This window comes from Parasteatoda tepidariorum, chromosome 1 (assembly GCF_982258835.1).
Source record: "Parasteatoda tepidariorum strain Cologne lab strain chromosome 1, Ptep-v5.0, whole genome shotgun sequence".
NCBI classification, from domain to species: domain Eukaryota; kingdom Metazoa; phylum Arthropoda; class Arachnida; order Araneae; family Theridiidae; genus Parasteatoda; species Parasteatoda tepidariorum.
This window is the reverse complement of record NC_141755.1, coordinates 20,905,160-20,977,248: the sequence shown is the minus strand read 5'-3', so window position 1 is coordinate 20,977,248 and position 72,089 is coordinate 20,905,160. Positions and strand designations below refer to the sequence as shown.

At 30.8% G+C, this 72,089-nt stretch overlaps 2 protein-coding genes across 2 annotated transcripts in view; both read right to left on the bottom strand.

The window, feature by feature from the left end:
• Positions 1 to 9,848, bottom strand: part of LOC107452139 (uncharacterized protein CG3556) — a 12,890-nt gene extending 3,042 nt beyond the window's left edge. Inside the window, exons 1-7 of the mRNA XM_016068451.4 lie at positions 9,633 to 9,848; positions 7,771 to 7,926; positions 5,964 to 6,086; positions 4,844 to 5,162; positions 3,929 to 4,191; positions 1,814 to 1,971; positions 1,400 to 1,586 (exon numbers count right to left, since the gene is read on the bottom strand). Of these exons, the coding sequence (XP_015923937.3) occupies positions 1,400 to 1,586; positions 1,814 to 1,971; positions 3,929 to 4,191; positions 4,844 to 5,162; positions 5,964 to 6,086; positions 7,771 to 7,926; positions 9,633 to 9,684 (1,258 nt within the window). The 5' untranslated portion in view covers positions 9,685 to 9,848. The remainder of the gene's footprint in view (positions 1 to 1,399; positions 1,587 to 1,813; positions 1,972 to 3,928; positions 4,192 to 4,843; positions 5,163 to 5,963; positions 6,087 to 7,770; positions 7,927 to 9,632) is intronic.
• Positions 9,849 to 17,447: 7,599 nt separating this feature from the next.
• On the bottom strand, positions 17,448 to 34,006 carry LOC107452140 (uncharacterized protein CG3556). Its single transcript, XM_043039165.3, has 10 exons — positions 33,848 to 34,006; positions 31,537 to 31,683; positions 27,795 to 27,917; positions 26,700 to 27,018; positions 24,974 to 25,233; positions 21,929 to 22,086; positions 21,512 to 21,698; positions 19,658 to 19,832; positions 18,537 to 18,676; positions 17,448 to 17,557 (listed from the first exon to the last, which is right to left on the bottom strand). The coding sequence occupies exons 1-10, from the start codon at positions 33,897 to 33,899 to the stop codon at positions 17,496 to 17,498; spliced, it is 1,623 nt and encodes a 540-aa protein (XP_042895099.2). The 5' UTR covers positions 33,900 to 34,006; the 3' UTR covers positions 17,448 to 17,495.
• Positions 34,007 to 72,089: the final 38,083 nt, after the last annotated feature.

The following is a 72,089-nucleotide window of genomic DNA, read 5'->3' as shown; positions in this document are numbered from 1 at the left end:
GCAGAGATTTTGACATGCTATTTTAAGTTTTAACTAATTTGGAATCGCCGTAACATTTCAGCTCTGTTTTTCGTCATGTGTATTTAAGAACTATTAAACCTAAATATCTGGAATTTAGCATATAACTACTTTTATCACTACAGTTTGCAATGAGTGGGGATTTAAAGAAAAAAATCTTTAACTTGCAACTTACAGAAATTTAGTTAAAAAAGGAAATTTGAAAATTAATATTAATTTCTCATCTGCTTAAAGTTGCAAATAATTACTTAGACTTAATCACTTTATTTTATAACAGTCATTGAACAGTTTACTGAATTTAGGGTATACGATAAACAATGCACAACGCTGTAATCTTGTATGTTTGAACCAGATCCTGAAGACAAGGGAACTCCTGGATTAATTAATTACTGGGAGAAACTAATTCATGGACGCTACTAACCAGCAATTGTGTTACATGAAGAAAGCTACAAAAACCTCTGTTAGCCCGAAGGCAAAGGGTATTTTAACACATGTCAGCCTACCACTGATAATATTTTAAGTCAGCACTGTGGGCCGGGTGCGAAGTTCGTATAGTCCAGACATCGCTGGGGTTATGACGCGGTTCACCTCACTAGGACTCTAGAGCTTTATCCCCTAAACCACCACTTCATATTTAATCATTAGCATTCTTAGTTTCATAAAACTAGTTTCACTCGTAAGAGTTAAAACTGAATTTGTTTCTTTAATCTATATCTTTGTACTTAGTGGTCTTTTAATTAGTCATTTGAACTAAAGAAATCGTTTAGGCATATCCTGTGAGTTTAGATTCAATAGCAATGTGACTTCTAATTGATAAGATTTGTATTTTCGTAGTTTTAGTTCCTTAAAATTGATTGTGGGTTTTCGAAGGCAGACATACAAAGTGATAAACTTTTAGACTGCTAATTTTCAATATCCGCATATGAAAAACTAAAAGTAGCATGATTGAAATTTAAAAACTTACAAAACTTAGGCAACGAAGTATGCAAATTTAAAATAAAAGTTCAGTGAGAAAAGAAAGTTTATGGAAAATGCAGAACAGTATTCAACACAAAAGTGACCAAGTAAAATTTAATATTAGTGACTAAACAAAAGTTTACTCTCAGCTGCGAGAATGATTAGAGACTAATTTTACTCTTATCAGTGTTCGTAGCGGTGAGAGTAAGGTCATGCATTCTAGAAGCTGGAAATTCTGTGAAAAAAAGAGCTATTTAAAGACTGCCACTGCAGTACCTTGGGCATTAGATATTCAGAAACTGGCCTTTAAGATATTTGGACACAGGGTCATTTCTACCAATTATTGCCTTGGCCACTTCTATCTGCACTCCAAAATATACATTCGAAATGAATTTAAGATAATGCTGGTTTGCAATATAGCTACCATTTGAGAAGTCTTGGCCACAGTGATTAGAAAGAGATAATAAGGACTTCCCGGATAGTACTGGAATAGTATAGTATGTTCCCAAGACATCACCAAATGACCCATTTTCAGTCTGCTTCCTTAGAATGGATTCTATTGCTACATCCCTTTCCCATTCAAGAGGATCAACTTCTGCTGCATTCAAGGCCTGGAAAGGAATTTGCACAATAAATCTTTTTTTCAGTTTTCTTGGATTAGGTTAGAGGCAAGAAAAATGAATCACAAGAGATCTATATTGCAACCAAAATAAGTCTAGTAGAAAAGATCATTTTTTACGATTAGTTTTTATGATTTATTTTCTTTCACGACTATGAGAATAATTTAAAAATCTTACTTTAAGTATTGCCGGACCGCTTCAAATTACTTAGCACTTACCTGCATAGCAAGTGAGAGCTCGTAAATATTTCCGGGTAAGCCAGAATCGTTTATCTTGTTCAATAGCAGATTTGCGAATCTTCTTCGGAATTGAGGGTGACTGTAGCGCTCATCTCTAATAATGCAAGATGAAGCTAAAACGGCAAGGGATATAATGTCTGAAAAAGAAATTAGCATAATTAAATACTAAATGCAAGCCTGTTTTGTTACGAAACTTTTACTACATGAATAAACAAGTACAGAATATTTCATTTAGACAGTTTCAAAAATTGAAAATATTGAACATCTACAATGTGGCAAAGGAATTTGTTTTATTCTAAAGTTATTGACAAGCGCGATAATACATTCCGCTCACAGGAACAATAGATGATCAATTTCAGTCTTAGAGGAAAGTTTGCTGTGACAGAACCACCATCTCACCTCACATTTAGAATGTGTCCTAAGACTATGAATGTCCTCTTTAGGAACGTTTTAAATGTGGGAAGGTAAAATTATTGCTGCACGGAAGTATTGTTGTTTTCATGCGAAATCTAACTTCTCAGCAGATTAACTGTGTGGATGCGAGCGTTATGCGAAATTATTCTACCTTAAAGCAATCCCGTTTGTTTTGACTTTACGGCGAGCCATTGTCCGATGGAATTTCTCATACTTAACATTTTCCAATGACATTTATGGCAATGAATTGAATGGTCAGTCTACCCGTCTACATTAGTCCCCTTGCCATCAGGCTAAGCATGCGAGGTTTTCGTGGTTCTCACCTTGTAACGCATATGCAAGTTAGTTCAATTAAAAAGTCCATCACGAAGGCAAATTTATCCCTACATTCCATACACGAGTTCTCTTGTCTTCTGGATTAGGTTAAAAACTAGAAGGCTACGCAGTTTAACAATAGTGGTTGTAAACCTAAAAATTGGGTTGGCTCTTCAACAGTTATAAAATTGAGTTGAATGGGAGCCGGCTCAGGGGATAGAGCTTTCGCCTTCAAATGAGGTGAACTAGGTTCGATACGAATTCCGCATCTGGCTTGCACAGACCACAGTGCTGACGTGAAATATCCTCAGTGGTAGACGGATCTTGAGTTAGAGTCTCCTTGCCTTCAGGCTAAGGATGGGAGTGTCTCGAGGTCTTCTCCATGCAACGCAAATGAGGGATGAATCCATCAAAAAGTCCTATACGAAGGCAAGTTTCTCCCAATACTTGATCTTTGAGTTCCCTTGTCTTCTAGGTTTGGTTCTAAATTACAAGAAAACGGGTTTTACATTAGTCGCAAACTGAAAAATAGGGTCTACTATTCACCAACGGTTATAAAATTCAATTAGAACACTTGTTCACTAGATTAATAATTTGTTGCTGAAGATTCTTTATAAAAAACTCAAAATCTTACTTTTAACGCCAAGTGAAAACTGAGAATACTAAAATACACTCAAATAGTGATAATAAAAATTCTGTAAAGTAGGCTTCAAATTTAAAGACTTGTTATGAAGCAATGGCGAAGTTCAAAAATGTTGAATATGAAACATTTATAATTTATATTCAGATTGATAGCTCATTCCTTTTGCTTTGTCTAGTTCATTTTTCTTCTGCCACTGTTGCTCAATAGTAAGGGACACTGAGTGTGTCATGAACAGACATGGCTGAAAACCCTTATATAGCAAGACGGAAAAGATGAAAAACTGGTACTAAAGACATTTTATTATAGCATTTTTTATGAGAAAAATAATGTGTAACTTCCAAGATTTCTTTAAGATTTTAGTATATACATAAATCTGCTTCTTAAGGATAAAGTAGAAGTTGTTGAATAGTTTAAAAAAGAATAAGTAAACTCCTCCCGAAAATTAGCAATTACTGAAATGGTTTTACTACCAGCCTTTTCTTTTTTCAGTCTCGCTTTCACCCCTGTCAACAGATATACGCTTATGAACCTAGCAACCTAAGCCTATTTTGTTTGCTTTTATTTCGAAAGCCCAGGATGAAAACTTTTCACTATGGCTTTCTCCAGAGTAATGTAAATAAATGTAAAACTTCATATTTATTTAACTGTAAATTTTAAAAACTGTTAAAATGATAGCAATATAGCATCTGTAATAAGAAAAAGACATTTTAAGTGAGACTTACCGACTTTGTTCACGATACTCTGATTCGCTGTCAAAATTTCTTGAAGGGATTTCACATCTCTTGGCTCTGTAGTATTACTGAGGCATAACGTCAAATGGACGAGTGGACTTACAAACCGAGTCATCAAGTTTACTTTATCTGCTCTTTCCCGTAGAATGCTTACTAAGTTATATCCGTAGAAATTTCTAGGGTTCTTGCAAGCAGCCAGCAATGCATTTATATAGAGCGCCAATTCACAGAGAGACAGTGTGTTAGTCTCATTTCTGAATAAAAAAAGATTTAGTTAGCATTTTTGGCTACTAAAACTTACTACATACTCAATTTGTATGAAAAGGAACAATTCTTAAACACAATTAGCAAAATACAATTTTCAATGACAGAAAGTTACTTTCTCATACATGAGTAAATTTAAGGTACTGGATTTCAGTATTTCGTCACATAACAAAATTTTGGAGTTCGCATAAAGATTTATACTGGATATTACGGAATGACCACCCTTCATATATATTTAGAATTTCAAAAAGCATGCATATTAAAAATCTCAAAAATATAAAATAAATCACCAAAATCTGACGAAATTAGCATTTGCTTAAGACAAAACTAAAACTGATCCACAGTTTAGTTTGAAAATAGAGAGCGTGGTTTTCAGCCAAACCATTTTTTTTACAGTTAAATAAATCAAGGCACCAGATCAAAGGTTAATTTTTAGTTGCCACTCTAGTGTTCAGTCTTTAATTAAAACCTAATTTATCAATAAATTCTTTGAAAAGTAAAACTTTTAATCTACGTAGGTTATGGAAACTTTAAATTTTTAACTCAAAAGTTACTACATATTTAATACACGGTAAGAAATTACTTTATCAAAATCGCTATAACTCCTTACTCTGAGGCTACTCTAGTACCTAAATAGCTCACCTCCTTAAAGCTACAAATAGTTCAATATCCAATTGTTTGTCCATAAGTAAGTCTTCTTCTGACTTCGGAAACACATTTACTCTTGACAAGTACATTGAAATGACTGCTCTGGCTGTGTAGTCACCCCACCCATAGTTCTTTTCTTGTTGAGATTTTATCCAGTCACGAGCCGAACTCAGCTGCAGTTTGAAGTTTTCGTACGGAAGATCGGTATAGGAACTGCCTTCTAAGTAGCGGTAATTGTACGAAGGCCTGTTTTGAATTCTTTGGGCTTTAACAGGTTCTGGAAGTACGTTATTATTTCTGTAAGAGTTGACACCTGAAACAGTTAAACAAGGCTAGGTATAAAGAATACATTTTATAAAACTTTTACCGCAACAGTAACACTTATTCTAAAAATTACAAATCTGTAGAAATATAATCTATTTGGAATTAAATTTCCAAAATTTTTGAGGAAAAAAAATAGAGCTTAAGTATAGACTTGGAATCCACAATTTATGGTCTCGCTCGCTAATCTTTTTATTTTAATCAAAACTTTCTATATCAGAAAGAGTTAAAATAGAATAACAACTCCCTATAGCATCTTCAGTTCTTGGAAATATCAAATTTACTGCTTTTCATTCAGCAGTTTTGTCAAACTCACTTTGATAAAGGAATATACACTAAGTAAAATAATCTAATGATAAATCTTTACTTTTGTGAACTAAAATTTGATAATCTATGCCTAAATTTATTAAAATGCTAATGGTTGACATTAAATTCGCTAAAAGTATGATTAAATTTAAGTAACTTTTTTGAAACTTCGTGTAAAGTTTTAAATATACTGTGCACTACAACTACGATTTAAACTCATTTGAAAGTTAAGAAAATTGTGTCAAACTAAATTTTCGTGATATTACTCTTAAAATAGGTTTTAGAAGAATTTTTTTTTTTAATATAGGAATGCATGCATTGAAAATTTTTACTTCAAATGTAAATTTTCTATGTGCTTTAAATAAGAGTAAGATTTTCAGTCTTATTATTAACCAAGACAGATTACACTTTATTATAATTTACTGTTTTTAAATTTGATTAGAAACTCTAAAGATCTAGAATCAAAATAGTACAAAATAAATCTTACTACAGTTCATCTCATCTGAATTATCTGGACAATCATAAGCTTTATCACATCTACCAACTATAGGAATGCAAGTTCCATCACGACACAAAAACAGTAACGGTTCCAGTCTACATTGATTGGGATCTAGAAAAAGACAACGCTACTTTATGATCTATGTTTTACTTGGACGGTGCAACTTAAAATAATTTTTCTAATCAAATATTGGACGTTGATTTTAACACTGTTTAATTTTCATGGCATAAATTCGCTTAAGTGAAGTTTCAGATCACGATAACACTTTAATCTGAATTTTACAAGTCTTTATATAAAAAGTTTATAAGTTTCATAACAAATAACCTAAATAGTATTAAGTAGTACTCATCAGTTAATGCAAGTCCGGGAAGGCAAGAAAGTTTGGAATCTGCAATTAAAAATTAGACTATAAGGCATTTTTCAAATAGTTTAATTTTAGTTTTGCTCTCTTAATGTGACTGCCTGGTGTGCATTTACCGGTTCTACCCTACTGATGTTAAAGGCAATGGGTCACTGACCGGTTCACCAAGAGTTGAGACATCCATCATATCTGCATTTTTTCAAATCGCTCTACGAGTATAACGTATACTAGGATTTTACTCAAAAAGACTCGTGGAGAGTTTATTTCATCTATTGTGTTAGCATTTTTGGTTTTAATAATAACGATTACTTTACGGATTAATAATGGCTAAATTTGTTTCTGTTGCTGCCAGAGTAAAGCTAGAAAGGAGTGGCTTTCAGGAAAATTACAGGAACTGATTTTAATGAAATTAGGCCAATTCGTTATTCTGCAATTTAACACAATTATTAATAGATCTTTACTTCTTAAAACTACACACGTTTAATTTTTAAACATTTGCTTCAAAAATTTAAATTTTAATCCTGAATTTCTTATTCTGGAAATTCATTATAAAAATTCATATTCTGGGATCATTACAGGAATTATTCCGGGATTACTATTGACATCTATAATAAGTTAATTTTTCAGAAGTTTGCATTTCTTTTCAATTTTTATCCGTGGTTGCGTGTCGTTAACTCTGTCGTCGGGGACCTAAGTTTATAACTTTCTAAAGTCAAGGTTCTTTCTAAAGTAGAGTCCCGCATAAATTTTGAAACTTATTAAAATAGCGTTACAGCAGGACTCATTCTTAACTGCGAACTCAGAAAGTAGTTTGTATTTGTCCAAAGGACAAAATTTGTATTTGTCCAAATTTGAGAAGATTTATCCTGAAATATGTCATTCAAAATAAATTTTTACAAGTTTAAAAGTAATCTCAGTACTCAAAACATTTAAGACTAACGTTATAGCAGAGTACAAATTTGCCTCTTGGATTTTAAAAATTATTGATCTCGTGCAGTTTTCGAACTTAGAATATATATAAAGGTATTTTTCTAAAAAACGAACTTAGAAACTCAGGATTTCTTTTTATATCTATCTTTGATGTGACGTTTGATCATGAATTTATAAATCGTAAAAAATTCAGCATCTTAGCCTACTGGATGGCCTAAAAACATCGAGTCAATAAAGGAGCATTCAAACGTTTATTACAGATAAAACCACCACTAAGAAATAAAACCTCTAAATTTAATTTTTAAATACTAATTATATTAGTATTTAAAAATACTAATTTAAACACAGATTTACACAGTCTAGTAGGCAGTATTTAATTTGCAAACTACCTTTTATGGCTTAAAAAAATTTAAAGTCTTTAACCTTAGTATTTTCAAAAGATATTGAACATTTATTAACTATGCTTATTAACAATATACATAATTTGAAACTTTAAATGCGTACCTTCATTTGGAAAAGTTCCTCTTGAGCAAAATCTTTCATCCGATTTGTCTTCTCTGCAATCTGTAGTTTTGTCACACCATTGATTTCTTTTGATGCACTGTCCGTTAAAACATTGAAACTCGTTCGATTTGCATGATAGAGTGCTCACGAATTCTCCTATAAAAACATTTTAATAATCAGTAATGATATAAATACAACAAATTTCAACTTGATCGGATAAGTTGAGAAAATTAAGAACACAAGTGAAAAACCGAAATCTATTCACTTAAACATCTAATCAAAATAACCAAGTCAAACTTCTGAACTAGACCTGATTGAAGAACTAAGACCTTAAAAAAAAAGATCCCAACTAGAACCAAGAATAAAGAATTTAACAAAAACTGGCTAAGATTGAGTTTCGATTGATTTATGATTATGAAATTAGTCTCAGGCGCAGCTTGAAAATTAACTAATAAAATAAATAGAGCTTGAAAATAAACCTTGAAGATTTATTAACACAAATTTTAAATACAATAAACTAATTTCGACACTATAAGGGGGAAGTCCGTTTAAAAACTTTCTAATTTTGGCCAATTCTATAGTAACTATTTGCTGACAGAAGTTGGAATTTAGAATAACTTATTTAGAATAATTTATTTAGAATAACTGCATTAAACACTTATAAAATTAGAACTTTAATTATTAATACTTTTCAATTGAGTTTATCTTTTTTAACTTTTATTTTCTTTATTTATTTCTAATGTCCTTTTCAAAAGTTTCATTTCTCTTACAGTTCCAGAACTTCTGTTTCTAATTTAAAGCATTTATCACAATTGGTTGTACTTTAAAAAATTTTCATTCATAGTATTTAAATATGGGAATCGGAGTTTCGGCACGGCGAAAATTGGAGGTTTGGCACGGCGAGAGATTCTTTAAAGGTGTGAACTAGCTCTTCTATTCTCTCTTTAGCCCTGGATGGAAACACCAGGACATAAAGCTACGAAGATTAAGATATTAATTTAAATATGAAAGAAATCTAAAGTATTTTCTATTAAAAGAGACTTTCAATTAATAAAAAATGTACTGCAAATAGAAGCATATACATTGATAAATGCAAATATATGTGTTGCTTATTGCAAACTAAAAGGAATTCTAATAATATTTATTTCACTTTGCTATAGTTGCGATAAAATAGTAACAAACTTTAATTACTTAAAATAATTTAGTTAATCTGTATTTAAAAAAAAAGTCTTTTCAAATCGAAAGTAGTTTAAAACAGAATGTTATATGCGACAACAAAATATTCAGTATTAATTTTCGCTGAACTTTAATATAGCATTTGAAGATAATTTTATATAAAATTTTAGTAGACTTGACTTATCAAGTTAATATCTATTCATTATGTAAGATGCTTTTTCGATAGTTCAAAAAATATATATTTTATTTTTACCCAAAATCAAAGTTTTACATCAAGAAACATTCATAATTGTAATAACTTAAAGTTTCAAACTATGAAATTAAATTTATCTATTTATAATATTAAATCATAATTAATGCAATTAAATTCTTATAAGATATTACCAGTCATGTGTTTAGAACTAAGTATAACTAATTTATTACACCATAGAGATATTTCACCCTAAATATCCTTCTAAATATTCTAATTTTAAGTATGATATTGAAAGGACACTATATACTAAAAGAACATACAAGAAATATATTTTTGAGCGCAATGCTATAAAAGTATATAAAAATATCACAATATCATCTGAAATTCCGTAAAGGTAATAATTTCGACGAGATGATTTTTTTGGATTAACCGTACTAAATAAGAAGTTAAAATCCCAAATTAACTCTATGAAAAGGTTAAAAACATGTTTTACCTTTGGCAGTTGTAAAACCAAGCGTAAACAACATCAAAATATATCTAATCATTTTCGATAATTAAAAGTGATTAAGAGAATTCTGTTACTTAAAGGAATGCACAGCACTTTGTGACTGCACTTTATAAAAGTCTAAATGATGACGTCAAAACATGACTGTTGATGATGATGTGGAGGGGGGGATCCCTGCTACTCGCTTTATCTCCCTTGCTGTAAGGTGTATCTTTGTGAGTTGAGTTGTTGGTGGTGATGATGATGGCGATGAGATGGTGAGAGTATACGCTGCTCTTGAAGAAGCGAAACAAATTTACTATGGAGATCAAAATTAAATATTTTTCCAAAACACTTTTGGAGAGGTTGATTTGATAAAATTAAAATTTAACATTTAGTGGTACCAACAATTTTAGAGATACACGTTCATCAAAACAAAATTCTTAATGAATAAAAACTCTTTTTCCCAGGCGCTAAGAGAGGCTTAAAATAAAAACTTAAAAATGTGTGACTGCATTTAATAAGGGATTTGAAAACTGGAGAGTAGAAACGCTTAGTTGAAATTAAGAAATCCACTAAGTTTTTAAAAAGATTATCATATTGGTCATAACTAAGAAGACGGTGAAGGGAGAGTGGGGAAACTCTGATTGAGGCGGCAGTGTTTGTCTCTGATGTTCAAACTTTTTGCATTCAAAGAGGAAGTGGATAGCAGATTAAGGATGTTGACAGTGGTCACACAAAGGGGAGTCTACGAGTCCTATTTTTGCATATATTGCGTTAAGTTGGATTGTGTTGTTTCGGAGACGCGAAATTAAGACATCGTATTTTCGGTTTGGGAGTTGATTGAGGGAAGTTTTATTAACAGGGTGATCAAAGGGGAAACGCTTGTGGTATTTTGAGTTAGTCCGGAGGTAATTGAGTTTGCGGTTTGAGTCCAATACTGCTGAATATGACAAGTCTTCAGGTGAGACAAAAGGGATGACTCGTGGTAAAACATAAAAAGAAGGGGGGAGAGGACACTGCCCTGCGGGAGGCCCTGGGGTTGCTGGAAATCTTTAGACCAGTTGTTGCACCAAGAGATGTAGAAGGTTTTATTGGAGAGAAAGTTTTGTAAGAAAAACGCTGTTTTTCCAGATATGCCGGCCGAGATCAAAACATGACTAATGCCATTTATTTATTTAATGCTACATGTTGATGTTGATGATGTAGTGGAGGATCTATGCTATCCGTTTTTATACTCCTTGCTGCAAGGGGAAATTTGGATGAGTTGAGTTGTTGATGATAATGATGACTTCGGAAAAGTGAAAGTGTAAACTGTTCATGAAGAAACCAAAACAAATTTAATGTGAAACTTGTAGTTTTCCTGGAGATCAAAATTATAAATATTCTTCCAAAACACTTTGATAAATTTAAAATCCAACATTTGGTGGTTCCAACACTTTTGGAGAGACACACGTTCGTCAAAAGGAAATTCTTAAAAAAAAAAGAGTTCCGCAGTGGACTGATCGTTAAGACGCGATTCCCAGCAGATCACCGAAGTCAAGCATCACTGAGTGTGCGGGTGGGTGACCACTTGGATCAGTCTGCATAGGGACCAAGGGTGTGCGGTATTGGTTCTCGTTAAACTGTTCTACCGTAAAGTGCTCGACTTCGCGCGCAGGTCATTGGGCTACCGAAGCGGGGGTGCCATCCCCTCTGCAGAGGATCAAAATTGTGATGGCATGTCTTCGGATCATCCTCAGGGATATTTCCCTGGCAGTCGCCAATAGCCCATTGTACAGCTCTAGTGTCACGTAAATGAACTACAATAACAGCAACTTAATAAGAAGAAACAACTCTTTTCCCCAGGCAATCAGAGAGGCTTAAGCCAAAAACTTAAAAATTTGTAACTGTATTCAATTAGGGAATTGAAAACTAAAGATTTGAAAGGTTTGCTGCAATTAAAAAAAACACTAAGTTTTTTAGAAGATTATCATGTTGGTCATAACTAAGAAGACGATGAGTCGAAAGTGGGAAAACTCCGATTGAGGCATGCAGTGCTAGTCTCCGATGTTCACACTTTTTGCATTCAAAGAGGAGGTGGATAGCAGATTCTGGATATTGACAGTGATCTCCCAAAGAAGAGTCCACGAGCCCTATTTTTGCATACATTGCGTTGAGTTGGATTACTGTGTTGCTTCGGAGACGCGAGATTCAGATATCGTACTCTCGGTTTGGGAGTGGATAGAGGGAAGTTCTATTAACAGGGTGATCAAAGGAGAAACGATTGTGGTATTTTGAGTTAGTCCAGAGGTTATTAAGTTCGCGGTTTTAGTCTAAAATTGCTGAATATGACAAGTCTTCAGGTGAGATAAAAGGGATGGCTCGATGGCTTGGTGGTATGTTTGGTCAGTTTATCCGTGGTCATTGGGGGGGAATGCCTACGTGTGCTGGTGACCAGGCGATCGTAATTGATTTCACTTTTGCACTTGCTGAAACGATCTTTTTTTCGTAAGAGGAGAATGCTGTGATGGGATTTATGGGTAGCCGAGATGAGGGCAGTAATTGCGGACTTACTGTCCAATAAAATAACGTAATCAAGATATTCGGTGGTGAATTTTGTGATTCCTAACCAAATCGCTGAAACTTCTCCGGTGAAAACTGAGTTCATAGGATGGATTTGAGAGATATAAGACATCTCGTTCTTTGAGTTAATAACCGCAATACCTGTGTTCGTATTGCATTTCAAGGCGTCGGTCACCAGGATGGTAAAATCTTTCCAAAGTGTGTGGAGGGTTTCCTGATAGAGAGGGAGGATTTCGTTGGAATCTTTCGTAGTTTGATGTGGAAAATCGTGTACATAAAGATAAAGGTTCGGGAGATCTGTGAGGAAAACTGGAATGTGGAAGGGGATGTTATTTATTGCAACATAAACGTCGCCCAGTGAACGTAAAGACATGATTCCCAGTAGAACACCAAAGTCAAGCATCATTGGCAGCCGTCAGAATGCAGGTAGTAGCATGTTCATTTTCGCGTCACCCTTATCTGTGATACCTTTCTCTAATTTGTACTATCAATTTTTCAACTTGACTAGGGTTTATAAGTCGTGCTTTGTTATGAAAACATAAGTTTGTATATATATATATATATATATATATATATATATATATATATATATATATATATATATATATATATATATATATATATATATATATATATATAAACTCTAGCAGATGTTACAGATGAAGAGAGAAGCATCACATAGATACATCTAGAGTTAGGGCGGAATATGAACTCGCAACCTCCTCGCTACTGGGCGTTTGTCAGATCGGCTACACCGCTTTTCCAAGAAGGCCCCTGAACAATTGGATCAAATAATTCCTTAGGGCGATGTAAAAGAATAGCATGCATTTTGTTTTATCTGTTACAGTTCTGCTATAGCAAAGTATGAAAGCAGGCGTTATACCGGATGCTATTTAGGCAAATTATGAAAAGTCGGTGGTTGCTGACTTTCGCCGGTGAATATAGACATACACAGTCGTTTTGGTGAATGTCGGAAATATTTATTACATCCGATTTGATATTAATTTATTCGTGGATAAAATTACATTTATTCGATAATTTAATAATTACTGACTATAGATAAGAAGAAACATCAGTGTTTGGAGTATCGGGCAAATACATACCGGGCAATGATACTTTACCTTAAAAAAATATCAGTGATGGGTATACCGGGCAAATATATGCCGGGCAGTGGCACTAAACCTTAAAAAACATCAGTGTAGGTTATACCAGGCTAATGTATACCGAGCAGTGGCACTGACCCTTAAATAAATATCAGTGTAGGGTATACCGGGCAGTGGCACTGAACCTTAAAAAAACATCCGTGTAGGGTATATCGGGAAAATATATACCGATCATAAAAAAATATCAGTGTAGGGTATACCGGGCAGTGGCACCGAACCTTAAGAAAACATCAGTGTAGGATGTACCGGGCAATGACTCTTAACTAGACCCAGTATATATTTCGGCTATTTACCAAAGGTCTAGTCATACTAGGTCTAGTTAAGTGGCACTGCCCGGTATATCCTTCACAGTTGTTTTAAGATCGAGTGCCACTGCCAGGTATAAATTTGCCCGATATTCCAAACACTGATATTTCTTCTAATCTATCGTCAGTCAGTATTAAAATATTGAATAAATGTAATTATATCCACTAATAAATTAATATCAAATTGGAAGTTATAAATATTTCGGACATTCACCAAAGCGACTATGTGATTGCCAACCTTCACCGGTGAAAGTCACCAACCACTGATTTCGGTCATTCACAGTAGCATGCATATAATTTACATAATAACCTCATCAGGACGTTTATTTCATAGTTTGCCTAAATAGCATGCGGCATTAAATATAGAATGCCTAGTGAAAGAATGTAATACTTCTCATATTTCATACTTTGCCTAAAAATGTCAGGCATTATATATAATGCCGGCGTTTCATACTTTGCCGGTAACATAGCTATAAATTTATATGTAAGAATATATACTCTATTAAGTTAATAATCAGAGTCAAGAGAGTAAATTAACAAATGGTTATAAAATTTGTTATTGACTCTTGCCCAGTTATAAGACAGACAAATAGTGTAGCCTGTAAATAACATAATACAACTGATTCATAATATTTATTATATCATAAACATAGTTTGGCCACGCGGTCTCACTGATTATCAGACAGACGCTCTGTAGCGAATTCCTTCCCTCATTAACTCATTGTGTATGTCTATTGGTTTATTTCAATTACATGCATTTGTAGGCTTGTGTGCTCAATTTAGGCTTATTGAGTTTATACTCTTTGCTGAGAAATTGTTAAATTACTCTAGTTTCACTTGAAACGGTAATTGAAAAATTTCTCTTTGAAAATGCACAATTATTCCATTTGAGATCGGTTGTAACTTTTATCCTACATAAAAATTTAAGATCTATAAATAAAACAAATTTCATAAAAAAATAGTGTTTAACTAAATGGAGCGTATACGCACCATTGTTTTTTAGTTACCCGCAAGAAACTTTTTGCGAGCTAATGAACGTAGTTTAAGCATATTTAAATGAAAATGCATTTTATAAAATTTCTATGCTTGGCCTAAAATGGGTTAGTACAAAAATAAATTTAGAAAGACTTTGGTTTAGTCCTGATCCGCGAGTCGTAGAATCACCACAAATGACCTACACTAGCCGAACTTTTGAAAATAGGTTAATCCTGAGAATTTTGAAACAAAATGAGTGATACTTCGTCAGTTAATTGTGATATCTGAGAATCTTTACTATATTCACGAATATTCTAATATGAATGAATGTGCGAACATTTTTTGCATGTGCAGGATAAACCACTAAACCTCTTCAAAATCCTAATGCCAGCATTTTTGCATCTACATGATTAACTACTGAACCTCTTCAAAATCCTGAAAAAACTTGATGGAGAGACTGTCTATGACTTGCTGATGCGACACGATTAACTGGACTTTGTCTAGGGCTCTAGACTAAGGGGATAAGCAACAACAGCATGCATGAAACTTGACGAAATCGCGCAGAGTTAATTAAAAAAAAATCTAAAAAAGTTATCAATTTGCCCTTTCAGGGTTGCTTTTGTATACTTCTCATTACTCACTACTTTTGTTACTCATTAAAATAACATTACTTTTAACTTTTAATTTCAAATCGATAAGAGGGAATATTTTTAAAACTTTAACCCTTTTAATTTACTTTTGGAATATTAGATCAAATGCATTTTAATAGACGCTGACAGCACATATTGGGCACAACTTTGACAATGTTTACAACTCCGTTAATTAAGTATGTAAAGTTGAGCAAAAAGTTTTCTGTGGGAAAGTATAAGCTTCATCTAAAAAAACCGTAAGCGTTAATGCAGGAGACAAATTGTGTAGGTGGTATTTCACTGTTTAAAATTCAAACTCATACTTCTGAAAAGGAAAATATTTTATTTAAAACCCATACCGCGTAGGATTTAGAAGAGACTTGTTTCAAATTATTGAAAACTAAATTCATTCTTAAAGAAACACTTCTTTGCAGTTAAAGAAAAATAGCTTTTGAGGGCTAGTTTTTCAATACTTTATCAGCGTTGCTTAGACAAATTACCTTACGCACCAAGACTCAAAACATTAAGATAAAAATTTCAAACATATGTGTTTCGAAAGATCTTATATTTATAATTGCAAATTTTTCAAAAGGAAATTTTTGTAAGAACTTTATTAATTTTCCAAAATGTTCAGAGACACATGTTAGCTTATTCTTTAAAATTTCATAATTTTTAAGGAAATGCTATTTTACATAGATAGTTCATTTCTTGTAAAATTGATATCTAATTAGAGAATAAAATTTTATAAATTGTACAACAAGCAAATTTAGACATTGCATTAACAGCTTTAAAACTAAATATGATCTGAAACTTACGCTGATATCATTTTAAATATTTTACTAATGTTTAAAATCTAAGTGTCTTAGATTATAAATATACAATATCCCCCAAAGGCAAACTTTCCAACAGAGGGAGGCATAAGCAATGAAAGGCTTAAAAAATTGAATAAACTTTAATCTTGAAAAGTTTAGTTGCAAAAGTGAATTGAAAAAATCTTCAACTCAATTTGAAGTTTAAATTAAACTAGGAGGCTTCCTCCCCTGCTCGCTAGCGCTCGCCAACCCCGAAACTGCTTTCGCAGTTCATTTCGGATTGCTTCGTAATCCAATGCTCGCTTTGCTCGCTCATTGGATACGTTCTTAACGTCTAGCTTTTGTATACATTCTTGAAAACTGAAGTTACGAAAACCTTTCACTGTAGAAAATTCTAAACTTGTGCATTTCAATATTAATTTCAAATTGAAAAAAGTTCGCATATTTTTCTTAATCACACTATTCTAAATTTCAGATGTTGAGAAAAGTAACTGTTGTAAGTTTTGTTTTAAAGTCTTTCCCACCAGAGGACTAAAACCATGTGTTGTAAGACATGAAATAGTACTGAACGCCGGATGTAAAGCATCGGCTTCGATGAAGATAATTTTGTGAGAATTTTTTTTGAGAATTCGGTGAGAATTCACCCGATTAGACATATGATGCTCACTACGTGCTCTTGCACGCCGATTCCTATCAATTAAAAATGAAAACTGTTGCCAATTCGAGAAAAGAAATATCATCGGTTTTATTGATACATACGTATTAGCGTTTTATATAATATAGATAGATGATAAGCAGATATGATTTTGTTTATAGAGCTATTCAAGATGTCTGAAATTAAACGTTTTGAAAAAATTTTAATACGTTCTTAAAACAAATACTATAAAGATTCCCATTACAAACTTTACATTTGAAATTTTGTTTTTACCTCATATCCTATATTTTGTTTCAAAATATAGGATATTCAAATATAGGAAATATAGGAAATGGGAAGTCAATGAAACACCATTCAGTTTCTAAAGTTACAGTTTAACATCTCTGGAAAGCTCAGAGTTACGTCATAAAATTTTGAAAAAAGCTTAGAAAGAACAAGTTTAGAAGATAAACAGTATGAAGCTCTTTATAAAAAATCTTTGCACGTTTTCTATTGGTTTAAATTTAGTATCAAAAAACTAGTTAAAATTTTAACTTTTTAACTGCTTTGTTAAATCACTGATGAAGCAGATTTACAAATCCAAGTTTCTTTATGACTTATGTTTATCATTTTAAACTTGCGCAATGATACTTAAACTTGCCAATATAGGTTAAATTAAACAAATTGCGATTAGCAGGACAAGATAAATTAAACAAAGCTGGAAAGTAAAAACAAATCACATAGTTTTAACATTTTATTAACAAAAATTTAAAAACTTAATAAGTTGTTTTACATTTGTTTCTGTGAAAATCTGATCTCTCCTCGGTCGCTGGGAACTAGCTTTTTAATATCTGAAATAAAAATTCAAGAAAATTAATTTAAAGCAATATTTACCTTAAGATGTAAATACTTAAATATTTCGGGAGGCATGTGACACGGCAGTTAGGTGTCAAAACGGCCTCAAGAACTTGACGTTTCAAACTTTAGATAAATATGCTTAAAGTAAATCTGACAGTGATAAACTCTACGGTGGATTCAAGATAACTATATTAGAAAGAACGATAACTAAGATTATCCGTATTTAAGATTTTCCGTATTTAATTATTACAGTATGGGTAGAAATCATTTGGTTGAATTTAAAATTCAGTAACATTAATGCTTCTTATATTACTTGATGGGTTTTCATTAAACTTGACGATTACTCTTATTCCAATGAAATACTGTTCAATTTTCCGAATTTTGAAATCTGAGTAACGTATACTTCAAGTAGACGCGGTATTCTGCCTGGCTGAGAAAATGAGAGCTAAACTACGAGTATTACAGTATAAACACAAGATAGAGGTTGATTGAGCTTTGTTCAAGACTTATTTTACAGAAAGTCATTCAACACTATCTTAAAGGGAAAAGCTAATATTACATAATAAAGGTTCAGAACTGGCAAATAGTTTGAAAAATTCAATTGTGATATTTTGAACGTTGAAAGTTTGGCATTATAAGTAAATTAAAAATATATGCAGGTAGACAATTTGTACAGTCATTGCAATTTTAGAAGCAGAAACAAATCTAATTGCATAGATTAAAATACTTGCCCCAGAACTATGGAATGGATGGTAAGCAAAGTCATGCTTTAGATTGTCAAGATAAATCTTAAATTTATAAAAATCTTTTAATATTTTGACGCAGTCTAAATGTTTTAAATTTCAATAATCGGAAATTATAAAAATTGTCAAAACTTAATTTGTCGTTATTTGGACTTAAATTTACTACAATTTACAATAAACCCGTGTATAATGCAAACATAAGTTGCAAAAAATGTTCTAGAATGCTTACCATCTCCGTAAGAAAGGAAGTCAAAAGGATGTCGAGTACTTCGAACATGCAATGTCCAATATAATCCACGCTCGGCGTCATTTGGTACACCTCCGATTGAGTAGATAAATGGAATATCTTTAGTTTCATCCAAACTGAACCTGCAAAATACATTAGTGTGAAATTATAGGTCAATGAGAAAAAAATTTGTTTGCAATGCACTATTCGTTTGAAAAATCTATTGAAAATGCTTTTTGGTTATACGGAACTTAAATATGAAGCATTACAAAATAAATCCCAATTAACTTTTATACACATTTTCCGTTCTAAACATTAATCTCAAATAAAGTTATGAATTCAAAAATATTTTTTAATTTCTGATAAAACAGTTTAAATATTAAATTATGTATTAAGTACAAGTTCATTGTAAATAAACATTTTATAAAGATGAAGTTATAAAGTCCTCAAAACAGTATTTTGAGTTATTAAACTGTTTGCATCATAAAACCTAAATTTTAGGCAATTTAAATTCTTGTATCACTAAGACCTAGAATTCGGAGAAATTACAATTATTAATAGATTACAAATTTGTAAATTATACATTTTATGCCTATATTGCCTTTAAGGTTAAATTTGTCTTCATGTTAATTTATCTCACGAAGCAAAAGATGCATAGAGTATAAATATAGAGTAGGAAACAAAAGCCACAATATTTCAAGGAAATATTTTACAAACTTCAGATAAATTCCGTGGTTAAACAAAGAGGAAAGGTTTTCAGTATAAATCAAGAGGCATTTAAGTTCTTAAAATAGAACTTCATGCGGATTTAACAATTTATAATTATATGTCAAGGGTAAAATTTTCAGATTCGTATAAAATTACGACGATTTGTTTTAACCCTCTGTGGTTATACGACACCCACTTTCAACTCTTAAGGATCAAAATTGTACTTCATTGAATAAAGCCTATTAAGTATTGATTTGGGCTTAATTTTTGAAACTGTACTTTCTGCAAGTACAATAAGGTATAGTATTAGGGGACATCTTATTTAATTTGCTTAAATTTTATAAAGGTAGTATATAAGGCTCTAAAACACTTTGTTTTAAGTCGGGTAAGTAAGTAAAGTTTAAATTTGTTCAAACCTGAAGATTTGGTTCTCTGACTCTGCCAATCGCATGACATCCAGGAAGTTTGTTCCCTCTGCAACTTTAAGTGTGATTATTTGTGACATTTCCATAGGATCACCAAAATACAAAGTGTAAGTGACGGAAATTTTCCTTTTCTTTGTATTCTTCAGGATGTCTAAGGGAGTCTTTCCTAAAAAAAATTAGGTAGTTTAATGTTGAAAATGAGCGCTTAAAATAGTAATTTGTCTGAATTGAAATATTAAAGTCATCAAAATTGAAACATTGAAAGTTATTTTCTCAAATTAGTTTAATAAAGTAAATTTTTCAAACATTTTTAATGAAAGTTGTAAATAAACATTAAATTTAGAAAACTTATTTTAACTTTTGAACTTCAAGTTTATATTCAAGGTCTAAAACGTTCGCTTTATATGTATAAATCCTTATTGACACGTTATTTTAAGTTTTAACAACTAAGTTGGAGTCGCTATACCATTTCAGCCTTGTATTTCGCCACCTGTGTTTAAAGACCATTTAATTTAGATATGTGAATTTACCATATTACTACTTTTATCATTCCAGTTTGCAATGAGTGAGGATTTAAAGAAAAAGAAAATCTTTAAATTGCAACTTAGACATTTAGTTAAAACAAAATTTAAAAAATATTAATTTCTCATGTGCGTAAAGTTGCAAATAACTACTTATTAGACTTAATCAATTTATTTTATAACAGTCATTGAACAGTTTACTGAATTCAGGGTTTCCGATTAGCAATATCCAACGCTGAAATCTTGTTATTCTGAACTCCATCTTGAAGACAAGGGAACTAATAGATCAATTACACGGAGAAACTTTCCTTCGTGGACGCAACTAACCCGCAATTGTGTTACATGGAGAGGAAAGCTACGAAAGTCTCCCACAGCTAGCCTGAAGGCAAGGGGATTCTAACACTTGATCAGTCTACCACTGAGGATATTTTAATTCAGCACTGCGGTCAGTGTGAGCCGGGTGGGGAGTTCGCATAGACCAGACATCGCTGGGAGTTTAACGAGATTCACCTCATTAGGAGTCTAGAGCTTTATCCCCTAAGCAACCACACCTCAGATTTAATCATTAGCATTATTGGTTTCATAAAACTGGTTTCACTCATATAAGTTAAAACTGAGTGTGCTTCTTTAGCCTATATCTTTGCACTTAGTGGCCTTCTAATTAGTCATTTGAATTAAAGAAATCATTTAGGCAAATCCTGTGAGTTTTGATTCAACAGCAATGAGACTGCTATTTGGTAAGATTTGCATTTACTTCATTTCCTTTAAATTGATTTTGTAGGTTTCCGAAGGTGGACCTATAAAGTGATAAATTTTTAGACTGCTAATCTTCAATACCCGCATATGAAAACTAAAAGTAGCATGATTGAAATTTAGAAACTTACAAAACATATGCAACAAAGTTATGCATATTTAAAATAAAAGTTTAAGTGAAATAAGAAATTTCATAGAAAATGCAGAACAGTAACAGAATTTAGCACAAAAGTGACCAAGTAAACTAATATTCTTGATTAAACTAAAATTTTATTCTCAGCTTCAAGAATGATACGACTTATTTGAGTTGTCAGTGTTAGTAGAGGCGAGATTAAGGTCATGCATTCTAGAAACTGGAAATTGTGAAAAGTAAAAGAGCTATTTAAAGACTGCCACTGGAGTACCTTGGGAAGAGATTTATTTTTAGATATTCTGAAACTGGCTTTTAAGATATTTGGAAAGGTGGTCATTTCTACCAACTATTGCTTGGGCCACTTCTAGCTGTAAACCTAAATATCTAAATATACATTCGTAAAGAATTTAAGCTAATGCTTGTTTACAATATAGCTACCATTTGAGAAATCTTGGCCACAATGATTAGAAAGTGATAATAAGGACTTTCCGGATAATATTGGAATAGTGTAGTATGTTCCCAAGACATCACCAAATGACCCATTTTCATTCTGCTTCCTTAGAATGGAGTCAATTGCTACATCCCTTTCCCATTCACGAGGATCAACTTCTGCTGCATTCAAGGCCTAAAAAGAGATTTGTATTAAAAATAATTTTAAAATTTTGTTGGATTAGGCTAAAGGCATGAAAAATGGATCACTAGAGATTTATACTGCTATCGAACTAAATCTAATAGAAAAGATAATTTATTATGATTAATTTTTATGGTTTATTTTACTCTTACGACTATGAGAACAATTTAAAAGTCTTACTTTAAGTATTTAAGCCGAACCGCTTTAAATTACTTAACACTTACCTGCATTGCAAGTGAGAGCTCGTAAATATTTCCGGGTGGACCGGAATTCTTTATCCTGTTCAATAACCGATTTATGAAATCTCTATGGTCTTGCGGGCTGTTGTAGCGCTTATTTTTGATAATGCAGGACGAAGCTAAAACTGCAAGGGATATAAGGTCTGAAAAAGAAATTAGCACAATTAAATACTAAATGCATGCCTGTTTTGTTACGAAACTTTTTACCACATGATTACGCAAGTGTTTAATATTTAATTCAGGCAGTTTCATAAATAGAAAATATTGAACATCTTCAATGTGGCAAAGGAATTTGTTTTATTCCATAGTTATTGATAAACTAGATAATACATTTCGCTCAAAGGAACGTTACATGATCAATTTCATGTCCTAGAGGAGAGTTTGTTTTGTCACAGAACCACCATCTCACCTTACATTTAGAATGCGTCTTAAGTCTATGAATGTCCTCCTTCGGGTAGTTTTAAATGAGGGAAGGCCAAATTACTGATGTACTGAAGTACTGCTGTTTTCATGCCAAATCTAACTTTTCAGCAGATTGGCAGTATGGATGAGAGCGTTATGCGAACTTATTCTACCCTGCAGCATATCAGTTTGCTTTGACTTTACAGCGAGCCATAGTCCGATGAAATTTCTCATGTTCAACATTTTCATGTGAATTTTACCAATGAACACATTTTCCAATGACATTTATGGTAATGAATTGAATGGTCAGTCTACCCGTCTACATTAGAGCATCTTGCCTTCAGTTCAACCATGGAAGGTTTTTTTTTACCTAGTAACGCAAATGGAGTTAGTTTCATTAAAAATTCCTCCGAGAAGGCGAATTTCTCCTTACATCCAAAACAGGAGCTTCCTTGTCTTCTAGATTAGGTACAAAATTACAAGGATATGGAGTTTAACGTTTGAAGTAGTAAACCTAAAAAATGAGTCAGCCGTTTCAGAGTTATAAAAATTGATTGATTGGGTGACACGATGACTCAGAGATTTCGCCTTCCAAAGATGTCAACCGGGTTTGAAGCCCAACGATAGCTGTTCGATAAGAATTCAGCTTATGGCTTGCACAGACCACAGTGCTAACGGGAAATATCCGTAGTGGTAGAGTAATCTTTGGTTAGAGTCTCCTTGCCTTCAGCCTAAGGGTGGGAGTTTCTCGTGGTCTTCCTCTCCATGTAACGCAAATACGGGTTAGTTCCATCAAACAGTCCTATAAGAAGGTAAATTTCTCCGAATACTTGATCCTGGAGTGCCCTTGTCTTCTAGATTTGGTTTAAAATTGCAAGGATACGGAGTTTAACATTAGTCGCTAACTAAAAATTGATTCGGCTGTTCACCAATGGTTATAAAATTAAATAACTGAGAACACTAGTTCATTAGATTAATAGTTTTAAGTTAAAGAATTTTCTTCATAAAAAAAACTCAAAATCTTACTTTTAATGCAAAGTGAAAACTGAGAATACTAAAATACACTCAAATAGTGATAATAAAATTTCTGTCATTCTGTTCAAATGCAAAGACTTGTTATGAAGCAACGGCAAGTTCAAAAACTTTGAATATGAAAAAATTCTAATTTATATTCAGTTTGATAGCTCATCCTTTCTGCTTTCTCGAATTCATTTTTCTTCTGCCACTCTTGCTCAATAGTCAGGGACAAGGAGTGTGCCATCAACAGATATACGCCTATGAACCTAGCAACCTAAGCCTATTTTATTTCGGAAGACCAGGATGAAAACTTTTCACTTAGGCGATCTCCTGAGTAAGCTACTATACTGTGCTGTTTTACTAAGCATTTTCTTACCCTGCAATTAAAGCAGTGAAACGTGCATCGCCAATGTTTGCAACCACTAATTTTTTGCCCTATATAATTTGACTTTCTTTAACGATTACAGAGGAAAAAATTAAATTTTAAAATCCAATTCGAGTTTTCGTGGGAGTCTGAAATTAATCTGAAGATAGTGACGTAATCAATTGAATGATAAGCTGATTAAATGTGAAGATTAAGTTGGTACACTGCAATAAGAGGTCAGTAAGTTAAGTTTTATGTATGGAGACAAATTTCTTCAACAAAAATAACATTCTTAAAATAAGAATTAATCTTACTCTATCTTTCATGATCTAATGCAAACTGAATCTGATAGATTAGCCCCTTGTGTACTCACTGCGATAGTTCTAGTTAGATAGTTTAGTTCTAATGAGTAGATTTCCTTAAATTAACATGTAGGGAAGTGTCGGGTACCCCCACCCACTGTCAATTTTATATGTATAGGCTATTTTTTTCAAGTCAATGGGTCATCGGAAATTAATTGTTATATTAAAAAAAGATCTTCAACGTTTCAAGTATGAAAATATGTTGAATACAGTAGTCAAATTTTTTAATTAATTTTTTTCAGTTAAACTAGTCTTTTTTGGTTTATTCGTTTTGCATTCTTTAATTAGATAAAACAATGTAAACATACAAAAATATTTATTGTTACTCATTATACAGAAATATAAGCAATACTCCTTAAGTGGGCGGGGCTACCTGACTCTCCCCTACTTTAGTGAAAATCTATTGTTTCTATTGATTTGAGTCCAAATCACCCACGCAACATGGAAAATTTTGGATTTTCATGCGTTTGATGCAAATTGCATTACTGAATTATGGACAAATAAAAATTAAGTAAAATCTCAAAATTTTAAAAAGTTACATTTTAGAGGCATTTCGTTGCCTTCATTTTACCTTAATTCTAGAAAACTAATACTAGTGCTTCAAGACATTCTACCTCAGTCAGATTATGAGTTTCATATTGCAACATTTCCATCTGTATTTTATAAATAACTGGCTTAGTTTCATTTTGCGATTGAACAGGTAGAAACTGAAACTTCATATTTATTTTCTCACAACCTACGAAACTCGAATCAGCAGCTTTTGATTCAGAAAGTTCAAGGGATTGAAAATAAAATGTAAAACTTCATGCTCATTAAACTGTAAATTTTAAAAACTTAAAATGATAGCAATATAGAATCTATAATAAAAAAAAGACTAAGACTTACCGACTTTGTCTACGATAACACTCCGATTAAACAAGTCTTTAAGTGACTGCATGTCTGTATATCTTGTAGCATTACTGAGGCATAACGTCAAATGGACTAGAGGGCTTACATACTGATACGTCAAGTAGACTTTATCTACTCTCTCCCGCAGAACGCTTACTAAGTTATATCCGTAGAAATTTCTAGGGTTCTTGCAAGCAGCCAGCAATGCATTTATATAGAGCGCCAATTCACAGAGAGACAGTGTGTTAGTCTCATTTCTGAATAAAAAAAGAATTAGTTAACATTTCTGACTGTTAAACTTAATGTCTTAATTTGCATGAAAAAAATTCTTGAACACTAATATTTTTCAAATCCGTTTTAAGAGCAAAATAAAATTTTTAATGCCGGAAAGTTACTTTCTTTTAAGTAAATTTAAGGCACTGGAGTTTTGTATTTCGTCACATATTTGGGGTTAGCATAAAGATTTATTCAAGATATTCCGGCATGACCATTGACCACCCTTTATATATTTAGAATTTCAAAAAGCATGCATATTAAAAATTTCAAAAATGTAAAATATATTACCAAAATCTGATGGAAACTAGAATCAAAAGGTACTTGTACTAGGAGACACATTAAAAGGTTTTATTAATAAAGTTTCGCCAAATAATCAAGCTAATTTACGTCTTCCATTGCACTCACTAAGAAAGTGACAATTTCAAGAACGTTTTTCTTGTTTAAATACACATTTGGAATGAGATAATATGCTTTTGACTTTATATTTAAATGTGATTACAGATACAAATTCTAATTATAGATTATGTAACTATTAATGGGATTGTAACGATAGTTCCATGAATTATAGAACACTATTTTAAACATGAATAGGTTCTTAAATAAAAGCATATGGCTACGGACCTTTAGCTACAGTAAATCTATGAATAAGAAAATGTTACGTAACACTAAGAGCAAACCTTTTAGATTTAAAAGCTTAAGAGATCAGAATCTGACCATGAAAAGTGTTTCTGTAGCTTTTAAATTAAAAACCGTAGAAAAATATATTCAAAAACATAACATTTGAAATAAGTCTGATGCAAATCTTGTTTCAAATCGTATGCAGGATTTCACAGTGACTTAAATGATCGATAGAAATTTTATTTCCTGTGTTTCCAAATTTTATTTATGCACAATTTAAGTATGCTTATTTAATTATGAGTACATATTTAATTAATTTATAGAAACCAAGATTGTGAAAAAGAGTTTTGGAGTTTTCACAAAACTGCGAGTGATCCGTGTAACAAACTATTAATGGCGTAAGTAATTTACGTTTAATATTTAAAGTTACGTTTAATATTTTCGTCTTAAGCATTTGCTTAAGACGAAATTTAAACTGATCCACACAGTTTCGTTTGAAAATAGAGAGCGTGGTTTTCAGCCAAACCATTTTTTATAGTTAAATAAATTAAGGCATCAGATCAAAGGTTAATTTTTAGTTGCCTCTAGTATTAACAGTTTCCAGTATTAAACTATTAGAACCTAAATTCTTCGAAAAATGAAAATTTTAATCTACGTAGGTTGTAGAAACTTTTAAAACTCAGAAGTTACTATGTATTTATAGCACAGTAAGAAATTACCTTAGCTTTTTTTAATTTACAAAAGTTCGTATTTCAGAATAGTTCTGATAGCATTAATAAAAGTCACTAACTTCTTACTCTGAAACTACTCTAGTACCTAAACAGCTCACCTCCTTAAAGCTACAAATAGTTCAATGTCCAATTGTTTGTCCATAAGCAAGTCTTCTTCTGACTTCGGAAACACATTTTCTCTTGACAAGTACATTGAAATAACTGCTCTCGTTGTGTAGTCACCCCACCCATAGTTCTTTTCTTGTTTAGATTTTATCCAGTCACGAGCCGAACTCAGCTGCAGTTTGAAGTTTTTGTACGGAAGATCGGTATATGAACTGCTTTCTAAGTTGAGATAATTGTACGAAGGCGTGTTTTGAGCTGCTTGGGCTTGTACAGGTTTTGGAAGTACATCACTATTTCTGTAAGAGTTGACAGCTGAAACAGTTAAACAATGTTAGGTATAAAGAATTAGTGAAACAGTGACACTTATTCTAAAAATTACAAACTTTCAGAAATTTAAATTATTGCTTTAAATTTCCACCATTTTTTAGGGGAAACACTTTTCAAACAAAATAGAGCTTAAGTAAACACTTTTAATCCCTAATTTGTGGTCTCGCTTGCTAATGTCTCCAAATTTGCTCTTTCAGGAACTGTTAAAATTAATAGAATAACTCATTATAGCAGCTTCAGTTCTTAGAAATACCAAATTTACTGTTTTTCATAGAGCAGTATTGTCATACTCATTGTCAAATATACATGAAGTAAAATAGAATGATAAATCTTTAATTTGGTGAACTAAAATTTGATAATTAAGGTTTGAATTTACTAAAATGCTTATGGTTGACGCTAAAATTGTTAATGATTTGATTAAATTTAAATAACTTTTTTGAAACTTCGTGTAAAATTTAAATATACTGCACACCACAACTACGATTTAAACTCATTTGAAAGTTAAGAAAATTGTGTTAAACTAAATTTTCGCGATATTACTCTCAAAATAGGTTGTAGAAGCAATTTTTTTTAATATAGGAATGCAAGAATTGAAAATTTTTACTTCAAATGTAATTTTTTTTTAATTGCTTTAAATAAGAGTAAGATTTTCAGTCTTATTATTAACCAAGACAGATTACACTTTATTATAATTTACTGTTTTTAAATTTGATAAGAAACTCTAAAGACCTAGAATCAAAATAGTACAAAAAATATCTTACGGCAGTTCATCTCATCTGAATTATCTGGACAATCATAAGCTTTATCACATCTACCAACTACCGGAATGCAAGTTCCATCACTACACAAAAACAGTAACGGTTTGTCTCTACATCGATTGGGATCTAGAAAAAGACAACGCTACTTTATGATCTAGGTTGTATTTGGACTATGCAACTTAAAATAATTTCTCTAGTCAAATATTGGACGCTGATCTTTTTTTAAATTTTCATGCCATAAGTTTGCTCAAGTAAAGTTTCAGATCACGATAATACTTTGGTTTGAATTTTACACGAATTTATATAACAAGTTTATAAGTTTCAAAACAAATAACCTAAATCGTATTAAGTAGTACTCATAATCAGCTCAATATTTAAAAGAAAAAGACTGCTTAATCGTAGTATACGTTACACTGTTGATTTGGCAAAAATTGATGTCCGGGAAGGCGATAAAGTTTGCAATCTGCAATTATAGATTTGGCTATAAGGCACTTCTTAAATAGTTTAATTTTAGTTTTGCTGTATAAGAGCGAATGCCAGATGTACATTTACATGGTCTACCCAACTGATGCTTTAGGAAATGGGCCACTGACCGGTCCACCAAAGGTTTGGAGACATGCCTCATTTCTGCATTCTTTTCAAAGCCCTCTGAGCGTATAACGTATTCTAGGGTTTTACCGAAAAAGACATCATGAATACCTTATTTCGTCGATGGTATTAGGATTTTGTTCTTAATAACGTTTACTTTACGGATTAACAAAGGATAAATTTGCTTTTGTTACAGCCAGAGTCAAGCTAGGAATGCGAAGTTTTAAGGAAAATTACAGGAACTCAGTGAAATTAGGTAAATTCGTTATTCTGCAATTTAGAACAATAAATCTAATTCTTAAGAAACTACAACGTTTAATTTTAAATCATTTGCTTCAAATTTATGAATAAATCCAGAATTTAAATTTTAATCCTGAATTTCTTAGTAATAGAATTTCAGTATTAGAATTCTAACTCTGGGATTATTACTGGAATTACAATACTATTGACATCTATAATAAGTTAATTTTTTACAAGTTTAAATTTCTTTTTAATTTTTATCTGCGGTTGCGTGCCGTTAACTCTGTCGTAACGTAGCTTTCTAACTTCCTAAAGTCTATGTTCTTAAAGTGGCGTACATGAAATGAAGTGGCTTAAGCATACCAGTATGCAGATATCGTACTTATAAACTTTAGGAAAAGTAGCGCTACTGCAGGAGACTTATTCTTCACTGTGAACTCAAAAAAGTACTTTGTATTTGTCCAAAGAAACTAGACACAAATTTGAGAAAATGTATCGCGAAATATGTCATTTAAAATAAATTTTTACAACTTAAAATAAATCTCAGTATTCAAAACATTTAAGCCTAAAAATATAGCAGAGTATTGCCTTTTGGATTTTGAAAATTATTGATCTTACAGTTTTCGAACTTTAAGTATACATAAGGTAATTTTTTTTAAAGACAAGTTTAAAACTTAGTAGCCTTCAAAAGGTTTCTTTTTTTATATCTACCTTTGAAGTGACGTTTGATCATGAATTTATAAATAGTTAAAAATTCATCATCTTAACCTTGGATGGCCTAAAAACATCTAGTATCTAGTCAATAAAGGAGCATTCAAACGTTTATTACATATAACATATTACATTTATTACATACATCGTTAAATACTAACTTAAATTAGTATTTAAAATACTAATTTAAACAAAGATTTTAAAGACGAATGTTTCAGATATTAAAATTCTAAGATTGATGGGTCAAAGTAGCCCTAATTACCTTCTACCAGAGACCGAAAAGGGAGGTTTGAGAAGATTATATTTAATGCTTCCACTTTCTTAAAGCTTAAGTTTTAATGCATAAATAAATTTCTTCAAAAGCATTTAAGGTTCGGCAGTGATTTTTGCACAGATCTTCAGTAAGACACAGATTTTACATCAGTGCCACTTTAGAGAGACCAATCCAAACACTAGCTCTGTTTAGCATCGTTAATGTTATTGGACGAATGACTTGAGTCTGAACGACAACGGTAATCTATTTGACCGATCTGATATATCTGGTTTCTATTAACCACTTACAAGATTAATAGATGCTTCTAGTTACTAATAAGAAAAGAGTGATCTCCCAGTAATAGTCAAAATTAAAAAAAAAATAAGTCATGTTAACAGAACCCCCTCGTCGAACTTTTCTATAGCAAAATATTGACCCGATCGCCTTTTGAAATTCACCCCGTTTACGTTTTTCCTGTCTAGATTTCTATTTGCTTAAACTCACGGATTCAAACAGGCTTCCGTAAAACCAGAGAGCTACTTTAGATTTTATGCTGAACTGTATCTGAAAATTAAAGATTTCAAAATTTCTAAAATTTACATACCGATTAAACTTTGCTAAAGTTATTTAAGTATGACGTTTTATTACAAATTAAGGATAAATTTTATTCCACTTCTTCAGCACGGTAGCCCCCTTACAGGCCTTGGCTGCCTCAACCACACGTAGTCTCCAACACCTCCTGTCCATGACGACTTTTTTTCAGTTGTTTATCTTTAACACTTTTAGATCTTTAGCAGTGTCATCCAGCCATCTAGATGGAGGTCTTTCTCTAGCCAGAGATCCAGAAGGATTTTTAAAGGTGGCGATTCGGACTGCATTATTTTCTAGACCTCTCCAGATATGGCCAAACCATCTTAATCTATTGCATCGGATGACCTGCACTAGCAGTGGCTGTCCATAATTTGCAGTTTTATCCGATTCGACAACAGCCTCTTTCCTGTACTGGGCCAAAATATTTCTAAGGATTTGTATTTTATTCTACACATATGTTAAATTTTAGGTTTAAGTTTCAACTATTATAAGCTGTAGTGAAGAGAAATTATAGTATTATAGACACAAGTATGCTGGCTATCGAAATAAGGTATGCTATGTAACTGGTTAGGACATAAATTATGATTACGTATGGTTTAAAATGTAAAACTGGCCTTACGCCAAAGAATACAGGGAGTTGAAATTCAAATTGTTTCCTTAATTTTTCCTTTTGCCCGAATTTCAAAACTTACTAATTTAAAGTATAGCTTTTTGCTTTCAATTTTTAAAGAAAGCAAATTCTCGCAAATGTTTAAAAAGGCTTGATTTACGCAGCTGAAAATTTATTATAAAGTTTGATTCTCACAAGAGTAAGCAATTTCCCAATGAAAAATTAATACACCTACAACAGCAATTCTAGTTTCCCAGGAAATTATAAAGTGCGAAAAGGAATAAATAATTTGAAATATTCCACAAGATTTCAAGCAAATCTCGTATAGAGTTTAAATTTTGAAGTTAAGTACATTTTTTCCCTTTACAACTACAAAACATGATACGGAAGTAATATTCTTTTCAGAGCAAAAGCTTACCCCGAAATTTTACTTTGATATTTAACCAGTCTTTTCTTCACAAAACTTAAAATAAACAGGTTTTAATAAGTATTACATACCATAAGATGACTGTTCTGAACCGGTGCAATTCAGGGAAGAAATTTTTTTACCTGCAGACTCAGATGCCAGTTAATTTAAAATATACGTAACATTAATTCACAAGAAGTCTAGTAGTCAGTATTTAATTTGCAAACTACCTTTTATGGCTTAAAAAAATTTTAAAGTTTTCAACCTTAGTATTTTAACAAGATAATGAACATTTATTAACTACGCTTGCTAGCAATATGCATAATTTGAATCTTTAAATGCATACCTGCATTTTGAAACGACCCTCTTGAGCAAAATTTTTCATCCGATTTGTCTCTGCAATCTGCATTTTTGTCACACCATTGATTTCTGCTGATGCACTGTCCGTTATTACATGGAAACTGGTTCAATTTGCATGATGAAGAGCTCAATTCTGTAAAAGCATTTTAATAATCAGTAATGATATAAATACAACAAATTTCAACTAGGTCGGATAAGTTGAGACAGTTAAGAACACAAGTGAGAAACCGAAATATATTCACTTAAACATCTAATCAAAATACCCAAAAACAAACTTCTGAGCTAAACCTGACTGAAGAACTATGGCCTAAAATAAATATGGCCGAGGATAAAGAATTTATTTAAAACTGGCTAAGATAGAGTTTTGATTATTAGTTTTGATTAGAGTTTGATGATTATGAAATTAGTCTTACACGCAAATTAACTAATAGCTTGAAAATTAACTAAAATAAATAGAGCTTGAAAATAAACCTTGAAAATTAACAAGTTTTAAATGCAATAAACTAATTTTGACAGTATAAAAGGGAAGTCAGTCAAAAAATTAACTAATTTTTGTCAATTCTATAGTAAATATTTGCTTACAGAAGCTAGCATTTATCAGACACGTAAACAAAGTTAAAGACGCAGTAAAATTTAAAAATTACCTAAATCAAAATTATTTTTTTCAGTTTTTGCAACAGTCCTTTGTTTTCATATTAAAATTGAAAACATTCAAGACATGATTTTTACCATCAAATTTAATATTTCTGATTTCCCTCCTCATGACGTCACGCCGCGCACAGATCTCGAAGTAAAGACATTAGCTTTCAAACTTTACATAATTAACATACTATTTCCGTTCAAAAATAGCTTAAAATTTCTCTTGACCGTAATATTAAAATACCATTTTGAAGTAATAAAAATATTTTACTACTTTTCGTAAATGACGCTATAAATGCTTTATTTTAAATTTTTCAGTTTCAGCTTTTACTATTGAGAAAGTTGAAGCATATATCAACACTTTTAGCTACATAGTGTTCGATAGCAATAATGTGAAATTGAGTTAAATTTCGAATCCTGATTTTAAAATATGCTGTTAATGGCAATTTGTTTATACTTAATCATTAGGAAACAACAACCTTAAACGCCAATTACTGAAACAAAATAAGTTCATAATAGAAAGTTTACAATTCTTTATAGATATTTAAATTTAAGAGAATATATTAAAAAAAAAAATCAAATATTTCGAATAACTACATTAAACATTCATAAAATTAGAACTTTTAATTATTAATTATTTGGACTTTCCATTTAAGTTTATTTTTTTACTTTTAATTTCTTGATTTATTTTTAAAGTCCTTAATTCATTATAAGTATAAGAGGTAAGTAAATTATATTTTAATCTAAAGTGATGGAGACACCGGGACTTAAAATTACAAAGATTAAGATATTAAGTTAATTTAAATTTTAAAGAAATCTTAAAAGTATATCGTAATACAATAGGCTTTCAATTAATAAAAAATGTGCTGCAAATAGAAGCAAATTCAATGATAAATGCGAACATATATGTATTGTTTACTGCAAACTAAAAGGAATGATGGCAATGTTTATTTCACTTTGCAAAAGTTGCGATAAAATAGTGACAAACGTCATTTAATTACTTAAAATAATTTAGTTAATCTGCATTTAAAAAAATATTTTCGAATTGAAAGTAGTTTAAAATCGAATTTTATAAGCGGCAACAATGTATTTAGTATTATATTTTAACAAATTAAGCTTTAATATAGCATTTAAGATAAGTATTCTGAAGTTTTTATTTAAAATTATCAAGTAAATATCTAATCAATATGTAGGATATTTTTTCGATAGTTCAAAAATACATATTTTATTTATACCTGAAATTCAAGTTAAGTTTAAAGATTTACCGCAAAAATATTCATAATTATAATAACTTAAAGCTTCAAATTATGGAATTTGAATTAGCGATTTCTAATATAAATTATAATTAATGTAATTAAATTCTTATGGGATATTACCAATCATGTTTAGAATTATAATCAATTATATCAGAAATATTTTACAGTAACTATCCTTCTAAATATTCTTATTATAAGTATATTAAAGTACACTATATACAAAAAAAAACCCTACACGAGAGATATTTTTGAAAGCAATGCTATAAAAGTATGTAAAAATATCACAATATCATCTAAAATTTCATAAAGTTAATTTCGATGAGAGGATTTCTTTTTGATTAACCGTACTAAGTCGTTAAAATCTCAAATTAACGCCATGAAAATGTTAAGAACTTATTTTACCTTTGGCAGTTGCAAAACCAAACGTAAGCAACAGCAAAATATATCCAATCATTTTTAGTAATTAAAGGAAGTGATTAAGAGAATTCCGATACTTAAAGGAATACACGGCACTCTGTGACTACGCTTTATAAAAGTTTAAATGATGACGTCAAAATATGACTGATGCCAATTATTTAAAAGCATCATTGACTGCGGTCAGAATGCTGGTGATAGCAAGTTCGTTTTCGCGTCACGCTTATCTGTGATACCTTTCTCTAATTTGTACTATCAATTCTTCAACTTGACAAGGGTTTATAAGTCGTGCTTTGTTATGAAAACATAAGTTTGTATATGTGTGTATGTACTATATATATATAGATTGATAGATAGATATAGGGCGGAATACGCACCAGCTACCTCCTCGCCACTGAGCGTTTTCCGTTAATTAGACGGCAAGCACGTTAATTATACGTTGGGCGTTAATTATACAATAACAACGACACTAAGCAGGTGTTAGAGAAGTGCACAGATACATCTAGATTTATGGTGGAATTCGAACTACTCTCACGTTTCAGGGCGTTTATCAGATCGACTCGACACCGCTCGACAAGGAAGGCTCCTCAACAATTGGGTGTAATAATTGCTTAGGGGGATGAAAATGAATAGCATGCACCCTGCAACTGTTCCAAATTTATAGTGGCCACCCTGGCTCACCGGTATCGCCCGCCAAACCCTGAGCAAAGCGTGAAGGTAGTGGGTTCGAATGCAGCTGTTATCCTGGATGTATCTTCGTGCTGTCCTCTCTGTATTATTTACCTGTTTTTGTATTTGACAAAGGTTTATAAGCCTAAATTGAGCACACAAGTATGCAAATGTATGTAGTTGCTGTTGTTGTAGTTAATTTACGTCGCACTAGAGCTGCACAATGGGCTATTGCAAATGTATGTAATTCCAATATACCAATAAACCAAATTTATATGTTGTTTTATATGCTTATGACCAAAGTCAAGAGAGTAAGTTAACATACAGTTAGTAATCGACTCCTGCCCAGTTATAAAACAGAAAAACAGAATAACATCCAAATAGTGAACAGTAGAGCAAAAGTAGTATATGGTTGGTTATTGGTTATTGCAATTACATAAATTTTCAGGCTTGTGTGCTTAAAATAGGCTTATAAACCTTCGTCAAGTAGATTTTGTTGCTGTTGTTGTAGTTATTTACGTCGCACTAGAGCTGCGCAATGGGCTATTGGCGACGGTCTGGGAAGCATCCCTGAGGATGATCCGAAGACATTCCATCACAATTTTGATCCTTTGCAGAGGGGATGGCACCCCTGCTTCGGTAGCCCGACGACCTGCACGCGAAGTCGAGCACTTTACGTTAGAACAGTTTAACGAGGACCAATACCGCACACCCTCGGTCCCTACGCAGACTGATCCAAGTGGTCACCCACCCGCACACTGACCGCAGCCAGTGATGCTTGACTTCGGTGATCTGCTGGGAACCGTGTCTCAATGATCAGTCCACTGCGGGACTCGTCAAGTAGAAGAGAACAGATAGCACAATAGGAGAGACAGCACCAAGTACTAGTAAATGGTGTAGAAGGCTTGAAATTAAGATTCTTGACTGCAGCGTAGGGTGCTAGGCTCGTTCTTTGAACTCATTGAATAATATGAGAGACGGGTCAGAACAGTTTGGAGCCAACTCTAATCTGTTCTGACGATGTCGCTTGAAAAAAATATTTCAAAGTCTTAAAGTTCTTAATTTTAGAATAATGAAGATATTCTTACGCTTCTCTTTTTGCTATAAATGAATGATTTTGTGTAAATTTTAAAAGTTTTAAAAGCAAACTTTTCACTTTTAATACAAAATGTTTTCCAACACAACACCTGAAATACTTTTGTAACTTTTTCGTCAAAATTTTTGTCCCGCAGTGGACTGATCGTTAAGACACGCTTCCTAACAGATTGCCGAAGTCAAGCATCACTGGTTACGGTCAGTGTGTGCGTGGGTGACCTCTTGGATCTGTCCGCGTAGGGACCGAGGGTGTGCGGTATTGGTCCTCATTAAACTGTTCTACCGTAAAGTGCTCGACTTCGCGTGAGGGTCGTCGGGCTACCGAAGCGGGGGTTCCATCCCCTCTGCAGAGAATCAAAATTGCGATGACATGTTTTCGGATCATCCTCTGGAATGTTTCCCAGACCGTTGTCAATAGCCCATTGTAAAGCTCTAGTGTGACGAAAATGAACTACAACAACAACAAAATCTTCAAATTTCTATAAAATATGCTGTTAGAAAAAGATAATTTGATTGCTGCTCTGCAGTTTATATAAAACGATCAAACCATATATTGTTGAATATTCCCAAGTTTGTAAGAATCGTGATAGATATTTTATTTTTCTGCCGTCCAGCAGTGGACTGATCGTTAAGACAGGATTCCCAGCAGATCACCGAAGTCAAGCATCACTGGCTGCGTTCAGTGTGGGAGTAGGTGATCACTTGGACTAGTCTGCGTAGGGACAGAGGGTGTGCGGTATTGGTCCTCGTTAAGCTGTTCTACCGTAAAGTGCTCGACCTCACGTGCAGATCGTCGGGCTACCGAAGTGGGGGTGTCATCCCTTCTGCAGAGGATCAAAATTGCGATGGCATGTCTTCGGATCATTCTCAGGGATGTTTCCCAGACGTTTGCCAATAGTCCATAGCGCAGCTCTTGTGCGACGTAAATGAACTACAATAACAACAATATTATTCTGCCAGAAAGGTGGCCGAGTGGTCAGCGTGCCTTACTGCGAAGCAAATGGTTGTGGTTCATAATAGGGCCTATGCGTAGCAAATGGTTCTTAATCTCCGCAGAACTGACCCATGATAATTGAAGTTTAGTTTTTTTCGCAAATAATGGAATGAATGGTCGGCGAGCTTTAAAATTTAGACACAGCTTAAAATTCGTAATTACGAAAATGAACACAGATCGAAATGCTTATTTACGAAATTGACTTTGATCATAATGCGTGTTTATGAGAATGGACACATCTTGAACTGCGTGTCTAGAAAAATAAACACAGTCAGAATTGTGGGTTTAAAAAAAGGGAGGCAATACAAAATGCATGTTTGAAAAAATGGACACAACTCGAAATTCATTTTTATGAAAATGAAGGCAGCTCAAAATGCTTGTTTACAAAAATAGACACTGCTCGAAATGCGTACTTACGAAATTGACACAGGTCAAATTGCTTGTTTACGAAAATGGACACAGCTTGAACTGCGTGTTTACTAAAATAAACATAGTGCAAAATGCGTGTTTACGGAAAAGGTCACAGCTCAAAATGCATGTTTACAAAATTGACACATCTCGAAATACTTGTTTGCGAAAATGAACAACGCAAAAATTCACGTTAATATCTAAATCAAATGTATCATTTAAACAGTTAATTGCATGCTAACCTTTTCTTATCAATTTAAGGACTAAGCATAATCATTATGGAGCAAAATCCCGAGTATCGAGGGCGTTGTGGCTAGGTACATTATAAATGTAACTTTTCTTGAGATGCCTTCGCATACAGATAGATAAGCAATTAAGCTTTTTTTTTTAAAAAAAAACTCTAAATTCTCTCAACATAAATTTACTACCGCAATTACAAAGTTATAGCACCCATGGTTTCATGGTTTATAATTTTGGCAAAAAATAGTTTAAATTAAAAATTAGATAATTGTAAAATTTATATTCGTTGATCATTATTAAAAATATAACTGCGTAAATAATTTGAAGATAAACATAAATAATCAAAATTTATGATTGAAATGTATTTTTCTAAATTTAAAGCGTATGCTTTTCTCCTCTTTTACTAATTTTACTTTGCATCAAAAAGGATATTTTTCCACGCTTTGCATTGTATGTGTTATATTAAATATGAGTGTTCTATGCCTTTAAATGAGTGCTTTTAAAAATAAAATTTTTGGATATGATGGCTAGCTTAAGGAAAAAAAAAGCAAATTTTGTTCCTTTTTAGGGTGGAAGCAAGATTAATTGAGAGTTTTGCCTACTTGACTTAAGTTTATTTAATTATAAAGACAAAATAACAAAGCCAAAAAAAATTTCCCTGACACACCAAAAAAAAAAAAAAAAAATATTTGGAAGGGAAATTTATGCCGCTTGATTTTGAACTGGAGAATAAGCAATTCACTAATTACCTTTTATTCCTCTTAAGTAATATATTTAACTGCCTGTTAAATACGGATACGAGTCATTAATTTACATTCACTCAAGTTTTAAGTTTTGTTTCTGTTAAAAGAATAAAAATGAATCATTTTCAGCCATTTCACTCTTAAGTTAATGGCCAATTTAAGTTACATGGCTCATAAACTTACGTTCATTAAATTTATTTATCGCCGTATTTTTCTTTGTCGATTTAACAATGAAATTCTTAGTTTCTATGAAAAAAATCCAAACTCTGAAAATTCCGGAATTAGATATATGATTTTTTTAATACGCACGTAAAATATAATTTATTAAGAAAATTTCTCAAACAACAGTTAAATTTTTAATTTAAAAAAAAATTATAGGAATGTAGTTTTATAAATTTTTTTATTATTTTTGTTGTTGATCTTTTGAAGAAAAATGTAAAGCTCTATCTAGCCAGCTGAATAATTTTGCAAACATTAACGACTTGAAACGAAAAAGTATTTCGTGGTTTAGAATAGTAACTTTAAAGTAATTGATTTAAAATTTCCCTACAATTCTGTAAAAGTAAACCATTTTAAGTAAATCATTTAAGTCACACCTTGTTCATTTTTCACTAGTTAACTTAAATATTCTAATCTTGCGTTTTCTAATTTTTAGCGAATAAAATAGAATTTACTTCTTTAACTCGAATTGGATACAACAAAATGAAATTTGTGATACGATTTGTCTCTTTCAATTCATTTGTAGCTCAATTTTGATAACTGAAAAATATTGTAATTTCAAAATATTATATACTGTGTTTGAAGGACTCATATTTTCAAACATAAACGACACGAAACGAGTAAGTATTTTGCAGTTCAGAATAGTACCTTTGAAGTAATTGATTTAAAATTGTCCTACAATTCTGTGAAAGTAAACCATTTATTGCAAATCATTCAAGTCACACCTCCTCGTTTCTCTCACTAGTTAGCTTAAACATTTTTATCCTGCGTTTTCTATTTTGTAGCAAATAAAGTAGAATTTATTTCTTTAATTCAAATTTGGTAAAACAAGATGAAACTTTTTCGTCGTGATTTCTCATATTGAATTTATTTGTAAGTCAATTTTAATAACTGAAAAATATTGGGATTTTGAATTATGTATTGTGTACTGGTTTGAAGGACTCGTATTTAGGCTTTTTTTTGAGCAAGGTGTTTGATAATGACCTCTTTTAATGAATGCCTTTCAGAATATTTATCTGCAATATGTTAAAATGTTATATACATATATACATATACATATACATATATATATATATATATATATATATATATATATATATATATATATATATATATATATATATATATATATATATATATATATATATATATATATATATATATATATATATATATATATATATATATATATAAGTTCAAAATAAAGATAAAACAAAGGAAAATTATAGACATATGAAAAGGGGGGGAATAATAATGAAAAAAATAACTAAAAACTGATTTAAAAGGAAAAAAAAGGATGAAATTTTTTTTAAAAAAGCCGGAAAATAAAAGATATAATCTTTTCATCAGCCCACACGATTATATCCGCAAAAAAGAGTGCACAATTTTTTGCGGATATAATCGTGCCTTATTCCACGGCATCTTATTCTTTATGCATTTTAGATTTTATTTTTTTCATATCATTATCATGTGTAAATGAACGTTTTTACTATTTCCTTCCATTTCCAATTATGATTAATGATTAAACATATTCGTTGTTACAACTCTAAATAAGTGAAACTGATGATATTTGGATTTCGTTTCATAACAATTGATTTCTGTAGAATTATTCCGATGATGGTTAATTATCATTCTGAGAATCTTGGATTCACTTCATATCCAATTACAACGGGAGATATTATATATCAAAGCCAATATCAAATCAATAAACCTTGGGCAAAGTGGCAAATTACATAGTGTAACGTGTTTGTAACCTAAGGGAACCATTACTTGGCTGCTTGATTAGAAAATGCAAATATCTTGTGCTGAAATACCTTCTGGGGTTCGCGCTCTTGGAGATATCGTTACTGGTGTTAATATCGATATCCTATTTCTCATTTACCGAATTATAGTTAATGACATTTTGTAATGATGTCAAATATTATGGATGTATATATTTCGATATAAATAGTTATGGAGCTTAATTAAAAGGCAATATGTCCCTTATAGATAATTATTGTATTGTAGAGTTAAATTAAGAAATAATTATTGTCATTAGTCCATCGGAAGTAACATTCCGCTAAAATTGAAGCTGCATTTTGCAAAAATGAGATTTGATCTAAAAACGCCATGGGTGTGGAGAAAGATTTATTGATTAATTAATTTATTAATTTTAGCTTAATTTGTTTGAAAATGAACAATTTTAAGATAGTTTCAACAGTTTTATACATTTTTATTTTAAAAATATATTCATCTTCTTTCACTAACTTGAAAGCCTTTTGCTTTCCGAATTACCATGATTACTTTGCAGCCATCTTAATTTCGCTTTGTCGAGTTATACCTTGTTGCATTTTCATTAAAAATGAAAATTTATTCATTTTACATATTTCATTCCAGTGAAACCATTAACGTAAATTTTACATACAATGTAAGAAATTTCATTCGAAATTTGCAGTAAAATAAGCGGCAGTACATTGTTAATCGATTTAACAGCAAAAATTACAGTTAGGAACATTTCTTTACGTTTACAGGTCTGGAGAACCGTTTCCAACTGCTTTGCTTGAAAAAAAACGTGAATATGAAACTATACGGTTTCGTAACAATTTACAACTAACATGGTTTCAAAAACAAAGTTTAATTGGACATTTAGACTGAGGTTGTGTTAGTTAATGTAGATTTGAGATTGATTGTAGTTGAATTATATTTTTCCAAGTGAATCGTTGAATGTGGCGTAATTAGTTCATCTAGTGGAGCCATCTATCGTGAGAGAGAGGAATTGTCAGCACCTAAGGCTTTTTTGGATTAAGCAGCGATGTGAAGTTGCTATTTATGTCTGATCTGAACCCAAGTCTGCGGGTTCGATCCCCGCCCAGACACCGGGTTTTCGGGATGCAGAAAATCCTCAGCGGCCATGTCGTATGATTATGCGGCATGCAGTGCCTTATTGGCTCTTGCGGCATGTATCCCTGGAGTGTCTTATTGGCTCTTGGCATTTCCGGCAAAATTAAATTCCTAGTGTGCTTTAGCATCCAAATAGAGTCTTGGTGCTGCCATCTAAAGTGGCAGAAACTAGACGCCCAAATTAACATGGCCGACGGTATCTCACCCATTGTGGTGGTCCTGAAAGAGTGGATACCACTTCTGGAGAACGCACTAGGTCTGCTCATCGGGAAGACTGATTGTGCAGCTCATTGAAAATTTAAAAAAAAAAAAACTTCATACAATCGTCATATTTTAAAGTTGCCTCAAGAAAAAAACTCCTACGGATTACCAAATATGTTTCTGACTCGTACTACTGATTTTCTTTTTAATTTCAGCGTATGTGCTCATTTTTTGCCTTTTACTTACGAACTCAAAAAAAACGAATAATAAAAGCATTATTCTTGAAGTTCTTTAGTTTAATGCTACTTAGTTGATATGTGGTAGTCGTTTATTGTAAAAAAGTAGTAAGGTTTTTATTTTCTATTTTATTATTGAATTTAATATTTTATGTTTAGTTGTTTAATCATTCAAAGCCACTCATGTATCCCAAAATCCATTAAAATATGATACATTAATGTACATTACTAAATGTAGATTACAGCATAATATGAAAAGAATAAAGAAATCTTTCTCTACATTGTCTTTTTTCTATTTAATTAAAATTTGATTAAATTCACGAAAATTACGTCGAAACAATGGTCATAAAAACAAGCATTTACTACGTATAAAACTTTTCAATAACTTTTGCTCGAAAAGTATATTCAGATAGAATTTTTAATGATAGGAAAAAATTTCATTCCATAATAACAAAAAAAAGTGTAATAAAAAAATGAGTAAAGTGTAAAAAAGTGTAACAGCCTATAAATATTTTGATTAAGTTTTCGTAGAAATTCAAATTTTCTCCTGTAAATATTGAGTTTTTGTTACCAATGTTATTTTTACTAAAAGTGAACTAAAATTTCAAAAAATTTCATTCCATAATAACAAAAAAAAGTGTAATATTTGAGCAGCCTATAAATGGTGTGATTAAGATTTCGTAGAAATTTAAATTTCCCCCTGTAAATATTGAGTTTTTGTTACCAATGTAATGCGTACTAAAAGTGAACTAAATTTACTTTTTAGTTTCTTTTCGAGTCGCTATTTTTTTTAAAGAAAATTAAGTAATTTTGCTAAGAAAATTAGAAACGCATTCTATGGTAATTTAATAAATTAGTTTCGAAGTTTAAATCCTGTTAGGCAATTACAAGTATGGATATTTTTTATTTCTAAAAGCATTATTCAATGATTTTTATCCACCAATTCATTAAATCAAATACGAAAAGAGAATTCTTTATTTAATCTTATTTCTGTTACCATTAATATTAAAATTTTACTGATAATGAAATATATTATTTTCTAAGATAGAGATTCTCAAAGATACACATTCCAAAATATTACCCACAAATTTCTTAAGTCCCTCTTAATTCAGCCATTTTTGCCCTAATGTCACCCTAAAACATTCTTTAGGTATTAGAAAATCATCCTTTTTATTACATCATAAATATATCTACAGGTGAGGTTCCTAGCCTGCAAAAATAAGTGTAGATCATGAAGCGGTTTATAGAGGATATCATGTGGAAATATTGGAATCCTAAGGATGACAATTTAAGGATGTCATACAGAAATTTGTATAATTAATAAGTGACTTCATAAGGTAGTTCATGAGGTGTTCACCGCACACCAAGATTATTAGGCATCCGATGATGGAAAGTAAAAGCACGAAATCCTAATAACGTGATTTAACAATCAGTTCTCAAAGAACTTACACTCATTTCTTATTGGCTGTAGGCCTAGTAGACGCGGAAAAAATTCTCTGGTTACTTAACAGCATTCCAATGATAGTCAATGAATGATTTTTCTCATAGATAACAGCTTGAGTACCACCTCTTTTTTTATGGTTATTTGATGGTATTGTTTGAATATGGGGAAATAACAATTAAGTAAATTGTTATTTAAAAAATTTTTCCGAGAAAAAATAAACAGCATGCTTATTTTTTGTAAACGAACAACCTAGAAAACAAGCTTTAACGATATTCTAAGCAATATTTAACATGGCTAATGAGTTTAAAAACAAATATTTTAATAAAGATTAGTGATATTAGGGTAATTCAGTTCTTTTTTGTTTACTTAAAGTGTAAACAAAGGACAGAGTAGGGTGAAAAAATGGAAATTTCGAGAAGTAAGCAAGTTGTTGTACTTCTATTGCGACAAATGATGCATAACTATTGTTCAACGCAAAAAAAGAGAAAAAATTGTGACAATTTGAACTTAGAATTAAAATATTTTCGAAACAAATTAAATTTTCGAAACAGAATCAAGAGGATAAATTAACCAACAAAAATAGCCTTTTCAGAAAATCAAATTTCAACTCGGTAGCTGCCTTTTTTTAATCTTCTGATTTTCTCGTAAAGAAATTTTTGTTGCAAATTAAGCATCTAATAACTCACAAACTATTATCGAATGCTATTTTTTTCCTATTGCATTTTCTATACATTTTTCTATGCACCTTTAAAATTTCCCCATTCCATGTGGCATTAGCTTCTGCACAACAAAATACGTGAGATGCTACTGAAAGTTGAACGACTAAAACTGCGGTGGTAACACTTACTTTTTTAATATAGAAAGACAATAAACCTAGCAATAAAAATTTTTTAGTAAAATATAAATAAAATGCAAATTATTATCTAGCTACTGCGTTACATATTTTTGCTGAACAATAATAAAATAATTTTCTAATTATCTTTCTTGCTTTTTAATCTCTTCCACGCGAGTTCTTTGTACTTACAATCTTGATTTTTTGTTGAAACTAGGATATTCAGAAGAAAAGAAAACAACCAAGCAAAAAGAGAATAACTATCAGTTAGGTAATGTAAACAAACAAGCGAACGGGGGTATCTTTCTCAACAACACGTACCATTAAACAAACCTTTTTATTTGTTTTCTTGATCTACTTGTCTTTCGATTTCCCAATGGGACCAAATGTTTAATTCTTTTGTTAGACTCCCCAAGCTTATGCGATGGCCTATCTTTTCTCTTGAGACTGTTCCTCTTTCGTCTGAGTTAGATCAGCAGATCACTCTGGACTCAGAAGAAGAGATTTTATAGGATTTGTTACAACACAGAAGTATTTACCTTATTCTCCACCACGGCATTAAGATTGGATTTAGGGGGATTAAATTAGAGAAATGCACTTTTGGAAATTTGAATGGATTTTTAGACATATAGAAAATTAACAGTTGAAGGAATTCTAATACATACAACGAATTAGATCCAAATATAATAAATAAACGGACAACTAACAACTTATAACATAAATTTAATTAGCAATAATGTATTTATAGAATATAACAATAGAAAACGTAAATATTCAAAATGCAAGCAATAGAAATGCTACCGAGTAGAATGCTCATTGTTGCTCGCTTGGAAATTCTTAGATTTAAATTTTAACTATTTTCAAGAGATGTCCATAATATTGTCAAAGTTCTTAAAATACAGGGTGTTCATAGAGTCCCGGACCCATTTTGATGCTTAATAACTCATAAAATAATAAAGATAGATTAAAATTAATAACATAAATGGTTAGATAGACTCAAAAAGTTTCATGACCCTTGTCAATGAACTTCCACGTGCGCCCCCTTCGTCGCACGGAGAATATCAAGTCGATAATCAATTTCACGCCAGGTAGCGGAAAGCATGTCGGCATCCACAGAGGCATTCTGGCTTTTAGGTCATCAATGTTCGACACGATCCTCCTGTAAACATTGTCCTTTATAAATCCCCTTTATAAATCCCCCTTTATAAGTCCAGCTGCGTAATATCAGGTGATCTGGGTGGCCAAGGAATTGGATCTCCTCGCCCAATCCATCTTCCTGGAAAATGGTCATTCAAAGAACTACGAACGATGACACCCCAATGAGGTGGTTCACCATCTTGTTGCAAAAAGACATGTGGCTGAAGTTCTTCTAGTTGTGGAAATACGAAGTTTTCCAACATGTCTAAGTATACGACAGATTAGACCGTCTTTTCTGTAAAAAAAGAAAGGCCCAATAACTCGGTCGTGCATTAGTCCATACCACACATTAACCTTTGGTGAATCTTTTTGTGTCTCACGGTATTGAAAGTTTTTGAGTCTATCTAACCATTTATGTTCTTAATTTATACTATTTATTATTTTATGAGTTATTAAACATCAAAATGGGTCCGGGACCTGTATTAAGCTTCTGTAATATTTAAAAATCTGTTCGGTAGCCATTAAATCACCCAAACCACTGTAAGTAGAATTATCATTAAAAAAAGTTTAGTTTTATGTAGGAGGTTAAAAATTAAAATTAATCATATACAATTTCCTTACTTATTTATCAGTCCTAAATTTCATAAAATTTCTATAACATTTAGAACAATCACATGTGGGTCTAATATTTACCTGTCTAAACGTGGCACCATTTTCTCTATCTACTTAAATAAACTTATTAACAATGTTATTAAAAATTGTTTTTCTTGGAGTATCACTAATAATCAACCGATTTTAGAATTTATTACACATAATAAAATTAATGCTATTGCGAATTTTGATTTCCAGTATTTTTGAATAAAATTCTCCTTTCTAAACTAAAATATGTTTTTCTGAGTTATTACTATGTTTTTAAAAGTATCCTTGCCGACCGGCCTACGTAGGGGGCAGGGAACTGTCCTTGCATCAGAAAGGTCCTGGGTTCGAATCCCGGGTTAGGCATGGATGTTTCTCTCTCTCTCTCCGTGTTCTTGTCCTTTCTCCTTTGTGTGTGAATGTGTGAGAATGTGACCAGCCCTTTAAACGGGTTGTGGTTGTGTGAATGGCATGGCAGAAATCGAATTCCTGGCTATAGATGGCACCACTGAAAAACAGGTACAATCACACCCCCACTGCTAAAACAGGCATACGACAAAAAGAAACAACAAAAAAAAGTATCCTTAATTGAGATTTTGAGTATTGAAAAATTCTTATTTATTTTTGTTTTTAATAATTATATTTACAATGGAAAAAAATACATTTATTCAAATTGATGGAATGCCACAAAGATCTAATTTTTCATCTCTCTTAGGTAACTTATTTTTGCACTATTATGAAAACAATTATACTCTTAATATTAAATTTGTTTTAGATTTATTGATGATTTAATTGTCTTTAATCTTCAAGATTGTACAATTTTATTAAATTATATTTACCCCGAGAAATTAATCTTGCTTTCCAATCATGATGATAATATTAATTTTAATTTTCTGGATTTGAGTATCATAAAAGAAGAAAATATCTGCTTTGTTAAATTATACGATAAAATAAATTATTTTAATTTCAATATTAATAAACCAATTACTTAGAATTTTAATGTTTCTAAAATGCAATTTTTAATCACATGAATAGAATTTAAAGGATATGTAGTAATGTTTATATATCTAAAAACAAATCGACAAACTCTTTCAAAATTTGATAAAAAACAATGAATGCCTAACTAGAGTGATGAAATTTTATATAAAATCTTTCAGTTAATTGTGTGTAATTAAAAATAAATTTATTAAAAAACATGTTTGTTAATTTATATATTTTTACCATGTGCAAATCCATTACACAAATAATCTGCAGTAATAGGCTGGCATGACTGGACATTCTATGGAGAAGCCCTGAAAATAGTGCCATGAGAATCGTCAATCTTAAGAACCCCGAGGGGTCACGTCCCAGGGGCAGACCCCCTACTTGATGGCTCAACGACATCGAAAGTGATCTGAAATCCGTAAAGATTTTATTTTATTTTATGACCGCCGTTGAACAGCCGACCCAGTTTTTGGATTTACGACTACTAATGTTCAACGCCGTTACCTTGTAATTTTAAACCTATCCAGGAGACAAGGAAACTCCTGGATCAGTACCCCTAGAGGTATTGATTTGTTATGGGAACATGGAGGACGTCGAGACCCGACATATTTAACGTGCATCAGTCACCATTTACTACACGGGGAGTCTTCGGCCGGCGGGGACCGAGCCCACGATGGCCCAGACATGGAACTCTGGACATGGGCCCAGCTTCCCACAGACCTGACTATCCCGGCCTAGTAGCAACAATTTATCAGAATTATTGCGGCACCGCACCTGTGAACCTGCTACAAGGGGAGTATTAGTTGATTATGGCAGTAAATGGAAATCATTTGTCACAATTGGATGTTAACTGTCCAACCATCGTTACGTTGGTTAGATAATGGGTTTGGTGTTTATAAAGATCTTCTAGTGGTTCCCGCCTGTACACTATTGAATTTGAAAAATTAGTATCATGAGAAAAAAACTTATCTAATTTGGCTTGCTGCCTTAGAACAAGATTAGAATCTTATCTCAGCGCAAATTGATTGCGTACCCTATGTTGGTGCTTTAATTATTTAGCCTAATAAGGTCCATATTGTTTAGTTTGCACCTTGAGATAGCCACAAAGTGCTGCAGTTAGTGTTTATCCGGATTAAAGATGATTGAGAGAAAAGTTGGCGTCTAATTTGAGCAGACACCTAGATCTTGAATAACCTACTGTCAAAACTATCATATCAGATATTAATTAGAATCCCTAAAGATTAGAAATTGGAAAGGAATTGCCATAGATAGGAGACTCTGGCATTTGTCAGCTGTTGAGGCAGTCAAGGCCTGCAAGGGGCTGTTGAGTTGACAAAGAAGAAGAAGAAGCTGTGCAAATCCGTTTCGGGCAAATCCGTGGCTAAAAAACTGCGCCATGCTGACAATTCATGTTTCATTCTCTCCCTTTTTTTTCTTAAATAATTGTCAACTTTCTAAAATAATTAAAACTGTACAATTGAACGTTAACCTTATTAGTTAGTTATAAACTTCTTTAAATAATCCAATATAATATTATTACCTTGCGCACATCCATCTTAGGGCTAATTCTTAGTAACTATCAAATCAAACGCGCTTCAGTGCTGCAGTAAGAACACGTTATTAAACAAAATCTCTCTATTTACACTTTTAGCTAATTTAGCGCTCCTGTTTTTATATTTCGTAATCTGGCAATCTTTTTACCAATTTAAATCATTTTTGTAAGTTTCCCGTCCAAGAAAGTTCATTTGAAATCGCTACTCACTTTATAGATTTCCTTTTGCGTGTTTTTTGTTTTATGCACATTTTATTTTCCGTTTTTTTACGTGATATTTATTACTTAATGAGTTCTATTTTGCTTCAAAAGAAAATTTTTTTTGAGTTCTCTTCACACTATTGTATTGATATATTTTGCTTTAACTTTATTGATACAATATTAGAAAGCATTCCTTTTTGCGGATATAATCGTGTGAGCTGAGGAAGAGATTATATCTTTTTTCTCCCGGATTTTTATTTATATTTGTTTATTTTCTCTTAATGTAATTTTATTTTAATAATTTTTTTTCTTATTTTTACACTTTCCTGAAATTTTTCCATGCTTTCTATATATATATATATATATATAGTGTATCCCAGTATATATATATATATATATATATATATATATATAGTGTATCCCAGTGTATATATACATATATATATACACTGAGTGGCCAAATTATTATGACCACCTCAGAGTTTTATGCAAATGAGTTATTGCGTCACAGCGTTGCCGCTAGAGGGCAAGATAACCATAACGCGGGAAAGCTGGACAAGTGAGTCATCAGTTATACTGTGTTGCTTGATCAGATATGGGAAAGAAAAGTGATTTAACTGAATTTCAACGTGGAATGATTGTGGGTGCGAGATGTGTCGGAACGAGCATCAGCAAAACGGCTGCACTTGTGAAGTGTTCTAGAGCAACAGTTGTTAATGTGTACAAAGAATAGACAATCAAGCAAAAAACCGGATCTCAACGTCAGACTTGTGGTCATCCCAGGGTACTGACTGCTCGATCAGAGAGAAGGCTGGCCAGGGTTGTGCAGCGCAACAGGAGAGCAACAGTGCGACAAATTGCAAGTGATCTTAATCAAGGAGCAACTGTGAACGTCTCTGAACGTACTGTTCGACGCACATCGCGCTGTATAGGATATGGAAGCAGACGACTGAAGAGGTGGTCATAATAATTTGGCCACTCAGTGTATATATATATAATATATATATATATGTATATATAATATAGTGTTTTAGAAAGCATTATTTTTAAACTAATTTTTCCTCTATTTAGTTTAAATATTCAAGATTCGTCAGTAGCTTAAATTATAACGAGCCACTGAACTACTTTCTTTCAAGAGAAAAGTTTTGTGTATCAACAAATAAGAATGCTTAAAGAAATTTTCCATAACTTTCAAGAGAGATTTAAATGAAATATATTTAATATGGAAGGGCTTTTCGAATGCTTCACACTTGATGATCACAAAATTTCAATTGACTTTGATGTTTATTACTTTGATCTTGAAGAGATCAATTAACTTTTATCAGATAAGAGATATAGGAAAACCTGAATTTTCCTCTTGAATTCTATCCCAGATTTTTCTACGTGGAATTTAATATCTAAACATAGCCGTAGATTTGGGAAATATTCTTATTTACTCAGTGATTTATAACAAATGATTCTCATAATTACATTTTAAATTATAAATAAATCTGAAGATCTTTTTAAATTTACCGCATAAATGTAATCGAGCTTAGAACTGATTTTTTAAATTAAATAAATATATTTAAATGAAATATAATCTAATAAAACATGACATTCTGACGATGTTTTACCGCCCGCAATGATGGATCTTACTATATATTTATATAACTTTTTTAAAAATGAAGCAAAAAATTTTAGGGGTGCAAATAAATGTTTAAGTTAATAAAATAAAAACGCTATTGAAATCCAACTAATTGATATTGAGGAGTATGGCATTGAAATATATAAAAATGTGAAGGTTTCCATGCTTCTAATTTGTATCAGGCAATCAAACTGGTTTTATTTTTTTAGTCTCGTTTTCCTCATTTTTGTAATTAGCTAGATTTCGATAGCACCTCTTTCATTATTTCACTACCAATTGCATACATTTTCACTTTGCTTTTTACATAGACTTTTAAATTATTTATTGAATGTGGCCTAAGTATGTGTATAAAAGAATTTTCTTTTCGAGCTGAAAGAGATTTTTTCGATCACAAGTTATTTAATTTAATACAAGCAAAGATTGAAATAGTTTCTAAACGTATTTTATACTTTTTTACAGTGTTTTCAATCTTATATATGAAAAGAAGTAACAAATTAAGAATTTTGGATTTTATGATACTGAAAATTGATGAAAAGTCTCATTTCATAAATAAAAATTTCTATTAATATATTGCATTATAAAATTTTAAGATGTTTGCAATATGTATGGGTATATATAAATCACTTATAATTAAATTATAAATTAAAATCAATCACTTCTTTAATATCGAGGAATAATATCATTAAATCGAGGAATAATAACATTGGGTTTCTTTTAAATCAGGTAAACAATGCGTTTTTTTAATGTTTAAACTTTTTTAGGAATTATAATCGAAGTAAAATAGTATCGAAGTAATTATAATCGAAGTAAAATTATAATCGAAGTTAATAAAAATTAGTAAAAAAAAATCTTAACATTATATGGAATAAATGCTACAACTGAATCTAAGCCACTAAAATTCTATAATTTATAGTTTGATTTTTTCCTTAATTTAAATTTTGATTTTTTCTTTAATTTAAATTTTGATTATTTTTCTTTACTTTAAATTTTGATTTAAACATCGAAAGCATTTTGCACTATTTATACTTATACTTTACAGAAAATAATATACTGTTTTAGGGAAAAAATTAAGTGTCATTTAACAGAATGAAAACCAGCTTTAAAGTTTATTCTAGGATAGGTTTATTCCAGGGTGCTTTTTGTTTTTCTCAAAACAAAGTTAAATTAAAATAAACGCATAAAAATAAAAAAATAAAAATCAATTTTAGTAAATTTGAATTACTTTACTAGCATTTGAAATTTCGATTGAAAAATAATTTTTCCGGAGCATTCTTTACAAAATAACTCATATATTTAACTGCAAAATAAAAATTACATGAAAATTCTCGCATGTTTTTTATTACATTAAGAAGAAAAAAAGTAATGAAAGGAAAAAAAAGTTCTTAACTATTATAAAAAAGGCATATTTGCACGGCATATTAACCAATGTAAAAAAAAAGTTATTGACCATTTATTTCAGTTTCATAGTTAAATTTAACCTACTAAATAATATGTTTCCAGTACCAAAATATTTCCCCAGAAAATTTCTACAAAACTCGAAAAAGGCAAAAGAGATCTAAACGACTTGCTTTGATTTATAAAATATGTTTTCCTTTTAGCAGAGTGGATAATATTAGCATTAGAGAAAGATACTTTATATCTATTTGGCGGTAATCACAAGTGGTTTGGCAAAAAAAAGTCTAACTCCCATAAAATTGTATAGGATGGGATCCGTATTTTACAGATTTATCGATTTTTCTGCCATGTTTTGTGCTCTTTTAAAGCTTTTTTCGCTTAATATTATACTATAAGAAATATCTGTGCTTATATTGTTCATAAGAAATGATGAAATTGGTTTTCATACTTCTTCTAGCTTCTACTTCTTCAATCATGAAATTAATTTCATGGAGTACATTTTTTCTTCGAATATATTTCTTGATATTGCTAAATACTTTTTAAAGCATGTTTTTGTTTACAGAATATTGTGTTTTATTTAGTTTCATTTATTACATATGCTGCCTTTATTATTAATTTTATTTGCTGCATACGATACAAAACTAATTATCTCTACTTTTAAGGGTGATAGAATTTACAGAAACATACAACTTTTTCCCTTCAAAGTTGGGTCATGTAAAGTCGGGCAAATCATGAGTGGGTGCCTTCTTAGTGAAAACGGAGAACAGAATAAAGACGTGCAACAAAATATTATAAATCTTTATTGCTGAAAACGCTTCATTAAAGGATTTAACAAGTTATTACCGGCTGAAACACACTGGTAAAACTTTCATTCTAATATTATGGTATAATAACCGGTGGCAGTCTGCCCATCCAATCAACCGAAAAGCTCAGGTAAAGAACATTTTTTTACCTTTATGGTTTAGAAATTATTACCAACTAGTATGATTAAGAAACCATGAATACAAAACAATATGTTTTTTTTTACATTTACAACTATCATGACTTCAAAACAGTAGAAAAGAAATTTAACAGGACATTGGAGCTAGGCTCATTGTTAGGTAATTGTTATTGGAGTTGGGTAGTAGTTGAGTTATGTCTTTTCACATGAACCGTAAAATGGGGTTTAATTAATTTGTCGTGTTGCTTCACCTATCGTAAGAGATGAGAAATACCAGACTTTTTTGTGTTAACCAGCTTTATGGTGCTGCCATCTACGTGTGAGTGAGAGAATCTTATTCTAATTAACCATGGTCACAAATTGGGGAGTGCAGGACACTGTGAAAATTTCATGAGTTAAAGAGAATGGAGAAAATATTGTGGTGTCAACGTTGTGACTCGAGCACCCGTTCTCTCACTCAGAACATTGACAGATTAACCTTCTCGGCTAATCTGTCAATGAGCACAGCTGGATGGAACTATATGCCTTATTAAGTGGGCCAGGCTCGATGTATAAAATTCTGGTTGTTTAACCGTATTAGGGGAAAGAAGTTAATAAACAGCTTTTCTCACTGTTAGCAGATTGATTTCCGTCTTATTTATGGTTATATGACTGCTTTGTTTGAATATGGTAAAATAGCAATGAAATAAATTCTTATTTAACTATTTTTTCAGAGAAATTTCCAACAGTGTACAGGCTTCGCATCGGCAACGAAGTGCATAAGGCAGTCGTTGGAGTTTTACTAACGTAATCACCTTAATCCAGGTTAATCCGAAAAACACTGATCCAGGTGAATTTTGACCTCCTTATTTGAAGTAAAGCTTTTACTGTCTAAATTTTTTTTATTGAGACTGAAATATTGTTGCAGACAATCCCATTCTTGTTTCCAGTGATGATCAAAAATGGGTAATTTTCTAGAGTTTGTGAAACAAATCTCATGAATAATCGAATCCAATAAATTTAATTCCCGAGTTGCTATTCACTGGTCTCCGTCAATCATTAGCTTTACTGTTTCTTCATCAACTTAATTTGGCGAGGTGCATCTTAATCAAACTTTTTTTCAGATTTGAAAGTTTGCAAACCAGTTTTGGTATTGGTGTACTTTCATTGCACCAGCTCTATACACATGTGATAATTTTTACTTACTTGAACCATTTCCTTTTCCGATAATAAAAAAGCAAAATATTCCAGAAATTTTGATTTTTACTTCCCATACTTGAACGAGCGCCAATCGAAAGCAGCAGGGTAGAATCAATCGTACTTATTCACAAGCAAGCCTCGCTATATCAACTTTCAACATATGTGGTGACTTTCTGTGACTTTAGTGAGAAGTTTGCTGTAAAAAATGTAATTAAATCCTCTGAAGAGAAAAAATGAAATTGCTTTCTGAACAAACCAATAATTTAATGATTGAATTGACGCTTGTAGCACTTGGTTGAGTATTATTTATCCGCTGTTTCCTATTCTGGCGCTTTACTCATCTGAAAAATATACTGCAGTGTGACGGTGCCAATACAGTGAAAAGATAGAAGATCAATACACCCTCCAGCCACAATCATAGAGTTATTCCGAGTATCAACAGAAGGAACGAAGAGATTACAATCATGAGGTCGGCATTTTCAGCTACCTGTTATACGCAGTTATATATATATTTTTTGTTAAATTTTCTGGAACAGTTCCATGATTATTTTCTAATTGTTTTCATTTGCACATATATTTTCTTGTGACGTTTGTAATTTCGTTTCTTAACAAAAATCATTTATCAGTAAAAAGTTAAAGTGCACAGCGGCTGTATCTTGACAATTATGTATAAGACAATAATGAACATGGTCATTAGCTATAGCTGCAAAAGAGTGACTTATCGTTTACTCCTAGTCAATTGTAGCAAGTGGTCAATGCGAAATCATAATTAATGTTATAAATACCTAAATATAACAATCCCTTTAGTTTGAAAAAGTTTCCCAGACATAAATAGCAAACCGTTTTCTTCTTTATGTTTCTTCAAACAGACGAAAGACTTATAGCTGAAGTATCTACAATGGAAAAAAAAGTCAGCAATGTTTAGTAGCTACAAATTCTAACTGAAGCTCTTTTTTCAAGCAATAACTTTTGAATCATGCATGATATTCAAAACAGTTACAGCTGCTTCAGTTTCTTTCAGCATTTACAGCTACGTTCGCGAAGTTTTAAAATGTTTCCATTTTGAATTACTAGCTTCAAGATAAATAAAAGATTCGAAGCGAATTGTGGCAGGTGTTTCTCACTAAACGCAAGGAACTCGATTTATTATAAATATTATTCTGGTTTCCCCATACCTTTTCCCTTTTAAAATTCATGGGAAATTTTATGTTTTCAAATTCGTAGAAAGTACAAAACTACGAAGAACTTGCAATTTCAACTACATTCGTTATTTCCTATTAAATATATGCAAAACATATCAATAGAAATAAATGTTTCGCATGATATTTTTGAAATGAACTATATTTCGCTGTAAAACGTAAAAAATATAATAATATAAAACCATTACTTAATGTATATCAATCATATACGACTATCAATCATAATCATATATTCATTGTCCAGAAAATCCTACGATATGGTTCCAAGGATCTAGATGTTTTAGATTGCCACACACATTGTTAAATTTATAAAAATACTAATATATAAATACAACATAAAAAATACCTCAGTGACTTAATTATTATTCTAATAAATTAAAATTTGCATTGGTATTTTTTACTTGTGAAATATTTTTTACACCTGATTTAGAGGTTTTTACCTGAAATATTTATTCACTCTTCCTTATTTTTAAATAATATAATCCTTATTTTTAGATTTTTGCATCTTAATTAATTTTTTAAAATTAAAGGTTTAAAATTCAAAGTGGTACCATTTAACAACTGTTAAACGTTTCAAGAAATTGTTTACTTGTATAATTTTCACTTCGTGTTAGTGTGCCTAGTAAACAAATGCAATTAAGTAATGAATACAAAACTATAAGAAGTAATTAAATTTTAAAACAATTTTTGAAGTTCTTCACTCTAAATGATATTTGAATAGAATTCGTTACAGTTAAATACGAATTTATTGCTGTAATATAACAAAAACCAAGCAATCTTTATTGACATATTTTCGATGATTCAACAACTCTTTAGCTGCATTCCATTATTGCTACCATGGTTTCATCCCGATATCACGTGATATTTAACGAAACACGAAATTTAAAATCTTTAACAAAACTGCGTTCTTACTAGTGTATTCTATCCAGAGAATACTCAATAATATTTTACATTATTTAAAAAAAACATTCTCCTTCTGTGACGGGATAATACAGGGCTTAATTGCGCTCGCTTGTCACGCAAGCCTCTCGGACGTGAAACTTTGGGAAGAATGAGCCTGAATTCTCTACGTATTTATTTTATTTATGTAGTTTTAGTGATAAGGAATTAATTCTTCAACTTCCCCCTCCTCCTTGGGGTTTTCGGAAAAGTTCAACTCACCGTTATGACAGATCTCCAATGAAGAAACCCAGGCCCGCCCCTACGGCCATGTAACAAAGCAGGGCCACCCCCTGTGCCATTTATTAAAACCAACAATATATAATTACTTAAGGTATAGATGCATTACAATATTTGGTTTCACAGGTTAGTAAAATTTCATGATAAATTTTATAATTTAATCTGGTGCGTTACGCGTAATGCATTAAGCCTAATGTATTAAGCCTAACGCATCAAGACTATATGATGCATTATTAAGTCTATTGCTACTAAGGAAGTTCGTATTTACAAGCAAGAAAACATAATTTTTGTTTTAAAGCGTGATCTGATCATTTCCCGGGAAATGTTTTAAAGGCCGTTCTTCAAAAGCAGCCTCTCTCTCTCTCTCTGTCTTATATATGAGTTCAAAATATAGGGAAAACTTGGAAAAAATTGCAGAAAAATAAAAGGAAACGAAGACAAGCTATTAAAATAAAATAGCATTAAAAAATATATAAATAAATATCCGGGGAAAAATATATAATCTCTTCATCAACTTAAGCGATTATATCCGCAGAAAAGTGTGCTTTCTAATATTGTATCAATAAATCTAAAGCAAAATATATCAATACAATAGTGTGAAGAGCACTAAAAATTTTTTTTGAAAACAATTCGAACACATAAAGTACTAAATATCACGTAAAAACAGAAAATAAAATGTAAAGAAGAAACAGAACAAGACACAAAACGACATACATAAAGCGAGTAGTAAATTCAAATGAACTTGCATGGACTGGAAACTTTCAAGAATGATTTAAAATATTTTCGTAATAACATTGCCAGATTACAAAATATGAAAACAGAACCACAAATTTAGCTAAAAGTGTAAATAGAGGGATTCTATGTGTCATTTATTAAAACCAACAATATACAGGGTTACTCCTAATTCCCTCCGCCTGTGAACGCCATTTTTCTTTACTACAACTGGCTTCTGTGGTACATATTACTGCCATCTACCGGCAACTGCTTAAATTAAAACGTGAACACTTTCGGAATAATTTCATATGTTCGTTTTTGCCATATTCGTCTTCGTTTTTATACTATAACGCTTTGAAGCCCCGGAGGGAATTATGTATAACCCTGTATAATTAAATGTATAGATGAATTACAATATTTGGTTTCACAGGTTCGTAAAATTTCCTGATATATATTATGAATTAATCTGCCGCGTTACGCCTAATGCATTAAGCCTAATGCATTTAAGGAAGTTCGCATTTACAAGCAGGAAAAGATAGTTTTTTTTTAAAAAAAAGCCCCAGTTCTTCGTAAGAAAAATTCAATATTCTAACCACTGTGACATCGAGGTTAGTTTTTGCGATCGGATTAAGTTTGAATAAGTTAAGTCAGCTATACATTTGGACTCATAAAAGAAGCAAAAATTGAAACTAATTTTTTCTGGGTGTATTTTCATCGATGTAAAAAGATCTCGCCAAATTGGCTATTTATTAAAAAGTTTAATTAATTTCTTAAGACAATTCTTATCAGCAATAAATTGTATGTTTAATTAAAAATTAAAATTTTGCTTTAATATTAAGGCTCCTAAATTGCATTTTTTTAAAACTTTCTTTGGCGAATGCGAAAAAGCTTTGAAGAATACCCTTAAAATTCCCCGGAACAAAAATAAACAGATATACGCAACAGTAACTTAAAATCCATCTTACTTAATTTTAATAAAACAAATTCCTTTCATAGTTTCACAAAATTTATTTTACCAAGTCAACAAAAGGGAGGCTTTTTATATTAATAATTCACTAGAAACGGAAATAAATGATATTATATTATTTTTATGTAAAATTTAAAAGTACCATCATAAAGAAACAATGCGTAGAAATATGATGAGAACCTTATTCCAGATAAAACTTTTGGTATTCCAAAATACCCGAGGGTGTCGTCATAAAATAAATTTCCTATGTTTCCTGAAAGCTATGACCTATTTCGAAGGGAAAATTTCTTTCAAAAAATCTTATCCAAGCGCATCCTGGTGAAAAATTGCACCATTCTGTAATTTCAACAAACCATATTTGTAGAAGTTGTACCGGGTAATATATTTCTCGTAAATGTTTAGCTAAATATTTTACATGATGAAGAAAGAATTATTTTTAAAACCTATAGAAATTAGATTTCTTGCTCAATTTTTATTAAGTATCACTCTTATTTCTAATACATTTAATCTTAAATATCTTAAAAGAGTTTATATATTCGTAAATAAATCTTAGTAATTTTGAATAAAATAATTTATTTATTTTTAATTTTATTGTATATGAAATAGAAATATTATTGTAAATTTCTTAAAGTTAATAAAGTTAAAAAACCTTTTTAATTTTATTGTATCGTTAAATCGCGCGGGAATTTTCGTTTAAAAATCTTATTACAAAATATATTATAGTAATCATTACTGAGTAAAATCGATGAAACACCACCTGAAAAGACTATTCTATTTCATACAATTTTATGCTATTGTTAACATTATTATTATTATTTAATGAATTAAAGATGATAAACGCACTCCAGGACAGAATTGAAACAGTTACATCGAACTATTAAATTTTAATTTCTGACAATTCCTACAATATAATGTATTGACATCGAGCATAGATTGTCATTTAAAAACCTATTCTTTATTTTTAAAGATATTTAAAATAATTTGTCACTTTTGAAAGTTTTGTTTCTACAACCTGATTAGAATGTCAATTTTTTCTTCGCACAAACGTGGTAAGAAAAACTATCTATTGTACTTGATAAAAAGAAAAAAAAAGAAAAGAAGCAAAAAAGAAAAAAGGAAGAAAACGGTTACAGATAATAAAAGAAGAAATTTAAAAACATTTTAAAATTTAATAATTATTTGAAATTTAAAACAGAACTTAAGAATTAGAAAAAGGCAACAGTGAAAATATATAATCTTGTTATCAGCTCGCGTAATTATATCCAAAAAAATAGTGCTTTCTTATGTTCTCTTAATATAGCCAAAGTAAAATATATCTGTACAGTGATGCAAGGAGCACCAAAAAAAAAAGAGAGAGAGACAGAGAGACTTGCAAATAACTTGCAAAATTTATCTAAATATATTTCCTTAACTATGTTTAATCTTATTTTATAGCCGTCGTTGGACAGATGACCCAATCTTGAGTTCACGGCTGCCAATGTTCTACTCCTCAGCCAACTTTTGAACCCAATCCAGAAGACAAGGGAACTTCTGGATGAAGTATTGAGAGAAATTTGTCTTCGTGGAGTACTTTTAGATAGAACTAACCAGCATTTGCGTTACATGTAGAGGAAAACCCAAAAACCTCCCAGGGTAATGCTAACAGCAAAAGGAACTCTAACACAGGATCCGCCTCCCTCTAAGGATATTTTACTTCAGCACTGAGGTCAGTCAAGTCAGATGCAAAATTACTATCAACCTGCCTTGGCTGGGATTCGATAAACCTCATTGGGGAAGCTAGCATTCCATCACCTGAGCCACCATGACAAATGTAGTTAATTTTTATTTGATTAGGCTTTATATCCAATTATCGCATTCGGTTAATTTATGTATGCTTATGGTTTATATTCGATATCAAATATGCTTAAATTTATTTGATTCAGTTTTGTATTCTGTTGTCAAATTGAATTTGGTCAAATTATATTCTATTCGTTTAAATTATGCTCGATTCGGTTTTATGTATTTTGACGGTATTATATGGTATTCAAAATTCTATAAAGCAAATTAATAACTATAAGTGCAGCCTAATTCCATCTCTTTTCATAGTTTTTATTAATTAATTCTGTTTCTACCACTAAATTTTCAATTCATGAAATTATTAGTCGGCGTAAAATTAATCAAACGTTATAACTTTTAATTTTTTTAAAGTTGTTGATTCAAAAAGAAATTTAAAATTGCAAGAATTTACTCTGAATAAATGATTTAAGCTATGCATTTTTTAAAAATAAATATCGGCACAAAAAGAAACAAAATATATGCATTAAGTAAAAGCAAAAAAAAAAAAAGAAATGCGATCAGCTTTAATGCTTTCAAGCGATTTGTTACAAACTTAATCTATACCATCAGTTGAATAAAATTTTAAAGCTTTTTCTAAAACGGTATAGTTTGTTTTTTCTTGAGGTATAATAATTCTTGTTTAGCTTTGCGGATTAATTTCTTTCGCATATTTAAAAAAATAACAATTATCTTCATGATAGAAACAGAAAATGGATTTTTTAAAATCAATTTTAAACATACATTTTAAATATTTTTCTCACTAACTATTTTCTTTATATTACTCTCTATTACATTAATTGTTTTATTTTTCGTAACAGTGAACATTTCAAGGGAAGTAGTATTCATATATTGTGATTTCGAAAAACACACGTTGAGAATTTAATTTAAATTTTGACCTTGTTTAGTCTTGTTACTTCAAATCCAACTAAAAGACTAGAAACGCTTTAATCGTAAAAGAATTCCTATTTGTAAGAGTTCCTATTATCTGTAAGAGTTCCTATTAAGAGTAAGAGTTCCTATTATTTTTAAGAATTCATATTTTTAAGAAAAACTAAACCAGTATATAAGAATTTAATAATTATGAATAAATAAGTCGATATCAATTTGGCATGAAAATTAAAATAGAAATAGTATCAACTCTTAAAACTAAGTAATAGCTATTCAAATTGTTCCGAATTTAAAACTGACTTCAGTTATTATTATAGTTCTGTCTCATTAAATATTAGTAGTGTCAGTGTGAACTTCAAGTAACTTTTCGACTTTAAAGTCTAAATATATAAAAACTCTATAACTTTCATTTTAGAATCAGAATTTGTAACTCAACACATCTTATTGTATATTTGATGACTTGCTGGATTGGACTTCGCAGCGACCTAGAGGAGAAATCCATTGGCTCTTTGAAGGCTTTTTTTGTAACTTTCACTTCATTCCCTCATATATTTTCTATAACTCAAAATTTCTTAGAGGTTTACTTCTGGCAACGTATTTTCTTTCTTTTCCATTACCTATACATTCCCGATCGAAAAGCATCAGTACTTTTCTCATGTGTATTTGCCTTGCAACTCTTACAGTGTTTTAGGTTTTAGATTTTTTTTTAAATAAGAAGATATTACGATTCTTTAAAAAAAAAGGACATTCTTAAGTTTTGTTTATTTCAAAGATACGAGAAACTTATTTTTGTACAAATTACAAAATTTAAGGAGTGGAAACGCAGAGTAAACTATTGATACGCTTACTTGTACAACATAAACGCACACATGCAGATAACTTTTAATTACGAAGATATTACTTTTATTTTAATAAAAAAAATATTTATTTATTTAAAGCAGAGAAACCTAATTTTTGTATAGTTAATGAGTGAAAACGTTGAGTAAACTAAAGATTTGTTTACTTGTAGAACATAAACGCACACATGCAGATAATTTTTAACTACAAAGATATTACTTTTATTTTAGTAAAAAAATATTTATTTATTTAATTTATTTATTTATTTATTTATTTAAATTTATTTATATATTGAAGAGAAACTTAATTGTGTGCAAAATTATTATTGTTAAGGAGTGAAAACTATGAAATTAATCATTGATGTCTTTATGGGTACAGCATAAACCTATGCATGCAGATTACTTTAAAATAAGAAGATATTACTACACTGAGAAATTTTCCCCCCACAGAATATTGGAAAATTTAAAGTGTTTCTGACTCTATACATACATATTTCTCTTCACTCCGAATTGCAGCATAGGGCTTTAATCATAGCTTTCCCTCTTACTCTAATTGCGGCCAGATATTTCGCCTCTCTCCTTGTCTTTTCTATTGTTTTTAATTCGTTTATAATCGTACTATGTCAAGCAGTTTTAGGTCATCCTCTTTTTCTATTGCCATGAGGGTACCAATTAAAACTTCTTTTACTTTACATTTTTATGATTTACTTAGAACATGACCAATCCATTTCCATTAACGTTTTTTTTAATTTCCAGATCAACTGGTTTCTGTTTTGCTTTTCTATGGGTTTCTACATTACAATTTATATGTAACCACTTGATACACAATATTCTTCTTAAAGAGTTGTTAATATTAGGGTGGTGGTGGAAAGTAATGTCGTTTCGAAGCGTTTGATTTAGGTTATCAAGATTTTATTTTTAATGAATAATATATTCAACCTTGTTTGTAACAACCTTCCAATGCTGTATCACTTTCAATGCCGGATCAAAAATTAATCGCGAAATTTTTTTTTAGACAGACGAATATTTAATACGCCGAAACGACATTACTTTCCGGTCCCCCTAATAAGTATAATAATATGTTTTTTAATTTTGCTTCTACTGAAGTGACATGTCTCAGATCCATATAGTAAGACAGTTAAATGTTTGATGGTTAATCACTTAAACTTTTCTCTCTAAAAATTCTGGAAAAGGGTAAACATTCTCAGAAAATTATCTTTAAATTTATTTTAATTTAAATTCGCAATACTCTAAATTTAATTTTTAATTCTTAAATAAATCAACTAATTCTTCAGACGAACAGTCTGGAGAAATGTATTTGTGGGATCTATAATTTTGAGCAACCAGGTAAAATTATCGTAATGTATAGTAATAGCCTTTCTGGAAAAAAGGCCGTAATTCTGGTGATAGAGAGCTCGCGTTCCAAGGTCCCAAGGTGTCCTGAATTCGAATGCTATCGATGGATTTGAATTCCGCACCCGACCACACAGTACTGACGTAAAATATCCTAAATAGTATACGAAACATGGGTTAGAGTCTTCTTGCCGTGAGGCTAACCGTGAGTGACTTTCATGGTTTCTCTCTCTATGTAACGCAAATGCGGGGTAGTTCCATCAAAAAGTCCCCCACGAAGCCAAAATTTTTCCCAATACTTGATCCAGGAGTTCCCTTGTTTTCTGGATTGGGTTCAAAAGTTAACTGAGGAGTAGAACATAGGCAGTCGTAAACTCAAGATTGGATCATATGTCCAACGACGGTTACAAAGTAAAATAAAACAAAGTAAAAACTGGGAATGCTAAAATACACTCAAATAGTGATAATACCCTAAAAAAAGTGATAATAAAAATTCTGTAAAAGAGGCTTAGAATGACAAGACTTGTTTTGAAGCAATGGCAAAGTTCAAAGAGTTGAAAATTGGTAGACGTAAACTTAAAATTATGCCGGTTGTTCAACGACGTTTGCAAAATAAAATTTTGGTTAATAAAGCCAAATACCGTTCATAATAATAGATTATCAGTTCCTATAGTAACGGTTCATTGGAAATTCTAAATGTCAAAATTGTAATTTTTACTACCACACTTTTATGAAAGAATACAAAATTGAAAAGTAAATTTAACTGAATAAATTTTATTTAACTCGTAGGTATCATGATAGTGATCGTAAGTATCATGATAAAAATTTTTTACAACATTTACAAACTTTTACGACATAATATTACAAAATTTAAAAGTAAATTTAACTGAATAAATTTTATTTAACTCGTAGGTATCATGATAATGATCGTAGGTATCATGATAAAAAATTTTTACAACATTTACAAACTTTTACGACATAATATAAGACAATACTTGATAATTTTACCAAAATTATTATTAAATCGCTTGGGTAAAACTACCGAGCCTTTCTGTGTTCCCAAAGAATTAGAAAAACGGTAACGTTTATCATATTCTGGCAATTTCGATCATACTTTTTTTTCACAGTGTAGCATTGCTAAAAGTTTTATAGTGACAAAGCATACTAAAAGTTTTATATTTGATTTTTGTTTATAAATCTGATTAACTGACTTAATTAATTTAAAGTTAAAAAACTTTAAATTTAAATTTAATTAATCGTCCTTTTTTTGAATTACTTACATTCTTTTTATGTTTTTCAATGCTAATTGATCAATTTTCTAAATTAATGCTACACTCATTAGTTACACATATATAAGAGTAAAAAAACAGCCTTTCTTTTCATTGTTTCAATATATACCCGTTGATATCCGACCACTTTGAATAAAACAGGGAACCGGTATATTTCGAAATAAATTAATTTATCCTTCAAAATATAGTTATTAACATTCAGAAATGTTGGTTTTTGGAACTAGAGGAATGTTTAATTAACATGTATGTAGCTGGATAAGAAACTGATTTTGTCTAACTTTCCCCCGAGAATTTTAAAAAAAAAGCCGAAACTATTTTGGGTTTAATTGAAATTAAAGTCATCTGCTTTTATGATCCACAATTTTTATTTTCCAGTCAGTGTATACATCAAATATGCGTAATTTATTTTTTGTACTAATAGAAAAAAATAAGAAAATATTTCTAATATCAACAATTACAGGGACCAAAAGGGAATTAAAATACAATGCAAACAACTTGATACGGAGATGCATATTAAATTTAAATTGCTATTGATATGAAAATAATTTTTAAAGTATCGAATAAAGTAATTACTGATAGTAAATAAAAGTTATTTGTCAATAAAATTGCGTTTTAATGCTCATATATAATTCATGAGCTAATTTTATGGTAACACATTCTATCTTATGAATACAAATTAGAATATCATAAACATTGATAGAATTTACAAAAAAAAACTGCGTTTGATAGAAAAGTATTTTGAAGGTAAGAAAATACTTTATTTTAAAGTATTATTCATACAATATTTAAAATATTCAGTTGAAATAAATCTTTAAAACTGATACAAAATTAATAATGTGCTTCTAATTTTTTAACAGAATCTCAATTTAAAAACTTTTTTTTAGTTATTGTCATCCTAATTTCGTATTTTATAAACATACTGATTTATTTATCTTGAAAATTCTAAACACGTAAATGAAACGGCTTATGATATAAACGTTTAGAGTAGATATCAAAATGAATAATGCTTCTTTCAAAATAATTTCTTTTGACATTCTGTGTATTTTCTGTGCTTTATTTTGCCGTGAAGTGATTAAAAAAATTGAATCAATAAAAGTTAAATTTGATAAATTAAATTTGCTACTGATATTATTTTATTCATAATTTTTTCTTTAGTTAAAAAAAGAAAGGAAAATTATTTTCGATAGTTAAATATAGTTCATACCGTCAAGTAGTTAGTAACGTGGGCTGCGGTGACTTAGGGAAGAGAGTGTTCGCTTCTCAATGAGGTGCCCCAGGTTCGAATGCCAGCAGTGGCTTGTAGATACGAACTCGCACTTGTACCGATCACAGTGCTGATCCTAAATATCATCAGTGGTAAATGGATCTGCAGTGGTAGAATCCTCTTACCATTTGGTTACAAATGGGAGGTTTCCATGGTTTTACTCGCTATGTAACGCAAATTTGAATTAGTTCCATCAAAAAGATTTCCATGAAGGTTAGTTTGTCCCAACACTTGATCCAAGCTTTCTCCAGTCTTTTGGGTTGGGTTTAAAGTAACGGAGTTGAACATTGGCAATCGTAAACAAAGGACTGTGTCTGCTGTTCAACAGCGGTTATGAAATAAAATATAAAATAGCTATTAATATTATTAGTAGATAGAATACATATTTTTGCAATAACGTAGATGAAGCAATAAATTTTTCATCTCATAATTGAATTCAAGTATACTATGGTTAAAACTTGGTATAAAAGTCATTAATTAGTTTATAAAATAATTTATGCAACTACATTCAAAATGTATTTTTTGAATGATTTTTCTGCTTTAGTTTTCAGTTTTTTAAATTCCAAATATAGCAAAAATTAAGCTAATAAAGATAAAATAATTCAATTACAAGAACGAACAGGAGATTGATTAATTTGCTTTAATTTTTTTATTTTACTTTTTCTCTTTGAATGAAAGAGAGTTGAAACATTCTAAAAAAGGAACACTAACTTACATAGCCGATTTTGAGTTAATATTGTACATCAAGTATGCATGAGTTGAATTCATTTATGAAACTATTATTAACAAGGAAACAAATTCGTATTTATCAATCAAGTCCTAGCTTCCCACACATCTTCATTTTCGAGTAATTTTTAATCATCCCTATATGGTTTTTAAACTCACGTTCTATAGTAAATTTAAATTCTCTTAATGTCTAGCACCACTCGGTATAAAACTGGGTGGGCTTCAAGCAGCCACTGAGAATAGAACCCCAGTCATTAAATATGATGTGCCAGTACTTTAATTACAGTGCTCTTTACTTTTTGAAATAATCATAAACAGTTTGCAAATGAGCGCTACCATAACGGAGTAAAATTAGTAAAGTAAGTGATAAAATTATTCTTTTAACTATGACAATAGCGATTTGTATTTCAAAAAAAGCAACATATAATTAAGTAATATAAATAATATCAGATAATTTTGGAAACTAAACATCTTATATTATTTTAAAGTGAAACACAAACAGTTTTTGAATTTCGAAAAGGGGTAAAAATAAATATTTATTTCATTTGCGAAAATGTAAGCGTCAAAAGTCATCAGAATTTTAATTAAAACAACCACGCTAGTGGAATATTTATTTTTGTGTGTTGAAAATATTCAGCTGATGTTACTTGTTTTAAGAAATACATAGTTAAAATCTTGTTTAAAAAACATGACAAGAAGATGATGTTTTTGAAGATTTTTTAATTGATATGTCATAAGCATTAGCGTGGAAAAACCATTATCTTGTCAGTTATATTGAAAGCTATTTTTAAAAGCCTTATTTCTTAAAGCTTTTCTTGATTTTTATAGAAAAAAATGTTAAATAAAATACTTATTTTTTATAAATAATTGGCATGGTTTTTTTCAACTACGTTTAACTTTGTGTTCAGTATTGGAAGATTCATGTTTCCGCCTTGACAAGAATCTTACTTCTGGGCAAAATGTCAGTTGTAGCATTTTTTTAAAATAAATTTTATGAAGTAAAAACTTCAAAATGGTAACTATAAAAGAATTTTTTCTGGTTAATAAAACTAAAATATTCGGAATTTAAACCATCCATTTGTCAGTTTTTCCGTTCATATGGTAGCGTTTTGCCAGAAATTCTGATTTTTGAAATTATAGATTTTTATTAACATAAATTTAGTAAAAAATTACAAACTTAATTAAGCGAATGAAGGGATTTTGTACATTGCTCTAAAAAATTATGATAAAATTACCAAATTTTACCACAGTTACCAAATTTTATCACAGACTGTAGAACCATACTGTCTTGTACATTTTACCTAGAGCGTTACCAAAACTAATTTCTAAAATTACTGAGCTTTTCATTGGTTCTATCGAGGTACTGAGCTTTTTATTGGCTCTATTGGCCCGAAACGAGGTAAATTTTTCCACATTCTTGTAGTTTTGATCACGCACCTTTTCTTGGAGTATCTTCATGTTCTGGAACCTTGATTTATTCAAATAAAGGCCGAATCTCCGGTTAACGACGTGAGGTCTTTGATAGCTTTTAGCACGGTAACTGAATGAATGATAATGTCCTGATTTGCCACCGTGGTGTTCTAGTTTTGTTTTTCAACGGTGTTTTTTTTTCTTTCCAAATCTGCTTTGTTTACTCCTTATATTGCATTATGCCGATTCGCACTGAATCTAGTTACTTTTTATTTTGATAGGACTTACTTTTAAAACACATTTTGCTTAATCTAATTATTCAAAATCACCCAGAAGGTCAGGAAAAATAATAATAAAAAAATAGAACTATTTTAGCTCTATTTATTACTTCTACATGCCTTACAAATTCGTTTCTTGATTGTATGGAGTTGATAAATATTCATTTAGTCATTTTCTTCCACCTGCCTGAAGAATAGCTATTCAGCAAGTAGGCAATAAAAGCGACGGTGTATTTCATAAAAGAAAAAAACGGAATTGCTTTAATATTTTTATCACTTTGTAGTATATATTTGGTGTGAGGGAACGATAACATATATCAAACATAGTGGCATGGCGCACGATATACTTTTATAAACTGGAATAAATTTTGCTTCGAAAGCTTCTATTCACTAAATCAAGTTTTTCATTGAGCATTGGTATTCACCCAAATACCAAAAGCAAATTTGTTCTTCACGTTGTTCGATGGATCACCAGGAGGCACATCTCCATTCTCATTCCTTCCTATGATCCATAATGTTTTGTTTTCTGCGAGTCAACATCCCATATTGAGAGGAAAAGAAAATTAACTGTCAGTGAAGAACTCTTACGGAAATAACGAGCTTCCAGAGATCAATAAATCAAAGCTCTTCCCTCAACTGAAGTGGGAATGAAGTACTGACCTGGGGTGAGTTCCCGTGAAATATCCCGGGGGCCATCAACAATGGGAAGCATTAACTTTAAAAATAATGGCGAGATGGAAGAACTTACTGAGTTACCAATTTCAAGTTTATGCTAAACAATGTATTTTTATAGGATATTTCTTATGGTTCAATATTGCGTTGCTTATCGGTATTTGAAAAATAGGGAAAAAATGAATGGAAATAAATTTGATTTATTTATATCCTACATCAAAGAAAGAACAGCAATTCAGTTTGTAAAATATTTACTCTTCTCTAGAGGAGATACGTTTTATAGTTTTATTTATGGTCATTGCATTCATATGAGATGCTGTATTTGTATTCAATTTTAAAGCAATAAAAATAATTGTAAATCAAAATTTATATAATATTTTTCACTTTATAAACGTTTTTGTTTAAAGGTATTTGACGTGAGTACGAATATTAGTTTAGTATCAATATATTTTTTATAGTAGATATAGAACTATGAACACGAAGAAAAATTGAATAGAGTTCTGAATTATGCAACACATATTTCAAATTTATCGATTATTTATCAATGGTATTATTATGTAAAACGTACAAAGCTACTGAGTTTCAGAAACGAGTCTATAAAACGAATGGTTATATTTATCTTAAACTTTTTAACAATTTAAAAGATATTTAAGTACATATAATTTTAAATATTTTAGTTTTTGGAAAAAGAAAATTAAATTTTAGAAACTTTTAACAAAGATTTAAAAATAAAAATTTTTTTTGAAGTTATTTCTGTCTTTAATTCTGATACATATTATTATAATTCTGATGCAATCCTGTTTTTGAAAATTATTTTTGTCTTTGATTCTGATAAAAAATTATGCCTTAATGTGATTAGCTAATGAATGTTAACTAAGAATAATGTGGTAAACTAATATTCTTCTTCTGAAATAAAAAGATAGCTGAGCAGACACTTTTTCTAGATTAAATATAAAATTTTAAAATATAGATTTATGAAACTTCGAAGGTACGAATACAAATTCATAAAATCTACAAAAATAGTGAAAAATTTATTTTTATGTAAAAATTTAAATTTATTTTTATTATCTTATGACATCATTAAAATATATATAAAAGTAATTAATCTTACTGATGTATGAAGTTAATCTTGCACAGTGTGCAGAAATTATTCCTGCAAAAAATTAATTTCAATAAGTATTTATTAGTTTTTTGTTATTTTATTGAATAATTGTCGAAACAATTCTGGATTAAGAGGTAAACAATCTTCAAAATTATTCTAAAGAATGCATTTTTGTGTGACAAAATACAGAATTTCAGCAATATTGGTTCAATAGTTATTGAAAAATCGAATTTTAACAATAAGACATTTTCAAAATTCTTTTTATAGACCCCATTCAACCGATTTCGATCAAACTTTGTATTTTCCATTTAAAATAAAAAAAAATTTTAAAGTGGTGTAATTTATTGGATACTTTAAAGTTAAAAAAATGTTTCATCTGTTATTAAATGAAATAAAAAAAAATAATAGAAAATAATAAATATGTCCTAAAAAGTTTAATTTTGCTCCTAAAGTTTAATCTTTAAATAAATGAATTTTATAAGTTCTCGAGTTATGGTGAAATACGCTAAAAGCAAAATTAACATTAAGGGGTCCAAACTTTTGATCGCTCTTCGGACCAATATAATATATAGCCATTTTCCCCACATTCCCCGGATACCCTGATATTTTGGGGGTCAAAAATTGGAATTCGTCGAAAAAAAGGTACGTTTATACTGAGAAAGTTTTTTTGTGTCTGATTTCGTAACTTAAAATATCGTCTGCTCTAACTAATTAGCCTATTTGAGGCCACCCCTTTAGCCTAGAACGATTGAATCCCAGACCGTGAACCATAGATCATTAGATTAAATAAGTATTCATGGTGGTCGATTTTCCTTAAATTTTGTGCACTGTACAGTAATTTATTACAGTTCTACAGATATAATTGAATGGACATAAAAATAAAGCTTTTTCTCCATCTTTTGAACTCATTTTAAAGAAAAAACAACTTCTTTAATTAGTCTCGAGTTCATTAGCTGATAAACACCAAAGTTAATTAAAACTTAGATAAAATATATTTTTTCATATACTAAGTGATTTTGTAAGTTCTAAAGAATTAGAGAAAAGTATAATTAATCAATGCCAAGCTTTATGAGCTAAAAATCAATTTTACGTGAGAAGAGAAACATTAAAAAAGGCCGTTTAGTTTACAAAAGGCAAGAAAACCAAATATTCAATCCTGGTAGACATTGATAAATGATGTAACAAGTGTTACAACAAACTTTTAAGGATATTTCATTTGCTTCCAAACATTTGCATTTTTTGCATGTATCGAAACTCATCATGATATTGATTTAAAAATGAATTAATTCTATGCTAGTAATATAAAATTTAAATTTATTCATACTTAAGAGAATCATGCATTGTTGCATGCTGAAATCATGTGAAAAGCTATAAGTGAAAGATAAGTATAGATATTAGATATACCTACTTTAGCATGGTTAAGAAATAGAAAAAGGAATGGAAATGAAATATTTTACTAAGAAATATAAAAATATAACTTAAAAATTTTAAAAATTTCCGAAAGTCCAATTAGAGCATAAAATATACTCAATGGAAACAGGAATTAAAAGTCAATATTTATATTAGTTATAGAAATATTAATACTTCATAATATATACTAAATAAAATATTGACACTAGAGCAGCCAGATTTCGGACTTACCTAAAACCGAAAATTTGGGTCAATTTGACCCTCGTAAGAAAATGAAATACGCAAACATTTATAGAGGTTAAAAATATTTTTCGCTTTTTTAATTAACGTAATGACAAAATATTAAAATCTAATGTAATATTGAATTACAGATTATTCTTTCACAAGAGCGCAGGTATTCGGAAAATAAACAAACGACATGAGCACAAATAATGCACGTTGGAGAAAATCATGTTTTAAAATGCTAAATTCCATCATGAGTCAGACATTAGCGCAAGCTGTATACAGTATATCCGCATGACGTGATAGTGACAATAATATATCAGAAAATTGTTTTCTAGAATTTCTCATTGCTAGCATTCGTTTTATTCTTTGCCTTGCGATGTTAAAAGCCATATTTCTTATGTTTTAAAGACTGGATTTTATGAATTAGGGGCAAAGCACTAATTTTTAGTTCTTCAACAAAAACAAGAATGAATTTGCTATGAGTAATTCGAGTGACGAAGAATTTATTGACAACAATTCAAGCAATGAGGGCAGCAATATCACAAACGTCTTAAGGAAATGCATAACACCTGCAACTTTCACATATTTGCAACTTTCACACTTTTGTGTTAAGTAACATTGCTTGGCTTCTGCTATGTGGTATCTTTGTTAAAACATTCACCTGAATACGATTCAGAATTAGCGTATTCTTTTTCTTTTGCACCTACATTGTAAGTATATAAGTTTGGTTTTGCAGTGACGAAGAATGACGCAGAAATTTAGAGGAAATTTCCTTTTGTTCTAATGCAGTATCCTTGTAATGTAGGGGAGAGGGGGGCACATGTGAACAGGGGGCACATGTGAACATGGTATGTTTTACCAATATGAATTGAAATAAAAAATCTCTAAAAATTTTCAATTGATGTCAGTACTAGTCCTACCTCTCTGAAAAACTTTCAGAACAATGAGACATTTTGTTGTTCTATTCTGACAATTTCTTTGTATCAGCTGGTGTTGTATATATTATAATCACTCACTTCTTCAAGTGAAAGCATAATATAAATCAACTAATAAACTAAAACTAACTATTGCAGTCCATTATATGAACATTCAGGTAAGTTTATGACAATTATTCTTTTTTTTTTACTCAATTAAAAATTCTTTATTTTTCAAGTTAGGTTTAAGAAGGACGATGGGGCACTTGTGAACAAAAGATCTGGGGCAGATGTGAACAGTTCACAAGTGCCCCTACACAGTATTAAGATTATTATCCTCATAATATTATAAGTTTAAAAAACATGTATGCATTTAAAAT

Excerpts from the sequence above, each read along its gene's own strand:
- LOC107452140 (XM_043039165.3), bottom strand. The coding sequence starts at position 33,899 with ATGATTGGATATATTTTGCTGTTGCTTACGTTTGGTTTTGCAACTGCC. Across the intron at positions 27,019-27,794 it reads TTCAGATGAGATGAACTGCC|CTGTCAACTCTTACAGAAAT; the intron begins GTAAGATATTTT and ends TAACTGTTTCAG. Across the intron at positions 25,234-26,699 it reads CTATTTGTAGCTTTAAGGAG|AAATGAGACTAACACACTGT; the intron begins GTGAGCTGTTTA and ends TTTTTTATTCAG.